Source organism: Oncorhynchus masou, chromosome 8 (assembly GCF_036934945.1).
Source record: "Oncorhynchus masou masou isolate Uvic2021 chromosome 8, UVic_Omas_1.1, whole genome shotgun sequence".
In the NCBI taxonomy this organism is placed as follows: Eukaryota; Metazoa; Chordata; class Actinopteri; order Salmoniformes; family Salmonidae; genus Oncorhynchus; species Oncorhynchus masou.
The window spans coordinates 27,949,504-28,021,592 of record NC_088219.1 but is presented as its reverse complement, the minus strand read 5'-3'; positions in this window follow the sequence as shown (position 1 = coordinate 28,021,592).

Here is a 72,089-nt window from a genome sequence, read left to right as displayed (position 1 = left end):
TGAGAGCTGCCCTCCATATCACAGACTATGTGGGAGAAATGCTGAGAGCTGCCCTCCTTATTAGAGACTATGTGGGAGACATGCTGAGAGCTGCCCTCCATATTACAGACTATGTGGGAGACATGCTGAGAGCTGCCCTCCAAATCACAGACTATGTGGGAGACATGCTGAGAGCTGCCCTCCATATTACAGACTATGTGGGAGACATGCTGAGAGCTGCCCTCCATATTACAGACTATGTGGGAGACATGCTGAGAGCTGCCCTCCATATTACAGACTATGTGGGAGACATGCTGAGAGCTGCCCTCCATATTACAGACTATGTGGGAGACATGCTGAGACCTGATCTCCATATTGGAGACTATGTGGCAGACATGCTGAGTGCTGCCCTCCATATTACAGAATATGTGGGAGACATGCTAAGAGCTGCCCTCTATATTACAGACTATGTGGGAGACATGCTGAGAGCTGACATCCAATTTCCAGACTATGTGGGAGACATGCTGAGAGCTGCCCTCCATATCACAGACTATGTGGGAGAAATGCTGAGAGCTAACCTCCATTTTACTAACTATGTGAAAGAATTCCTGAGAGCTGCACTCCATATTGCAGACTATGTGGGAGACATGCTGAGAGCTGCCCTCCACATTACAGACTATGTGGGAGAAATGCTGAGAGCTGCCCTCCATATTACAGACTATGTGGGAGACATGCTGAGAGATGCCCTCCATATTACAGACTATGTGGGAAACATGCTGAGAGCTGCCCTCCATATTACAGACTATGTGGGAGACATGCTGAGAGCTGCCCTCCAAATTGGAGACTGTGGAAGACATCCTGAGAACTGCCCTCCATATTACAGACTATATGGGAGACATGCTGAGAGCTGCCTTCCAATTTCCAGACTATGTGGGAGACATGCTGAGAGCTGCCATCCATATTGGAGACTATGTGGGAGACATGCTGAGAGCTGCCCTCCATATCACAGACTATGTGGGAGAAATGCTGAGAGCTGCCCTCCTTATTAGAGACTATGTGGGAGACATGCTGAGAGCTGCCCTCCAAATCACAGACTATGTGGGAGACATGCTGAGAGCTGCCCTCCATATTACAGACTATGTGGGAGACATGCTGAGAGCTGCCCTCCATATTACAGACTATGTGGGAGACATGCTGAGAGCTGGCCTCTGAATTGGAGACTGTGGAAGAAATCCTGAGAGCTGCCCTCCATATTACAGACAATGTGGGAGACATGCTGAGAGCTGCCTTCCAATTTCCAGACTATGTGGGAGAAATGCTGAGAGCTGCCCTCCATTTTACTAACTATGTTGAAGAAATCCTGAGAGCTGCACTCCATATTACAGAATATGTGGGAGACATGCTAAGAGCTGCCTGCTATATTACAGACTATGTGGGAGACATACTGAGAGCTGACATCCAATTTCCAGACTATGTGGGAGACATGCTGAGAGCTGCCCTCCATATTACAGACTATGTGGGAGACATGCTGAGAGCTGCACTCCATATTGCAGACTATGTGGGAGACATGCTGAGCGCTGCCCTCCATATTACAGACTATGTGGGAGACATGCTGAGAGTTGCCCTCCAATTTCCAGACTGAGTCGGAGACATGCTGAGAGCTGCCCTCCATATTGCAGACTATGGGGGAGACATGCTGAGAGCTGCCCTCCATATTACAGACTATATGGAAGACATGCTGAGAGCTGCCCTCCATATTACAGACTATGTGGGAGACATGCTGAGAGCTGCCATCCATATTACAGACTATGCGGGAGATGTGTTGAGAGCTGTACTCCAATTTCCAAAATATGTGGAAGAAATCCTGAGTGCTGCTCTCCTTATTGGAGACTATGTGGGAGACATGCTGAGAGCTGCCCTCCATATTACAGAATATGTGGGAGACATGCTGAGAGCTGCCCTCCAAATCACAGACTATGTGGGAGACATGCTGAGAGCTGCCCTCCATATTACAGACTATGTGGGAGACATGCTGAGAGCGGCCCTCCAAATCACAGACTATGTGGGAGACATGCTGAGAGCTGCCCTCCTTATTACAGACTATGTGGGAGACATGCTGAGAGCTGCCCTCCATATTACAGACTATGGGGGAGACATGCTGAGAGCTGCCCTCCATATTACAGACTATGTGGGAGAAATGCTGAGAGCTGCCCTCCATTTTACTAACTATGCTGAAGAAATCCTGAGAGCTGCACTCCATATTACAGAATATGTGGGAGACATGCTAAGAGCTGCCTGCTATATTACAGACTATGTGGGAGACATGCTGAGAGCTGACATCCAATTTCCAGACTATGTGGGAGACATGCTGAGAGCTGCCCTCCATATCACAGACTATGTGGGAGAAATGCTGAGAGCTGACCTCCATTTTACTAACTATGTGGAAGAATTCCTGAGAGCTGCACTCCATATTGCAGACTATGTGGGAGACATGCTGAGAGCTGCCCTCCATGTTACAGACTATATGGAAGACATGCTGAGAGCTGCACTCCATATTACAGACTATGTGGGAGACATGCTGAGAGCTGCCCTCCATATTACAGACTATGTGGGAGAAATGCTGAGAGCTGCCCTCCTTATTAGAGACTATGTGGGAGACATGCTGAGAGCTGCCCTCCATATTACAGACTATGTGGGAGACATGCTGAGAGCTGCACTCCATATTGCAGACTATGTGGGAGACATGCTGAGAGCTGCACTCCATATTGCAGACTATGTGGGAGACATGCTGAGAGCTGCCCTCCACATTACAGACTATGGGGGAGACATGCTGAGAACTGCCCTCCATATTACAGACTATATGGAAGACATGCTGAGAGCTGCACTCCATATTACAGACTATGTGGGAGACATGCTGAGAGCTGCCCTCCATATTACAGACTATGTGGGAGAAATGCTGAGAGCTGCCCTCCTTATTAGAGACTATGTGGGAGACATGCTGAGAGCTGCCCTCCATATTACAGACTATGTGGGAGACATGCTGAGAGCTGCACTCCATATTGCAGACTATGTGGGAGACATGCTGAGCGCTGCCCTCCATATTACAGACTATGTGGGAGACATGCTGAGAGTTGCCCTCCAATTTCCAGACTGAGTCGGAGACATGCTGAGAGCTGCCCTCCATATTGCAGACTATGGGGGAGACATGCTGAGAGCTGCCCTCCACATTACAGACTATGGGGGAGACATGCTGAGAACTGCCCTCCATATTACAGACTATATGGAAGACATGCTGAGAGCTGCACTCCATATTACAGACTATGTGGGAGACATGCTGAGAGCTGCCCTCCATATTACAGACTATGTGGGAGAAATGCTGAGAGCTGCCCTCCTTATTAGAGACTATGTGGGAGACATGCTGAGAGCTGCCCTCCATATTACAGACTATGTGGGAGACATGCTGAGAGCTGCACTCCATATTGCAGACTATGTGGGAGACATGCTGAGCGCTGCCCTCCATATTACAGACTATGTGGGAGACATGCTGAGAGTTGCCCTCCAATTTCCAGACTGAGTCGGAGACATGCTGAGAGCTGCCCTCCATATTGCAGACTATGGGGGAGACATGCTGAGAGCTGCCCTCCATATTACAGACTATATGGAAGACATGCTGAGAGCTGCCCTCCATATTACAGACTATGTGGGAGACATGCTGAGAGCTGCCATCCATATTACAGACTATGCGGGAGATGTGTTGAGAGCTGTACTCCAATTTCCAAAATATGTGGAAGAAATCCTGAGTGCTGCTCTCCTTATTGGAGACTATGTGGGAGACATGCTGAGAGCTGCCCTCCATATTACAGAATATGTGGGAGACATGCTGAGAGCTGCCCTCCAAATCACAGACTATGTGGGAGACATGCTGAGAGCTGCCCTCCATATTACAGACTATGTGGGAGACATGCTGAGAGCGGCCCTCCAAATCACAGACTATGTGGGAGACATGCTGAGAGCTGCCCTCCTTATTACAGACTATGTGGGAGACATGCTGAGAGCTGTCCTCCATATTACAGACTATGGGGGAGACATGCTGAGAGCTGCCCTCCATATTACAGACTATGTGGGAGAAATGATGAGAGCTGCCCTCCTTATTAGAGACTATGTGGGAGACATGCTTAGAGCTGCCCTCCATATTACAGACTATGTGGGAGACATGCTGAGAGCTGCACTCCATATTGCAGACTATGTGGGAGACATGCTGAGCGCTGCCCTCCAATTTCCAGACTATGGGGGAGACATGCTTAGCGCTGCCCTCCATATTACAGACTATATGGGAGACGTGCAGAGAACTGTACTCCAATTTCCGAAATATATGGAAGACATGCTGAGAGCTGCACTCCATATTACAGACCATGTGGGAGACATGCTGAGAGCTGCCCTACATATTACAGACTATGTGGGAGACATGCTGAGAGCTGCCCTCCTTATTACAGACTATGTGGGAGACATGCTGAGAGCTGCCCTCGAAATCACAGACTATGTGGGAGACATGCTGAGAGCTGCCCTCCATATTACAGACTATGTGGAAGACATGCTGAGAGCTGCCCTCCAAATCACAGACTATGTGGGAGACATGCTGAGAGCTGCCCTCCTTATTACAGACTATGTGGGAGACATGCTGAGAGCTGCCCTCCATATTACAGACTATGGGGGAGACTTGCTGAGAGCTGCCCTCCATATTACAGACTATGTGGGAGAAATGCTGAGAGCTGCCCTCCTTATTAGAGACTATGGGGGAGACATGCTGAGAGCTGCCCTCCATATTACAGACTATGTGGGAGACATGCTGAGAGCTGCACTCCATATTGCAGACTATGTGGGAGACATGCTGAGCGCTGCCCTCCATATTACAGACTATGTGGGAGACATGCTGAGAGTTGCCTTCCAATTTCCAGACTATGGGGGAGACATGCTGAGCACTGCCCTCCATATTACAGACTATATGGGAGACGTGCAGAGAACTGTACTCCAATTTCCGAAATATATGGAAGACATGCTGAGAGCTGCACTCCATATTACAGACCATGTGGGAGACATGCTGAGAGCTGCCCTCCATATTTGAGACTATTTGGGAGACATGCTGAGAGCTGCCCTCCATATTACAGACTATGTGGGAGAAATGCTGAGAGCTGCCCTCCTTATTAGAGACTATGTGTGAGACATGCTGAGAGCTGCCCTCCATATTACAGACTCGGTCGGAGACATGCTGAGAGCTCCACTCCATATTGCAGACTATGTGGGAGACATGCTGAGCGCTGCCCTCCATATTACAAACTATGAGGGAGACATGCTGAGAGCATCCCTCCATATCGGAGACTATGTGGCAGGCATGCTGAGAGCTGCCCTCCATATTACAGACTATGTGGGAGACATGCTGAGAGTTGCCCTCCAATTTCCAGACTATGGGGGAGACATGCTTAGCACTGCCCTCCATATTACAGACTATATGGGAGAAGTGCAGAGAACTGTACTCCAATTTCCGAAATATATGGAAGACATGCTGAGAGCTGCACTCCATATTACAGACCATGTGGGAGACATGCTGAGAGCTGCCCTACATATTACAGACTATGTGGGAGACATGCTGAGAGCTGCCCTCCTTATTACAGACTATGTGGGAGACATGCTGAGAGCTGCACTCCATATTGCAGACTATGTGGGAGACATGCTGAGCGCTGCCCTCCATATTACAGACTATGTGGGAGACATGCTGAGAGTTGCCTTCCAATTTCCAGACTATGTGGGAGACATGGTGAGAACTGCCCTCCATATTACAGACTATGTGGGAGACATGCTGAGAGCTGCCCTTCTCATTTCAGATGATGTGGGAGACATGCTGAGAGCTGCCCTCCATATTAAAGACTATGTGGGAGACATGCTGAGAGCTGCCCTCCATATTGCAGACTATGTGGGAGACATGCTGAGTGCTGCCCTCCACATTACAGACTATGGGGGAGACATGCTGAGAGCTTCACTTCTCATTTCAGATGATGTGGGAGACATGCTGAGAGCTGCCCTCCATATTGCAGACTATGTGGGAGACATGCTGAGAGCTGACCTCCATATTGCAGACTATGTGGGAGACATGCTGAGTGCTGCCCTCCACATTACAGACTATGTGGGAGACATGCTGAGAGCTTCACTTCTCATTTCAGATGATGTGGGAGACATGCTGAGAGCTGCCCTCCATATTAAAGACTATGTGGGAGACATGCTAAGAGCTGCCCTCCATATTGCAGACTATGTGGGAGACATGGTGAGAGCTGCCCTCCATATTACAGACTATGTGGGAGACATGTTGAGAACTGCCCTCCACATTACAGACTACGTGGGAGACATGCTGAGAGCTGCACTCCACATTACAGACAATGTGGGAGACATGCTGAGAGCTGCCCTCCACATTACAGACTACGTGGGAGACATGCTGAGAGCTGCCCTCCGTATTACAGACAATGTGGGAGACATGCTGAGACTTGCCCTCCACATTACAGACTACGTGGGAGACATGCTGAGAGCTGCCCTCCGTATTACAGACAATGTGGGAGACATGTTGAGAGCTGCCCTCCATATTACAAACAATGTTGGAGACATGCTGAGAGCTGCTCTCCACATTACAGACTAGGTGGGAGACATGCTGAGAGCTGCCCTCCACATTACAGACAATGTGGGAGACATGCTGAGAGCTGCCCTCCACATTACAGACTACGTGGGAGACATGCTGAGAGCTGCCCTCCGTATTACAGACAATGTGGGAGACATGCTAAGAGCTGCCCTCCATATTGCAGACTATGTGGGAGACATGGTGAGAGCTGCCCTCCATATTACAGACTATGTGGGAGACATGTTGAGAACTGCCCTCCACATTACAGACTACGTGGGAGACATGCTGAGAGCTGCACTCCACATTACAGACAATGTGGGAGACATGCTGAGAGCTGCCCTCCACATTACAGACTACGTGGGAGACATGCTGAGAGCTGCCCTCCGTATTACAGACAATGTGGGAGACATGCTGAGAGCTGCCCTCCACATTACAGACTACGTGGGAGACATGCTGAGAGCTGCCCTCCGTATTACAGACAATGTGGGAGACATGTTGAGAGCTGCCCTCCATATTACAAACAATGTGGGAGACATGCTGAGAGCTGCTCTCCACATTACAGACTACGTGGGAGACATGCTGAGAGCTGCCCTCCACATTACAGACAATGTGGGAGACATGCTGAGAGCTGCCCTCCACATTACAGACTACGTGGGAGACATGCTGAGAGCTGCCCTCCGTATTACAGACAATGTGGGAGACATGCTGAGAGCTGCCCTCCACATTACAGACTACGTGGGAGACATGCTGGGAGCTGCCCTCCATGTTGTAGACTATGTGGAAGACATGCTGAGAGCTGCCTTCCATATTACAGACTATGTGGGAGACATGCTGAGAGCTGCCCTCCATATTACAAACTATGAGGGAGACATGCTGAGAGTTGCCCTCCATATTGGAGACTATGTGGCAGACATGCTGAAAGCTACCCTCCATGTTACAGACTATGTGGGAGTCATGCTGAGAGCTGCCTCAATATTACAGTCTATGTGGGAGACACACTGAGAGCTGCCCTCCATATTCCAAACTATGAGGGAGACATGCTGAGAGCATCCCTCCATATCGGAGACTATGTGGGAGATGTGCTGAGAGCTGCCCTCCATATTAAGGACTATGTGGGAGACATGCTGAGAGCTGCCCTCCATATTGCAGACTATGTGGGAGACATGCTGAGAGCTGCCCTCCATATTACAGACTATGTGGGAGACATGGTGAGAACTGCCCTCCATATTACAGACTATGTGGGAGATATGCTGAGAGCTGCCCTTCTCATTTCAGATGATGTGGGAGACATGCTGAGAGCTGCCCTCCATATTAAAGACTATGTGGGAGACATGCTGAGAGCTGCCCTCCATATTGCAGACTATGTGGGAGACATGCTGAGTGCTGCCCTCCACATTACAGACTATGGGGGAGACATGCTGAGAGCTTCCCTTCTCATTTCACATGATGTGGGAGACATGCTGAGAGCTGCCCTCCATATTAGAGACTATGTGGGAGACATGCTGAGAGCTGCCCTCCATATTGCAGACTATGTGGGAGACATGCTGAGAGCTGCCCTCCATATTGCAGACTATGTGGGAGACATGCTGAGTGCTGCCCTCCACATTACAGACTATGGGGAGACATGCTGAGAGCTTCACTTCTCATTTCAGATGATGTGGGAGACATGCTGAGAGCTGCCCTCCATATTGCAGACTATGTGGGAGACATGCTGAGAGCTGCCCTCCATATTGCAGACTATGTGGGAGACATGCTGAGTGCTGCCCTACACATTACAGACTATGTGGGAGACATGCTGAGAGCTTCACTTCTCATTTCAGATGATGTGGGAGACATGCTGAGAGCTGCCCTCCATATTAAAGACTATGTGGGAGACATGCTAAGAGCTGCCCTCCATATTGCAGACTATGTGGGAGACATGCTGAGAGCTGCCCTCCATATTACAGACTATGTGAGAGACATGTTGAGAACTGCCCTCCACATTACAGACTACGTGGGAGACATGCTGAGAGCTGCCCTCCACATTACAGACAATGTGGGAGACATGCTGAGAGCTGCCCTCCGCATTACAGACTACGTGGGAGACATGCTGAGAGCTGCCCTCCGTATTACAGACAATGTGGAAGACATGCTGAGAGCTGCCCTCCACATTACAGACTATGTGGGAGACATGCTGAGAGCTTCACTTCTCATTTCAGATGATGTGGGAGACATGCTGAGAGCTGCCCTCCATATTAAAGACTATGTGGGAGACATGCTAAGAGCTGCCCTCCATATTGCAGACTATGTGGGAGACATGCTGAGTGCTGCCCTCCACATTACAGACTATGTGGGAGACATGCTGAGAGCTTCACTTCTCATTTCAGATGATGTGGGAGACATGCTGAGAGCTGCCCTCCATATTAAAGACTATGTGGGAGACATGCTAAGAGCTGCCCTCCATATTGCAGACTATGTGGGAGACATGCTGAGAGCTGCCCTCCATATTACAGACTATGTGGGAGACATGTTGAGAACTGCCCTCCACATTACAGACTACGTGGGAGACATGCTGAGAGCTGCCCTCCACATTACAGACAATGTGGGAGACATGCTGAGAGCTGCCCTCCGCATTACAGACTACGTGGGAGACATGCTGAGAGCTGCCCTCCGTATTACAGACAATGTGGAAGACATGCTGAGAGCTGCCCTCCACATTACAGACTACGTGGGAGACATGCTGAGAGCTGCCCTCCGTATTACAGACAATGTGGGAGACATGTTGAGAGCTGCCCTCCATCTTACAAACAATGTGGGAGACATGCTGAGAGCTGCTCTCCACATTACAGAATACGTGGGAGACATGCTGAGAGCTGCCCTCCACATTACAGACTATGTGGGAGACATGCTGAGAGCTGCCCTCCATGTTACAGACTATGTGGGAGACATGCTGAGAGCTGCCCACCATATTACAGACTATGTGGGAGACATGCTGAGAGCTGCCCTCCGTATTACAGACTATGTGGGACACATGCTGAGAGCTGCCCTTCATATTACAGACTATGTGGGAGACATGCTGAGAACTGCCCTCCACATTACAGACTATGGGGGGACATGCTGACAGCTGCCCTCCATATTACAGACTAATGGGGAGACATGCTGAGAGCTGCCCTCCACATTACAGACTATATGGGAGACATGGTGAGAGCTTCTCTCCATATTGGAGACTATGTGGGAGACATGCTGAGAGCTGCCCTCCATTTTACAGACTATGTGGGAGACATGCTGAGAGGTGCCCTCCATATTACAGACTATGTGGGACACATGCTGAGAGCTGCCCTCCATATTACAGACTATGTGGGAGACATGCTGAGAGCTGCCCTCCATGTTACAGACTATCTGGGAGACATGCTGAGAGCTGCCCACCATATTACAGACTATGTGGGAGACATGCTGAGAGCTGCCCTCCATATTGCAGACTATGTAGGAGACATGCTGAGTGCTGCCCTCCACATTACAGACTATGGGGGTGACATGCTGAGAGCTTCCCTTCTCATTTCAGATGATGTGGGAGACATGCTGAGAGCTGCCCTCCATATTAAAGACTATGTGGGAGACATGCTGAGAGCTGCCCTCCATATTGCAGACTATGTGGGAGACATGCTGAGAGCTGCCCTCCATATTGCAGACTATGTGGGAGACATGCTGAGTGCTGCCCTCCACATTACAGACTATGTGGGAGACATGCTGAGAGCTTCACTTCTCATTTCAGATGATGTGGGAGACATGCTGAGAGCTGCCCTCCATATTAAAGACTATGTGGGAGACATGCTAAGAGCTGCCCTCCATATTGCAGACTATGTGGGAGACATGCTGAGAGCTGCCCTCCATATTACAGACTATGTGGGAGACATGTTGAGAACTGCCCTCCACATTACAGACTACGTGGGAGACATGCTGAGAGCTAGACTCCACATTACAGACAATGTGGGAGACATGCTGAGAGCTGCCCTCCACATTACAGACTACGTGGGAGACATGCTGAGAGCTGCCCTCCGTATTACAGACAATGTGGGAGACATGCTGAGAGCTGCCCTCCACATTACAGACTACGTGGGAGACATGCTGAGAGCTGCCCTCCGTATTACAGACAATGTGGGAGACATGTTGAGAGCTGCCCTCCATATTACAAACAATGTGGGAGACATGCTGAGAGCTGCTCTCCACATTACAGAATACGTGGGAGACATGCTGAGAGCTGCCCTCCACATTACAGACTATGTGGGAGACATGCTGAGAGCTGCCCTATGTATTACAGACTATGTGGGACACATGCTGAGAGCTGCCCTTCATATTACAGACTATGTGGGAGACATGCTGAGAACTGCCCGCCACATTACAGACTATGGGGGGGAGACATGCTGACAGCTGCCCTCCATATTACAGACTAATAGGGAGACATGCTGAGAGCTGCCCTCCACATTACAGACTATATGGGAGACATGGTGAGAGCTTCTCTCCATATTGGAGACTATGTGGGAGACATGCTGAGAGCTGCCCTCCATTTTACAGACTATGTGGGAGACATGCTGAGAGGTGCCCTCCGTATTACAGACTATGTGGGACACATGCTGAGAGCTGCCCTCCATATTACAGACTATGTGGGAGACATGCTGAGAGCTGCCCTCCATGTTACAGACTATGTGGGAGACATGCTGAGAGCTGCCCACCATATTACAGACTATGTGGGAGACATGCTGAGAGCTGCCCTCCGTATTACAGACTATGTGGGACACATGCTGAGAGCTGCCCTTCATATTACAGACTATGTGGGAGACATGCTGAGAACTGCCCTCCACATTACAGACTATGGGAGAGACATGCTGACAGCTGCCCTCCATATTACAGACTAATGGGGAGACATGCTGAGAGCTGCCCTCCACATTACAGACTATATGGGAGACATGCTGAGAGCTGACCTCCATATTACAGACCAGGTGGGAGACATGCTGAGAGCTGCCCTCCATATTACAGACATTGTGGGAGACATGCTGAGAGCTGCCCTTCATATTACAGACAATGTGGGAGACATGCTAAGAGCTGCCCTCTATATTACAGACTATGTGGGAGACATGCTGAGAGTTGACTTCCAATTTCCAGACTATGTGGGAGACATGCTGAGAGCTGCCCTCCATATCACAGACTATGTGGGAGAAATGCTGAGAGCTGCCCTCCATTTTACTAACTATGTGGAAGAAATCCTGAGAGCTGCACTCCATATTGCAGACTATGTGGGAGACATGCTGAGAGCTGCCCTCCACATTACAGACTATGGGGGAGACATGCTGAGAACTGCCCTCCATATTACAGACTATATGGAAGACATGCTGAGAGCTGCACTCCATATTACAGACTATGTGGGAGACATGCTGAGAGCTGCCCTCCATATTTGAGACTATTTTGGAGACATGCTGAGAGCTGCCCTCCATATTACAGACTATGTGGGAGACATGCTGAGAGCTGCCATCCATATTACAGACTATGCGGGAGATGTGTTGAGAGCTGTACTCCAATTTCCAAAATATGTGGAAGAAATCCTGAGTGCTGCTCTCCTTATTGGAGACTATGTGTGAGATATGCTGAGAGCTGCCCTCCATATTGTAGACTATGTGGGAGACATGCTGAGAGCTGCCCTCCATATTAAAGACTATGTGGGAGACATGCTGAGAGCTGCCCTTATCATTTCAGATGATGTGGGAGATATGCTGAGAGCTGCCCTCCATATCACAGACTATGTGGGAGAAATGCTGAGAGCTGCCCTCCATTTTACTAACTATGTGGAAGAAATCCTGAGAGCTGCACTCCATATTGCAGACTATGTGGGAGACATGCTGAGCGCTGACCTCCATATTACAGAGTAAGTGGGAGACATGCTGAGCGCTGCCCTCCATATTACAGACTATGTGGGAGACATGCTGAGAGTTGCCCTCCAATTTCCAGACTATGGGGGAGACATGCTGAGAGCTGCCCTCCATATTACAGACTATATGGAAGACATGCTGAGAGCTGCACTCCATATTACAGACTATGTGGGAGACATGCTGAGAGCTGCCCTCCATATTTGAGACTATTTTGGAGACATGCTGAGAGCTGCCCTCGATATTACAGACTATGTGGGAGACATGCTGAGAGCTGCCCTCCAAATTACAGACTATTTGGGAGACATGCTGAGAGCTGCCATCCATATTACAGAATATGTGGGAGACATGCTGAGAGCTGCCCTCCAAATCACAGACTATGTGGGAGACATGCAGAGAGCTGCCCTCCATATTACAGACTATGTGGGAGACATGCAGAGAGCTAACCGTCTCATTACAGACAATGTGGGAGACATGCTGAGAGTTGCCCTCCAATTTCCAGACTATGTGGGAGACATGCTGAGAGCTGCCCTCCATATTTCAGACTATGTGGGAGACATGCTGAGAGCTGCCCTTCTCATTTCAGATGATGTGGGAGACATGCTGAGAGCTGCCCTCCATATTGCAGACTATGTGGGAGACATGCTGAGAGCTGCCCTCCATATTACAGACTATGTGGGAGACATGGTGAGAACTGCCCTCCATATTACAGACTATGTGGGAGACATGCTGAGAGCTGCCCTCCATATTACAGACTATGTGGGAGACATGGTGAGAACTGCCCTCCATATTAAAGACTATGTGGGAGACATGCTGAGAGCTGCCCTCCATATTGCAGACTATGTGGGAGACATGCTGAGTGCTGCCCTCCACATTACAGACTATGGGGGAGACATGCTGAGAGCTTCCCTTCTCATTTCAGATGATGTGGGAGACATGCTGAGAGCTGCCCTCCATATTAAAGACTATGTGGGAGACATGCTGAGAGCTGCCCTCCATATTCCAGACTACGTGGGAGACATGCTGAGAGCTGCCCTCCATATTGCAGACTATGTGGGAGACATGCTGAGTGCTGCCCTCCACATTACAGACTATGGGGGAGACATGCTGAGAGCTTCACTTCTCATTTCAGATGATGTGGGAGACATGCTGAGAGCTGCCCTCCATATTAAAGACTATGTGGGAGACATGCTGAGAGCTGCCCTCCATATTGCAGACTATGTGGGAGACATGCTGAGAGCTGCCCTCCATATTACAGACTATGTGGGAGACATGGTGAGAACTGCCCTCCACATTACAGACAACGTGGGAGACATGCTGAGAGCTGCCCTCCACATTACAGACTATGGGGGAGACATGCTGAGAGCTGCCCTCCACATTACAGACTTTGGGGGAGACATGCTGAGAGCTTCACTTCTCATTTCAGATGATGTGGTAAACATGCTGAGAGCTGCCCTCCATATTAAAGACTATGTGGGAGACATGCTGAGAGCTGCCCTCCATGTTGCAGACTATGTGGGAGACATGCTGAGAGCTGCCCTCCATATTACAGACTATGTGGGAGACATGGTGAGAACTGCCCTCCACATTACAGACTATGTGGGAGACATGCTGAGAGCTGCCCTCCACATTACAGACAATGTGGGAGACATGCTGAGAGCTGCCCTCCACATTACAGACTACGTGGGAGACATGCTGAGAGCTGCCCTCCATATTACAGACAATGTGGGAGACATGCTGAGAGCTGCCCTCCATATTACAAACAATGTGGGAGACATGCTGAGAGCTGCCCTCCACATTACAGACTATGTGGGAGAAATGCTGAGAGCTGCCCTCCACATTACAGACTAATGGGGAGACATGCTGAGAGCTGCCCTCCACATTACAGACTATATGGGAGACATGGTGAGAGCTGCTCTCCATATTGGAGACTATGTGGGAGACATGCTGAGAGCTGCCCTCCATGTTACAGACTATGTGGGAGACATGCTGAGAGCTGCCCTCCATATTACAGACTATGTGGGAGACATGCTGAGAGCTAACCATCTCATTACAGACAATGTGGGAGACATGCTGAGAGTTGCCCTCCAATTTCCAGACTATGTGGGAGACATGCTGAGAGCTGCCCTCCATATTTCAGACTATGTGGGAGACATGCTGAGAGCCGCCCTTCTCATTTCAGATGATGTGGGAGACATGCTGAGAGCTGCCTTCCATATTGCAGACTATGTGGGAGACATGCTGAGAGCTGCCCTCCATATTACAGACTATGTGGGAGACATGGTGAGAACTGCCCCATATTACACACTATGTGGGAGACATGCTGAGAGCTGCCCTTCTCATTTCAGATGATGTGGGAGACATGCTGAGAGCTGCCCTCCATATTAAAGACTATGTGGGAGACATGCTGAGAGCTGCCCTCCATATTGCAGACTATGTGGGAGACATGCTGAGCGCTGCCCTCCACATTACAGACTATGGGGGAGACATGCTGAGAGCTTCCCTTCTCATTTCAGATGATGTGGGAGACATGCTGAGAGCTGCCCTCCATATTAAAGACTATGTGGGAGACATGCTGAGAGCTGCCCTCCATATTGCAGACTATGTGGGAGACATGCTGAGAGCTGCCCTCCATATTGCAGACTATGTGGGAGACATGCTGAGTGCTGCCCTCCACATTACAGACTATGGGGGAGACATGCTGAGAGCTTCACTTCTCATTTCAGATGATGTGGGAGACATGCTGAGAGCTGCCCTCCATATTGCAGACTATGTGGGAGACATGCTGAGAGCTGACCTCCATATTGCAGACTATGTGGGAGACATGCTGAGTGCTGCCCTCCACATTACAGACAATGTGGGAGACATGCTGAGAGTTGCCCTCCAATTTCCAGACTATGTGGGAGACATGCTGAGAGCTGCCCTCCATATTTCAGACTATGTGGGAGACATGCTGAGAGCCGCCCTTCTCATTTCAGATGATGTGGGAGACATGCTGAGAGCTGCCTTCCATATTGCAGACTATGTGGGAGACATGCTGAGAGCTGCCCTCCATATTACAGACTATGTGGGAGACATGGTGAGAACTGCCCCATATTACACACTATGTGGGAGACATGCTGAGAGCTGCCCTTCTCATTTCAGATGATGTGGGAGACATGCTGAGAGCTGCCCTCCATATTAAAGACTATGTGGGAGACATGCTGAGAGCTGCCCTCCATATTGCAGACTATGTGGGAGACATGCTGAGCGCTGCCCTCCACATTACAGACTATGGGGGAGACATGCTGAGAGCTTCCCTTCTCATTTCAGATGATGTGGGAGACATGCTGAGAGCTGCCCTCCATATTAAAGACTATGTGGGAGACATGCTGAGAGCTGCCCTCCATATTGCAGACTATGTGGGAGACATGCTGAGAGCTGCCCTCCATATTGCAGACTATGTGGGAGACATGCTGAGTGCTGCGCTCCACATTACAGACTATGGGGGAGACATGCTGAGAGCTTCACTTCTCATTTCAGATGATGTGGGAGACATGCTGAGAGCTGCCCTCCATATTGCAGACTATGTGGGAGACATGCTGAGAGCTGACCTCCATATTGCAGACTATGTGGGAGACATGCTGAGTGCTGCCCTCCACATTACAGACTATGTGGGAGACATGCTGAGAGCTTCACTTCTCATTTCAGATGATGTGGGAGACATGCTGAGCGCTGCCCTCCACATTACAGACTATGGGGGAGACATGCTGAGAGCTTCCCTTCTCATTTCAGATGATGTGGGAGACATGCTGAGAGCTGCCCTCCATATTAAAGACTATGTGGGCGACATGCTGAGAGCTGCCCTCCATATTGCAGACTATGTGGGAGACATGCTGAGAGCTGCCCTCCATATTGCAGACTATGTGGGAGACATGCTGAGTGCTGCCCTCCACATTACAGACTATGGGGGAGACATGCTGAGAGCTTCACTTCTCATTTCAGATGATGTGGGAGACATGCTGAGAGCTGCCCTCCATATTGCAGACTATGTGGGAGACATGCTGAGAGCTGACCTCCATATTGCAGACTATGTGGGAGACATGCTGAGTGCTGCCCTCCACATTACAGACAATGTGGGAGACATGCTGAGAGTTGCCCTCCAATTTCCAGACTATGTGGGAGACATGCTGAGAGCTGCCCTCCATATTTCAGACTATGTGGGAGACATGCTGAGAGCCGCCCTTCTCATTTCAGATGATGTGGGAGACATGCTGAGAGCTGCCTTCCATATTGCAGACTATGTGGGAGACATGCTGAGAGCTGCCCTCCATATTACAGACTATGTGGGAGACATGGTGAGAACTGCCCCATATTACACACTATGTGGGAGACATGCTGAGAGCTGCCCTTCTCATTTCAGATGATGTGGGAGACATGCTGAGAGCTGCCCTCCATATTAAAGACTATGTGGGAGACATGCTGAGAGCTGCCCTCCATATTGCAGACTATGTGGGAGACATGCTGAGCGCTGCCCTCCACATTACAGACTATGGGGGAGACATGCTGAGAGCTTCCCTTCTCATTTCAGATGATGTGGGAGACATGCTGAGAGCTGCCCTCCATATTAAAGACTATGTGGGAGACATGCTGAGAGCTGCCCTCCATATTGCAGACTATGTGGGAGACATGCTGAGAGCTGCCCTCCATATTGCAGACTATGTGGGAGACATGCTGAGTGCTGCGCTCCACATTACAGACTATGGGGGAGACATGCTGAGAGCTTCACTTCTCATTTCAGATGATGTGGGAGACATGCTGAGAGCTGCCCTCCATATTGCAGACTATGTGGGAGACATGCTGAGAGCTGACCTCCATATTGCAGACTATGTGGGAGACATGCTGAGTGCTGCCCTCCACATTACAGACTATGTGGGAGACATGCTGAGAGCTTCACTTCTCATTTCAGATGATGTGGGAGACATGCTGAGCGCTGCCCTCCACATTACAGACTATGGGGGAGACATGCTGAGAGCTTCCCTTCTCATTTCAGATGATGTGGGAGACATGCTGAGAGCTGCCCTCCATATTAAAGACTATGTGGGAGACATGCTGAGAGCTGCCCTCCATATTGCAGACTATGTGGGAGACATGCTGAGAGCTGCCCTCCATATTGCAGACTATGTGGGAGACATGCTGAGTGCTGCCCTCCACATTACAGACTATGGGGGAGACATGCTGAGAGCTTCACTTCTCATTTCAGATGATGTGGGAGACATGCTGAGAGCTGCCCTCCATATTGCAGACTATGTGGGAGACATGCTGAGAGCTGACCTCCATATTGCAGACTATGTGGGAGACATGCTGAGTGCTGCCCTCCACATTACAGACTATGTGGGAGACATGCTGAGAGCTTCACTTCTCATTTCAGATGATGTGGGAGACATGCTGAGAGCTGCCCTCCATATTAAAGACTATGTGGGAGACATGCTAAGAGCTGCCCTCCATATTGCAGACTATGTGGGAGACATGGTGAGAGCTGCCCTCCATATTACAGACTATGTGGGAGACATGTTGAGAACTGCCCTCCACATTACAGACTACGTGGGAGACATGCTGAGAGCTGCACTCCACATTACAGACAATGTGGGAGACATGCTGAGAGCTGCCCTCCACATTACAGACTACGTGGGAGACATGCTGAGAGCTGCCCTCCGTATTACAGACAATGTGGGAGACATGCTGAGAGCTGCCCTCCACATTACAGACTACGTGGGAGACATGCTGAGAGCTGCCCTCCGTATTACAGACAATGTGGGAGACATGTTGAGAGCTGCCCTCCATATTACAAACAATGTGGGAGACATGCTGAGAGCTGCTCTCCACATTACAGACTACGTGGGAGACATGCTGAGAGCTGCCCTCCACATTACAGACAATGTGGGAGACATGCTGAGAGCTGCCCTCCACATTACAGACTACGTGGGAGACATGCTGAGAGCTGCCCTCCGTATTACAGACAATGTGGGAGACATGCTGAGAGCTGCCCTCCACATTACAGACTACGTGGGAGACATGCTGAGAGCTGCCCTCCGTATTACAGAATACGTGGGAGACATGCTGAGAGCTGCCCTCCACATGACAGACTATGTGGGGGACATGCTGGGAGCTGCCCTCCATGTTGTAGACTATGTGGAAGACATGCTGAAAGCTGCCTTCCATATTACAGACTATGTGGGAGACATGCTGAGAGCTGCCCTCCATATTACAAACTATGAGGGAGACATGCTGAGAGTTGCCCTCCATATTGGAGACTATGTGGCAGACATGCTGAAAGCTACCCTCCATGTTACAGACTATGTGGGAGTCATGCTGAGAGCTGCCTCAATATTACAGTCTATGTGGGAGACACACTGAGAGCTGCCCTCCATATTCCAAACTATGAGGGAGACATGCTGAGAGCATCCCTCCATATCGGAGACTATGTGGGAGATGTGCTGAGAGCTGCCCTCCATATTAAGGACTATGTGGGAGACATGCTGAGAGCTGCCCTCCATATTGCAGACTATGTGGGAGACATGCTGAGAGCTGCCCTCCATATTACAGACTATGTGGGAGACATGGTGAGAACTGCCCTCCATATTACAGACTATGTGGGAGATATGCTGAGAGCTGCCCTTCTCATTTCAGATGATGTGGGAGACATGCTGAGAGCTGCCCTCCATATTAAAGACTATGTGGGAGACATGCTGAGAGCTGCCCTCCATATTGCAGACTATGTGGGAGACATGCTGAGTGCTGCCCTCCACATTACAGACTATGGGGGAGACATGCTGAGAGCTTCCTTCTCATTTCACATGATGTGGGAGACATGCTGAGAGCTGCCCTCCATATTAGAGACTATGTGGGAGACATGCTGAGAGCTGCCCTCCATATTGCAGACTATGTGGGAGACATGCTGAGAGCTGCCCTCCATATTGCAGACTATGTGGGAGACATGCTGAGTGCTGCCCTCCACATTACAGACTATGGGGAGACATGCTGAGAGCTTCACTTCTCATTTCAGATGATGTGGGAGACATGCTGAGAGCTGCCCTCCATATTGCAGACTATGTGGGAGACATGCTGAGAGCTGCCCTCCATATTGCAGACTATGTGGGAGACATGCTGAGTGCTGCCCTCCACATTACAGACTATGTGGGAGACATGCTGAGAGCTTCACTTCTCATTTCAGATGATGTGGGAGACATGCTGAGAGCTGCCCTCCATATTAAAGACTATGTGGGAGACATGCTAAGAGCTGCCCTCCATATTGCAGACTATGTGGGAGACATGCTGAGAGCTGCCCTCCACATTACAGACTACGTGGGAGACATGCTGAGAGCTGCCCTCCGTATTACAGACAATGTGGGAGACATGTTGAGAGCTGCCCTCCATATTACAAACAATGTGGGAGACATGCTGAGAGCTGCTCTCCACATTACAGAATACGTGGGAGACATGCTGAGAGCTGCCCTCCACATTACAGACTATGTGGGAGACATGCTGAGAGCTGCCCTCCATGTTACAGACTATGTGGGAGACATGCTGAGAGCTGCCCACCATATTACAGACTATGTGGGAGACATGCTGAGAGCTGCCCTCCGTATTACAGACTATGTGGGACACATGCTGAGAGCTGCCCTTCATATTACAGACTATGTGGGAGACATGCTGAGAACTGCCCTCCACATTACAGACTATGGGGGGACATGCTGACAGCTGCCCTCCATATTACAGACTAATGGGGAGACATGCTGAGAGCTGCCCTCCACATTACAGACTATATGGGAGACATGGTGAGAGCTTCTCTCCATATTGGAGACTATGTGGGAGACATGCTGAGAGCTGCCCTCCATTTTACAGACTATGTGGGAGACATGCTGAGAGGTGCCCTCCATATTACAGACTATGTGGGACACATGCTGAGAGCTGCCCACCATATTACAGACTATGTGGGAGACATGCTGAGAGCTGCCCTCCATATTGCAGACTATGTAGGAGACATGCTGAGTGCTGCCCTCCACATTACAGACTATGGGGGTGACATGCTGAGAGCTTCCCTTCTCATTTCAGATGATGTGGGAGACATGCTGAGAGCTGCCCTCCATATTAAAGACTATGTGGGAGACATGCTGAGAGCTGCCCTCCATATTGCAGACTATGTGGGAGACATGCTGAGAGCTGCCCTCCATATTGCAGACTATGTGGGAGACATGCTGAGTGCTGCCCTCCACATTACAGACTATGTGGGAGACATGCTGAGAGCTTCACTTCTCATTTCAGATGATGTGGGAGACATGCTGAGAGCTGCCCTCCATATTAAAGACTATGTGGGAGACATGCTAAGAGCTGCCCTCCATATTGCAGACTATGTGGGAGACATGCTGAGAGCTGCCCTCCATATTACAGACTATGTGGGAGACATGTTGAGAACTGCCCTCCACATTACAGACTACGTGGGAGACATGCTGAGAGCTAGACTCCACATTACAGACAATGTGGGAGACATGCTGAGAGCTGCCCTCCACATTACAGACTACGTGGGAGACATGCTGAGAGCTGCCCTCCGTATTACAGACAATGTGGGAGACATGCTGAGAGCTGCCCTCCACATTACAGACTACGTGGGAGACATGCTGAGAGCTGCCCTCCGTATTACAGACAATGTGGGAGACATGTTGAGAGCTGCCCTCCATATTACAAACAATGTGGGAGACATGCTGAGAGCTGCTCTCCACATTACAGAATACGTGGGAGACATGCTGAGAGCTGCCCTCCACATTACAGACTATGTGGGAGACATGCTGAGAGCTGCCCTCCGTATTACAGACTATGTGGGACACATGCTGAGAGCTGCCCTTCAAATTACAGACTATGTGGGAGACATGCTGAGAACTGCCCGCCACATTACAGACTATGGGGGGGAGACATGCTGAGAGCTGCCCTCCATATCACAGACTAATAGGGAGACATGCTGAGAGCTGCCCTCCACATTACAGACTATATGGGAGACATGGTGAGAGCTTCTCTCCATATTGGAGACTATGTGGGAGACATGCTGAGAGCTGCCCTCCATTTTACAGACTATGTGGGAGACATGCTGAGAGGTGCCCTCCGTATTACAGACTATGTGGGACACATGCTGAGAGCTGCCCTCCATATTACAGACTATGTGGGAGACATGCTGAGAGCTGCCCTCCATGTTACAGACTATGTGGGAGACATGCTGAGAGCTGCCCACCATATTACAGACTATGTGGGAGACATGCTGAGAACTGCCCTTCATATTACAGACTATGTGGGAGACATGCTGAGAACTGCCCTCCACATTACAGACTATGGGAGAGACATGCTGACAGCTGCCCTCCATATTACAGACTAATGGGGAGACATGCTGAGAGCTGCCCTCCACATTACAGACTATATGGGAGACATGCTGAGAGCTGACCTCCATATTACAGCCCTGTTGGGAGACATGCTGAGAGCTGCCCTCCATATTACAGACATTGTGGGAGACATGCTGAGAGCTGCCCTTCATATTACAGACAATGTGGGAGACATGCTAAGAGCTGCCCTCTATATTACAGACTATGTGGGAGACATGCTGAGAGTTGACTTCCAATTTCCAGACTATGTGGGAGACATGCTGAGAGCTGCCCTTATCATTTCAGATGATGTGGGAGATATGCTGAGAGCTGCCCTCCATATTACAGACTATGTGGGAGAAATGCTGAGAGCTGCCCTCCATTTTACTAACTATGTGGAAGAAATCCTGAGAGCTGCACTCCATATTGCAGACTATGTGGGAGACATGCTGAGCGCTGCCCTCCATATTACAGACTATGTGGGAGACATGCTGAGAGTTGCCCTCCAATTTCCAGACTATGTCGGAGACATGCTGAGAGCTGCCCTCCATATTGCAGACTATGGGGGAGACATGCTGAGAGCTGCCCTCCATATTACAGACTATATGGAAGACATGCTGAGAGCTGCACTCCATATTACAGACTATGTGGGAGACATGCTGAGAGCTGCCCTCCATATTTGAGACTATTTTGGAGACATGCTGAGAGCTGCCCTCGATATTACAGACTATGTGGGAGACATGCTGAGAGCTGCCCTCCAAATTACAGACTATTTGGGAGACATGCTGAGAGCTGCCATCCATATTACAGAATATGTGGGAGACATGCTGAGAGCTGCCCTCCAAATCACAGACTATGTGGGAGACATGCTGAGAGCTGCCCTCCATATTACAGACAATGTGGGAGACATGCTGAGAGTTGCCCTCCAATTTCCAGACTATGTGGGAGACATGCTGAGAGCTGCCCTCCATATTTCAGACTATGTGGGAGACATGCTGAGAGCTGCCCTTCTCATTTCAGATGATGTGGGAGACATGCTGAGAGCTGCCCTCCATATTGCAGACTATGTGGGAGACATGCTGAGAGCTGCCCTCCATATTACAGACTATGTGGGAGACATGGTGAGAACTGCCCTCCATATTACAGACTATGTGGGAGACATGCTGAGAGCTGCCCTTCTCATTTCAGATGATGTGGGAGACATGCTGAGAACTGCCCTCCATATTAAAGACTATGTGGGAGACATGCTGAGAGCTGCCCTCCATATTGCAGACTATGTGGGAGACATGCTGAGTGCTGCCCTCCACATTACAGACTATGGGGGAGACATGCTGAGAGCTTCCCTTCTCATTTCAGATGATGTGGGAGACATGCTGAGAGCTGCCCTCCATATTAAAGACTATGTGGGAGACATGCTGAGAGCTGCCCTCCATATTCCAGACTACGTGGGAGACATGCTGAGAGCTGCCCTCCATATTGCAGACTATGTGGGAGACATGCTGAGTGCTGCCCTCCACATTACAGACTATGGGGGAGACATGCTGAGAGCTTCACTTCTCATTTCAGATGATGTGGGAGACATGCTGAGAGCTGCCCTCCATATTAAAGACTATGTGGGAGACATGCTGAGAGCTGCCCTCCATATTGCAGACTATGTGGGAGACATGCTGAGAGCTTCACTTCTCATTTCAGATGATGTGGGAGACATGCTGAGAGCTGCCCTCCATATTAAAGACTATGTGGGAGACATGCTGAGAGCTGCCCTCCATATTGCAGACTATGTGGGAGACATGCTGAGAGCTGCCCTCCATATTACAGACTATGTGGGAGACATGGTGAGAACTGCCCTCCACATTACAGACAACGTGGGAGACATGCTGAGAGCTGCCCTCCACATTACAGACTATGGGGGAGACATGCTGAGAGCTGCCCTCCATATTGCAGACTATGTGGGAGACATGCTGAGTGCTGCCCTCCACATTACAGACTATGGGGGAGACATGCTGAGAGCTTCACTTCTCATTTCAGATGATGTGGTAAACATGCTGAGAGCTGCCCTCCATATTAAAGACTATGTGGGAGACATGCTGAGAGCTGCCCTCCATGTTGCAGACTATGTGGGAGACATGCTGAGAGCTGCCCTCCATATTACAGACTATGTGGGAGACATGGTGAGAACTGCCCTCCACATTACAGACTATGTGGGAGACATGCTGAGAGCTGCCCTCCACATTACAGACATTGTGGGAGACATGCTGAGAGCTGCCCTCCACATTACAGACTACGTGGGAGACATGCTGAGAGCTGCCCTCCATATTACAGACAATGTGGGAGACATGCTGAGAGCTGCCCTCCATATTACAAACAATGTGGGAGACATGCTGAGAGCTGCCCTCCACATTACAGACTATGTGGGAGAAATGCTGAGAGCTGCCCTCCACATTACAGACTAATGGGGAGACATGCTGAGAGCTGCCCTCCACATTATAGACTATATGGGAGACATGGTGAGAGCTGCTCTCCATATTGGAGACTATGTGGGAGACATGCTGAGAGCTGCCCTCCATGTTACAGACTATGTGGGAGACATGCTGAGAGCTGCCCTCCATATTACAGACTATGTGGGAGACATGCTGAGAGCTAACCGTCTCATTACAGACAATGTGGGAGACATGCTGAGAGTTGCCCTCCAATTTCCAGACTATGTGGGAGACATGCTGAGAGCTGCCCTCCATATTTCAGACTATGTGGGAGACATGCTGAGAGCCGCCCTTCTCATTTCAGATGATGTGGGAGACATGCTGAGAGCTGCCTTCCATATTGCAGACTATGTGGGAGACATGCTGAGAGCTGCCCTCCATATTACAGACTATGTGGGAGACATGGTGAGAACTGCCCCATATTACACACTATGTGGGAGACATGCTGAGAGCTGCCCTTCTCATTTCAGATGATGTGGGAGACATGCTGAGAGCTGCCCTCCATATTAAAGACTATGTGGGAGACATGCTGAGAGCTGCCCTCCATATTGCAGACTATGTGGGAGACATGCTGAGCGCTGCCCTCCACATTACAGACTATGGGGGAGACATGCTGAGAGCTTCCCTTCTCATTTCAGATGATGTGGGAGACATGCTGAGAGCTGCCCTCCATATTAAAGACTATGTGGGAGACATGCTGAGAGCTGCCCTCCATATTGCAGACTATGTGGGAGACATGCTGAGAGCTGCCCTCCATATTGCAGACTATGTGGGAGACATGCTGAGTGCTGCCCTCCACATTACAGACTATGTGGGAGACATGCTGAGAGCTGCCCTCCATATTACAGACTATGTGGGAGACATGGTGAGAACTGCCCTCCACATTACAGACTACGTGGGAGACATCCTGAGAGCTGCCCTCCACATTACAGACAATTTGGGAGACATGCTGAGAGCTGCCCTCCACATTACAGACAACGTGGGAGACATGATGAGAGCTGCCCTCCGTATTACAGACAATGTGGGAGACATGCTGAGAGCTGCCCTCCATATTAAAGACTATGTGGGAGACATGCTGAGAGCTGCCCTCCATATTGCAGACTATGTGGGAGACATGCTGAGCGCTGCTCTCCACATTAAAGACTATGGGGGAGACATGCTGAGAGCTTCCCTTCTCATTTCAGATGATGTGGGAGACATGCTGAGAGCTGCCCTCCATATTAAAGACTATTTGGGAGACATGCTGAGAGCTGCCCTCCATATTGCAGACTATGTGGGAGACATGCTGAGAGCTGCCCTCCATATTGCAGACTATGTGGGAGACATGCTGAGTGCTGCCCTACACATTACAGACTATGTGGGAGACATGCTGAGAGCTGCCCTCCATATTACAGACTATGTGGGAGACATGGTGAGAACTGCCCTCCACATTACAGACTACGTGGGAGACATGCTGAGAGCTGCCCTCCACATTACAGACAATTTGGGAGACATGCTGAGAGCTGCCCTCCACATTACAGACAACGTGGGAGACATGATAAGAGCTGCCCTCCGTATTACAGACAATGTGGGAGACATGCTGAGAGCTGCCCTCCACATTACAGACTACGTGGGAGACATGCTGAGAGCTGCCCTCCATATTACAGACAATGTGGGAGACATGCTGAGAGCTGCCCTCCATATTACAGACAATGTGGGAGACATGCTGAGAGCTGCCCTCCACATTACAGACTATGTGGTAGAAATGCTGAGAGCTGCCCTCCACATTACAGACTAATGGGGAGACATGCTGAGAGCTGCCCTCCACATTACAGACTATATGGGAGACATAGTGAAAGCTGCTCTCCATATTGGAGACTATGTGGGAGACATGCTGAGAGCTGCCCTCCATGTTACAGACTATGTGGGAGACATGGTGAGAACTGCCCTCCATATTACAGACTATGTGGGAGACATGCTGAGAGCTGCCCTTCTCATTTCAGATGATGTGGGAGAAATGCTGAGAGCTGCCCTCCATATTAAAGACTATGTGGGACACATGCTGAGAGCTGCCCTCCATATTGCAGACTATGTGGGAGACATGCTGAGTGCTGCCCTCCACATTACAGACTATGGGGGAGACATGCTGAGAGCTTCCCTTCTCATTTCAGATGATGTGGGAGACATGCTGAGAGCTGCCCTCCATATTAAAGACTATGTGGGAGACATGCTGAGAGCTGCCCTCCATATTGCAGACTATGTGGGAGTCATGCTGAGAGCTGCCCTCCATATTGCAGACTATGTGGGAGACATGCTGAGTGCTGCCCTCCACATTACAGACTATGGGGGAGACATGTTGAGAGCTTCACTTCTCATTTCAGATGATGTGGGAGACATGCTGAGAGCTGCCTTCCATATTAAAGACTATGTGGGAGACATGCTGAGAGCTGCCCTCCATATTGCAGACTATGTGGGAGACATGCTGAGAGCTGCCCTCCATATTACAGACTATGTGGGAGACATGGTGAAAACTGCCCTCCACATTACAGACTACGTGGGAGACATGCTGAGAGCTGCCCTCCACATTACAGACAATTTGGGAGACATGCTGAGAGCTGCCCTCCACATTACAGACTACGTGGGAGACATGATGAGAGCTGCCCTCCGTATTACAGACAATGTGGGAGACATGCTGAGAGCTGCCCTCCACATTACAGACTACGTGGGAGACATGCTGAGAGCTGCCCTCCATATTACAGACAATGTGGGAGACATGCTGAGAGCTGCCCTCCATATTACAAACAATGTGGGAGACATGCTGAGAGCTGCCCTCCACATTACAGACTATGTGGGAGAAATGCTGAGAGCTGCCCTCCACATTACAGACTAATGGGGAGACATGCTGAGAGCTGCCCTCCACATTACAGACTATATGGGAGACATGGTGAGAGCTGCTCTCCATATTGGAGACTATGTGGGAGACATGCTGAGAGCTGCCCTCCATGCTACAGACTATGTGGGAGACATGCTGAGAGCTGCCCTCCATATTACAGACTATGTGGGAGACATGCTGAGAGCTAACCGTCTCATTACAGACAATGTGGGAGACATGCTGAGAGTTGCCCTCCAATTTCCAGACTATGTGGGAGACATGCTGAGAGCTGCCCTCCATATTTCAGACTATGTGGGAGACATGCTGAGAGCCGCCCTTCTCATTTCAGATGATGTGGGAGACATGCTGAGAGCTGCCCTCCATATTGCAGACTATGTGGGAGACATGGTGAGAACTGCCCTCCATATTACAGACTATGTGGGAGACATGCTGAGAGCTGCCCTTCTCATTTCAGATGATGTGGGAGAAATGCTGAGAGCTGCCCTCCATATTAAAGACTATGTGGGAGACATGCTGAGAGCTGCCCTCCATATTGCAGACTATGTGGGAGACATGCTGAGTGCTGCCCTCCACATTACAGACTATGGGGGAGACATGCTGAGAGCTTCCCTTCTCATTTCAGATGATGTGGGAGACATGCTGAGAGCTGCCCTCCATATTAAAGACTATGTGGGAGACATGCTGAGAGCTGCCCTCCATATTGCAGACTATGTGGGAGACATGCTGAGAGCTGCCCTCCATATTGCAGACTATGTGGGAGACATGCTGAGTGCTGCCCTCCACATTACAGACTATGGGGGAGACATGTTGAGAGCTTCACTTCTCATTTCAGATGATGTGGGAGACATGCTGAGAGCTGCCTTCCATATTAAAGACTATGTGGGAGACATGCTGAGAGCTGCCCTCCATATTGCAGACTATGTGGGAGACATGCTGAGAGCTGCCCTCCATATTACAGACTATGTGGGAGACATGGTGAAAACTGCCCTCCACATTACAGACTACGTGGGAGACATGCTGAGAGCTGCCCTCCACATTACAGACAATTTGGGAGACATGCTGAGAGCTGCCCTCCACATTACAGACTACGTGGGAGACATGATGAGAGCTGCCCTCCGTATTACAGACAATGTGGGAGACATGCTGAGAGCTGCCCTCCACATTACAGACTACGTGGGAGACATGCTGAGAGCTGCCCTCCATATTACAGACAATGTGGGAGACATGCTGAGAGCTGCCCTCCATATTACAAACAATGTGGGAGACATGCTGAGAGCTGCCCTCCACATTACAGACTATGTGGGAGAAATGCTGAGAGCTGCCCTCCACATTACAGACTAATGGGGAGACATGCTGAGAGCTGCCCTCCACATTACAGACTATATGGGAGACATGGTGAGAGCTGCTCTCCATATTGGAGACTATGTGGGAGACATGCTGAGAGCTGCCCTCCATGCTACAGACTATGTGGGAGACATGCTGAGAGCTGCCCTCCATATTACAGACTATGTGGGAGACATGCTGAGAGCTAACCGTCTCATTACAGACAATGTGGGAGACATGCTGAGAGTTGCCCTCCAATTTCCAGACTATGTGGGAGACATGCTGAGAGCTGCCCTCCATATTTCAGACTATGTGGGAGACATGCTGAGAGCCGCCCTTCTCATTTCAGATGATGTGGGAGACATGCTGAGAGCTGCCCTCCATATTGCAGACTATGTGGGAGACATGGTGAGAACTGCCCTCCATATTACAGACTATGTGGGAGACATGCTGAGAGCTGCCCTTCTCATTTCAGATGATGTGGGAGAAATGCTGAGAGCTGCCCTCCATATTAAAGACTATGTGGGACACATGCTGAGAGCTGCCCTCCATATTGCAGACTATGTGGGAGACATGCTGAGTGCTGCCCTCCACATTACAGACTATGGGGGAGACATGCTGAGAGCTTCCCTTCTCATTTCAGATGATGTGGGAGACATGCTGAGAGCTGCCCTCCAATTTCCAGACTATGTGGGAGACATGCTGAGTGCTGCCCTCCACATTACAGACTATGGGGGAGACATGTTGAGAGCTTCACTTCTCATTTCAGATGATGTGGGAGACATGCTGAGAGCTGCCTTCCATATTAAAGACTATGTGGGAGACATGCTGAGAGCTGCCCTCCATATTGCAGACTATGTGGGAGACATGCTGAGAGCTGCCCTCCATATTACAGACTATGTGGGAGACATGGTGAAAACTGCCCTCCACATTACAGACTACGTGGGAGACATGCTGAGAGCTGCCCTCCACATTACAGACAATTTGGGAGACATGCTGAGAGCTGCCCTCCACATTACAGACTACGTGGGAGACATGATGAGAGCTGCCCTCCGTATTACAGACAATGTGGGAGACATGCTGAGAGCTGCCCTCCACATTACAGACTACGTGGGAGACATGCTGAGAGCTGCCCTCCATATTACAGACAATGTGGGAGACATGCTGAGAGCTGCCCTCCATATTACAAACAATGTGGGAGACATGCTGAGAGCTGCCCTCCACATTACAGACTATGTGGGAGAAATGCTGAGAGCTGCCCTCCACATTACAGACTAATGGGGAGACATGCTGAGAGCTGCCCTCCACATTACAGACTATATGGGAGACATGGTGAGAGCTGCTCTCCATATTGGAGACTATGTGGGAGACATGCTGAGAGCTGCCCTCCATGCTACAGACTATGTGGGAGACATGCTGAGAGCTGCCCTCCATATTACAGACTATGTGGGAGACATGCTGAGAGCTAACCGTCTCATTACAGACAATGTGGGAGACATGCTGAGAGTTGCCCTCCAATTTCCAGACTATGTGGGAGACATGCTGAGAGCTGCCCTCCATATTTCAGACTATGTGGGAGACATGCTGAGAGCCGCCCTTCTCATTTCAGATGATGTGGGAGACATGCTTAGAGCTGCCCTCCATATTGCAGACTATGTGGGAGACATGGTGAGAACTGCCCTCCATATTACAGACTATGTGGGAGACATGCTGAGAGCTGCCCTTCTCATTTCAGATGATGTGGGAGAAATGCTGAGAGCTGCCCTCCATATTAAAGACTATGTGGGACACATGCTGAGAGCTGCCCTCCATATTGCAGACTATGTGGGAGACATGCTGAGTGCTGCCCTCCACATTACAGACTATGGGGGAGACATGCTGAGAGCTTCCCTTCTCATTTCAGATGATGTGGGAGACATGCTGAGAGCTGCCCTCCATATTAAAGACTATGTGGGAGACATGCTGAGAGCTGCCCTCCATATTGCAGACTATGTGGGAGACATGCTGAGAGCTGCCCTCAATATTGCAGACTATGTGGGAGACATGCTGAGTGCTGCCCTCCACATTACAGACTATGGGGGAGACATGTTGAGAGCTTCACTTCTCATTTCAGATGATGTGGGAGACATGCTGAGAGCTGCCTTCCATATTAAAGACTATGTGGGAGACATGCTGAGAGCTGCCCTCCATATTGCAGACTATGTGGGAGACATGCTGAGAGCTGCCCTCCATATTACAGACTATGTGGGAGACATGGTGAAAACTGCCCTCCACATTACAGACTACGTGGGAGACATGCTGAGAGCTGCCCTCCACATTACAGACAATTTGGGAGACATGCTGAGAGCTGCCCTCCACATTACAGACTACGTGGGAGACATGATGAGAGCTGCCCTCCGTATTACAGACAATGTGGGAGACATGCTGAGAGCTGCCCTCCACATTACAGACTACGTGGGAGACATGCTGAGAGCTGCCCTCCATATTACAGACAATGTGGGAGACATGCTGAGAGCTGCCCTCCATATTACAAACAATGTGGGAGACATGCTGAGAGCTGCCCTCCACATTACAGACTATGTGGGAGAAATGCTGAGAGCTGCCCTCCACATTTCAGACTAATGGGGAGACATGCTGAGAGCTGCCCTCCACATTACAGACTATATGGGAGACATGGTGAGAGCTGCTCTCCATATTGGAGACTATGTGGGAGACATGCTGAGAGCTGCCCTCCATGCTACAGACTATGTGGGAGACATGCTGAGAGCTGCCCTCCATATTACAGACTATGTGGGAGACATGCTGAGAGCTAACCGTCTCATTACAGACAATGTGGGAGACATGCTGAGAGTTGCCCTCCAATTTCCAGACTATGTGGGAGACATGCTGAGAGCTGCCCTCCATATTTCAGACTATGTGGGAGACATGCTGAGAGCCGCCCTTCTCATTTCAGATGATGTGGGAGACATGCTGAGAGCTGCCCTCCATATTGCAGACTATGTGGGAGACATGGTGAGAACTGCCCTCCATATTACAGACTATGTGGGAGACATGCTGAGAGCTGCCCTTCTCATTTCAGATGATGTGGGAGAAATGCTGAGAGCTGCCCTCCATATTAAAGACTATGTGGGACACATGCTGAGAGCTGCCCTCCATATTGCAGACTATGTGGGAGACATGCTGAGTGCTGCCCTCCACATTACAGACTATGGGGGAGACATGCTGAGAGCTTCCCTTCTCATTTCAGATGATGTGGGAGACATGCTGAGAGCTGCCCTCCATATTAAAGACTATGTGGGAGACATGCTGAGAGCTGCCCTCCATATTGCAGACTATGTGGGAGACATGCTGAGAGCTGCCCTCCATATTGCAGACTATGTGGGAGACATGCTGAGTGCTGCCCTCCACATTACAGACTATGGGTGAGACATGTTGAGAGCTTCACTTCTCATTTCAGATGATGTGGGAGACATGCTGAGAGCTGCCCTCCATATTAAAGACTATGTGGGAGACATGCTGAGTGCTGCCCTCCATATTGCAGACTATGTGGGAGACATGCTGAGAGCTGCCCTCCATATTACAGACTATGTGGGAGACATGGTGAAAACTGCCCTCCACATTACAGACTACGTGGGAGACATGCTGAGAGCTGCCCTCCACATTACAGACAATTTGGGAGACATGCTGAGAGCTGCCCTCCACATTACAGACTACGTGGGAGACATGATGAGAGCTGCCCTACACATTACAGACAATTTGGGAGACATGCTGAGAGCTGCCCTCCACATTACAGACTACGTGGGAGACATGCTGAGAGCTGCCCTCCATATTACAGACAATGTGGGAGACATGCTGAGAGCTGCCCTCCATATTACAAACAATGTGGGAGACATGCTGAGAGCTGCCCTCCACATTACAGACTATGTGGGAGAAATGCTGAGAGCTGCCCTCCACATTACAGACTAATGGGGAGACATGCTGAGAGCTTCCCTCCACATTACAGACTATATGGGAGACATGGTGAGAGCTGCTCTCCATATTGGAGACTATGTGGGAGACATGCTGAGAGCTGCCCTCCATGTTACAGACTATGTGGGAGACATGCTGAGAGCTGCCCTCCATATTACAGACTATGTGGGAGACATGCTGAGAGCTAACCGTCTCATTACAGACAATGTGGGAGACATGCTGAGAGTTGCCCTCCAATTTCCAGACTATGTGGGAGACATGCTGAGAGCTGCCCTCTATATTTCAGACTATGTGGGAGACATGCTGAGAGCCGCCCTTCTCATTTCAGATGATGTGGGAGACATGCTGAGAGCTGCCCTCCATACTACAGACTATGTGGGAGACATGGTGAGAACTGCCCTCCATATTACACACTATGTGGGAGACATGCTGAGAGCTGCCCTTCTCATTTCAGATGATGTGGGAGACATGCTGAGAGCTGCCCTCCATATTAAAGACTATGTGGGAGACATGCTGAGAGCTGCCCTCCATATTGCAGACTATGTGGGAGACATGCTGAGCGCTGCCCTCCACATTACAGACTATGGGGGAGACATGCTGAGAGCTTCACTTCTCATTTCAAATGATGTGGGAGACATGCTGAGAGCTGCCCTCCATATTGCAGACTATGTGGGAGACATGCTGAGAGCTGCCCACCATATTGCAGACTATGTGGGAGACATGCTGAGAGCTGCCCTCCAAATTGCAGACTATGTGGGAGACATGCTGAGTGCTGCCCTCCACATTACAGACTATGGGGGAGACATGCTGAGAGCTTCACTTCTCATTTCAGATTATGTGGGAGACATGCTGAGAGCTGCCCTCCATATTAAAGACTATGTGGGAGACATGCTGAGAGCTGCCCTCCATGTTACAGACTATGTGGGAGACATGCTGAGAGCTGCCCTCCATATTACAGACTATGTGGGAGACATGCTGAGAGCTAACCGTCTCATTACAGACAATGTGGGAGACATGCTGAGAGTTGCCCTCCAATTTCCAGACTATGTGGGAGACATGCTGAGAGCTGCCCTCCATATTTCAGACTATGTGGGAGACATGCTGAGAGCCGCCCTTCTCATTTCAGATGATGTGGGAGACATGCTGAGAGCTGCCCTCCATATTGCAGACTATGTGGGAGACATGCTGAGAGCTGCCCTCCATATTACAGACTATGTGGGAGACATGGTGAGAACTGCCCTCCATATTACACACTATGTGGGAGACATGCTGAAAGCTGCCCTCCACATTACAGACTATGGGGGAGACATGCTGAGAGCTTCACTTCTCATTTCAGATTATGTGGGAGACATGGTGAGAACTGCCCTCCATATTACACACTATGTGGGAGACATGCTGAGAGCTAACCGTCTCATTACAGACAATGTGGGAGACATGCTGAGAGTTGCCCTCCAATTTCCAGACTATGTGGGAGACATGCTGAGAGCTGCCCTCCATATTAAAGACTATGTGGGAGACATGCTGAGAGCTGCCCTCCATATTGCAGACTATGTGGGAGACATGCTGAGCGCTGCCCTCCACATTACAGACTATGGGGGAGACATGCTGAGAGCTTCCCTTCTCATTTCAAATGATGTGGGAGACATGCTGAGAGCTGCCCTCCATATTGCAGACTATGTGGGAGACATGCTGAGAGCTGCCCACCATATTGCAGACTATATGGGAGACATGGTGAGAGCTGCTCTCCATATTGGAGACTATGTGGGAGACATGCTGAGAGCTGCCCTCCATGCTACAGACTATGTGGGAGACATGCTGAGAGCTGCCCTCCATATTACAGACTATGTGGGAGACATGCTGAGAGCTAACCGTCTCATTACAGACAATGTGGGAGACATGCTGAGAGTTGCCCTCCAATTTCCAGACTATGTGGGAGACATGCTGAGAGCTGCCCTCCATATTTCAGACTATGTGGGAGACATGCTGAGAGCCGCCCTTCTCATTTCAGATGATGTGGGAGACATGCTTAGAGCTGCCCTCCATATTGCAGACTATGTGGGAGACATGGTGAGAACTGCCCTCCATATTACAGACTATGTGGGAGACATGCTGAGAGCTGCCCTTCTCATTTCAGATGATGTGGGAGAAATGCTGAGAGCTGCCCTCCATATTAAAGACTATGTGGGACACATGCTGAGAGCTGCCCTCCATATTGCAGACTATGTGGGAGACATGCTGAGTGCTGCCCTCCACATTACAGACTATGGGGGAGACATGCTGAGAGCTTCCCTTCTCATTTCAGATGATGTGGGAGACATGCTGAGAGCTGCCCTCCATATTAAAGACTATGTGGGAGACATGCTGAGAGCTGCCCTCCATATTGCAGACTATGTGGGAGACATGCTGAGAGCTGCCCTCAATATTTCAGACCATGTGGGAGACATGCTGAGTGCTGCCCTCCACATTACAGACTATGGGGGAGACATGTTGAGAGCTTCACTTCTCATTTCAGATGATGTGGGAGACATGCTGAGAGCTGCCTTCCATATTAAAGACTATGTGGGAGACATGCTGAGAGCTGCCCTCCATATTGCAGACTATGTGGGAGACATGCTGAGAGCTGCCCTCCATATTACAGACTATGTGGGAGACATGGTGAAAACTGCCCTCCACATTACAGACTACGTGGGAGACATGCTGAGAGCTGCCCTCCACATTACAGACAATTTGGGAGACATGCTGAGAGCTGCCCTCCACATTACAGACTACGTGGGAGACATGATGAGAGCTGCCCTCCGTATTACAGACAATGTGGGAGACATGCTGAGAGCTGCCCTCCACATTACAGACTACGTGGGAGACATGCTGAGAGCTGCCCTCCATATTACAGACAATGTGGGAGACATGCTGAGAGCTGCCCTCCATATTACAAACAATGTGGGAGACATGCTGAGAGCTGCCCTCCACATTACAGACTATGTGGGAGAAATGCTGAGAGCTGCCCTCCACATTACAGACTAATGGGGAGACATGCTGAGAGCTGCCCTCCACATTACAGACTATATGGGAGACATGGTGAGAGCTGCTCTCCATATTGGAGACTATGTGGGAGACATGCTGAGAGCTGCCCTCCATGCTACAGACTATGTGGGAGACATGCTGAGAGCTGCCCTCCATATTACAGACTATGTGGGAGACATGCTGAGAGCTAACCGTCTCATTACAGACAATGTGGGAGACATGCTGAGAGTTGCCCTCCAATTTCCAGACTATGTGGGAGACATGCTGAGAGCTGCCCTCCATATTTCAGACTATGTGGGAGACATGCTGAGAGCCGCCCTTCTCATTTCAGATGATGTGGGAGACATGCTGAGAGCTGCCCTCCATATTGCAGACTATGTGGGAGACATGGTGAGAACTGCCCTCCATATTACAGACTATGTGGGAGACATGCTGAGAGCTGCCCTTCTCATTTCAGATGATGTGGGAGAAATGCTGAGAGCTGCCCTCCATATTAAAGACTATGTGGGACACATGCTGAGAGCTGCCCTCCATATTGCAGACTATGTGGGAGACATGCTGAGTGCTGCCCTCCACATTACAGACTATGGGGGAGACATGCTGAGAGCTGCCCTTCTCATTTCAGATGATGTGGGAGACATGCTGAGAGCTGCCCTCCATATTAAAGACTATGTGGGAGACATGCTGAGAGCTGCCCTCCATATTGCAGACTATGTGGGAGACATGCTGAGAGCTGCCCTCCATATTGCAGACTATGTGGGAGACATGCTGAGTGCTGCCCTCCACATTACAGACTATGGGTGAGACATGTTGAGAGCTTCACTTCTCATTTCAGATGATGTGGGAGACATGCTGAGAGCTGCCCTCCATATTAAAGACTATGTGGGAGACATGCTGAGTGCTGCCCTCCATATTGCAGACTATGTGGGAGACATGCTGAGAGCTGCCCTCCATATTACAGACTATGTGGGAGACATGGTGAAAACTGCCCTCCACATTACAGACTACGTGGGAGACATGCTGAGAGCTGCCCTCCACATTACAGACAATTTGGGAGACATGCTGAGAGCTGCCCTCCACATTACAGACTACGTGGGAGACATGATGAGAGCTGCCCTCCGTATTACAGACAATGTGGGAGACATGCTGAGAGCTGCCCTCCACATTACAGACTACGTGGGAGACATGCTGAGAGCTGCCCTCCATATTACAGACAATGTGGGAGACATGCTGAGAGCTGCCCTCCATATTACAAACAATGTGGGAGACATGCTGAGAGCTGCCCTCCACATTACAGACTATGTGGGAGAAATGCTGAGAGCTGCCCTCCACATTACAGACTAATGGGGAGACATGCTGAGAGCTGCCCTCCACATTACAGACTATATGGGAGACATGGTGAGAGCTGCTCTCCATATTGGAGACTATGTGGGAGACATGCTGAGAGCTGCCCTCCATGCTACAGACTATGTGGGAGACATGCTGAGAGCTGCCCTCCATATTACAGACTATGTGGGAGACATGCTGAGAGCTAACCGTCTCATTACAGACAATGTGGGAGACATGCTGAGAGTTGCCCTCCAATTTCCAGACTATGTGGGAGACATGCTGAGAGCTGCCCTCCATATTTCAGACTATGTGGGAGACATGCTGAGAGCCGCCCTTCTCATTTCAGATGATGTGGGAGACATGCTGAGAGCTGCCCTCCATATTGCAGACTATGTGGGAGACATGGTGAGAACTGCCCTCCATATTACAGACTATGTGGGAGACATGCTGAGAGCTGCCCTTCTCATTTCAGATGATGTGGGAGAAATGCTGAGAGCTGCCCTCCATATTAAAGACTATGTGGGACACATGCTGAGAGCTGCCCTCCATATTGCAGACTATGTGGGAGACATGCTGAGTGCTGCCCTCCACATTACAGACTATGGGGGAGACATGCTGAGAGCTTCCCTTCTCATTTCAGATGATGTGGGAGACATGCTGAGAGCTGCCCTCCATATTAAAGACTATGTGGGAGACATGCTGAGAGCTGCCCTCCATATTGCAGACTATGTGGGAGACATGCTGAGAGCTGCCCTCCATATTGCAGACTATGTGGGAGACATGCTGAGTGCTGCCCTCCACATTACAGACTATGGGTGAGACATGTTGAGAGCTTCACTTCTCATTTCAGATGATGTGGGAGACATGCTGAGAGCTGCCCTCCATATTAAAGACTATGTGGGAGACATGCTGAGTGCTGCCCTCCATATTGCAGACTATGTGGGAGACATGCTGAGAGCTGCCCTCCATATTACAGACTATGTGGGAGACATGGTGAAAACTGCCCTCCACATTACAGACTACGTGGGAGACATGCTGAGAGCTGCCCTCCACATTACAGACAATTTGGGAGACATGCTGAGAGCTGCCCTCCACATTACAGACTACGTGGGAGACATGATGAGAGCTGCCCTACACATTACAGACAATTTGGGAGACATGCTGAGAGCTGCCCTCCACATTACAGACTACGTGGGAGACATGCTGAGAGCTGCCCTCCATATTACAGACAATGTGGGAGACATGCTGAGAGCTGCCCTCCATATTACAAACAATGTGGGAGACATGCTGAGAGCTGCCCTCCACATTACAGACTATGTGGGAGAAAAGCTGAGAGCTGCCCTCCACATTACAGACTAATGGGGAGACATGCTGAGAGCTTCCCTCCACATTACAGACTATATGGGAGACATGGTGAGAGCTGCTCTCCATATTGGAGACTATGTGGGAGACATGCTGAGAGCTGCCCTCCATGTTACAGACTATGTGGGAGACATGCTGAGAGCTGCCCTCCATATTACAGACTATGTGGGAGACATGCTGAGAGCTAACCGTCTCATTACAGACAATGTGGGAGACATGCTGAGAGTTGCCCTCCAATTTCCAGACTATGTGGGAGACATGCTGAGAGCTGCCCTCTATATTTCAGACTATGTGGGAGACATGCTGAGAGCCGCCCTTCTCATTTCAGATGATGTGGGAGACATGCTGAGAGCTGCCCTCCATACTACAGACTATGTGGGAGACATGGTGAGAACTGCCCTCCATATTACACACTATGTGGGAGACATGCTGAGAGCTGCCCTTCTCATTTCAGATGATGTGGGAGACATGCTGAGAGCTGCCCTCCATATTAAAGACTATGTGGGAGACATGCTGAGAGCTGCCCACCATATTGCAGACTATGTGGGAGACATGCTGAGAGCTGCCCTCCATATTGCAGACTATGTGGGAGACATGCTGAGTGCTGCCCTCCACATTACAGACTATGGGGGAGACATGCTGAGAGCTTCACTTCTCATTTCAGATTATGTGGGAGACATGCTGAGAGCTGCCCTCCATATTAAAGACTATGTGGGAGACATGCTGAGAGCTGCCCTCCATGTTACAGACTATGTGGGAGACATGCTGAGAGCTGCCCTCCATATTACAGACTATGTGGGAGACATGCTGAGAGCTAACCGTCTCATTACAGACAATGTGGGAGACATGCTGAGAGTTGCCCTCCAATTTCCAGACTATGTGGGAGACATGCTGAGAGCTGCCCTCCATATTTCAGACTATGTGGGAGACATGCTGAGAGCCGCCCTTCTCATTTCAGATGATGTGGGAGACATGCTGAGAGCTGCCCTCCATATTGCAGACTATGTGGGAGACATGCTGAGAGCTGCCCTCCATATTACAGACTATGTGGGAGACATGGTGAGAACTGCCCTCCATATTACACACTATGTGGGAGACATGCTGAAAGCTGCCCTCCACATTACAGACTATGGGGGAGACATGCTGAGAGCTTCACTTCTCATTTCAGATTATGTGGGAGACATGGTGAGAACTGCCCTCCATATTACACACTATGTGGGAGACATGCTGAGAGCTAACCGTCTCATTACAGACAATGTGGGAGACATGCTGAGAGTTGCCCTCCAATTTCCAGACTATGTGGGAGACATGCTGAGAGCTGCCCTCCATATTAAAGACTATGTGGGAGACATGCTGAGAGCTGCCCTCCATATTGCAGACTATGTGGGAGACATGCTGAGCGCTGCCCTCCACATTACAGACTATGGGGGAGACATGCTGAGAGCTTCCCTTCTCATTTCAAATGATGTGGGAGACATGCTGAGAGCTGCCCTCCATATTGCAGACTATGTGGGAGACATGCTGAGAGCTGCCCACCATATTGCAGACTATGTGGGAGACATGCTGAGAGCTGCCCTCCATATTGCAGACTATGTGGGAGACATGCTGAGTGCTGCCCTCCACATTACAGACTATGGGGGAGACATGCTGAGAGCTTCACTTCTCATTTCAGATTATGTGGGAGACATGCTGAGAGCTGCCCTCCATATTAAAGACTATGTGGGAGACATGCTGAGAGCTGCGCTCCATGTTACAGACTATGTGGGAGACATGCTGAGAGCTGCCCTCCATATTACAGACTATGTGGGAGACATGCTGAGAGCTAACCGTCTCATTACAGACAATGTGGGAGACATGCTGAGAGTTGCCCTCCAATTTCCAGACTATGTGGGAGACATGCTGAGAGCTGCCCTCCATATTTCAGACTATGTGGGAGACATGCTGAGAGCCGCCCTTCTCATTTCAGATGATGTGGGAGACATGCTGAGAGCTGCCCTCCATATTGCAGACTATGTGGGAGACATGCTGAGAGCCGCCCTTCTCATTTCAGATGATGTGGGAGACATGCTGAGAGCTGCCCTCCATATTACAGACTATGTGGGAGACATGCTGAGAGCTGCCCTCCATATTGCAGACTATGTGGGAGACATGCTGAGCGCTGCCCTCCACATTACAGACTATGGGGGAGACATGCTGAGAGCTTCCCTTCTCATTTCAGATGATGTGGGAGACATGCTGAGAGCTGCCCTCCATATTAAAGACTATGTGGGAGACATGCTGAGAGCTGCCCTCCATATTGCAGACTATGTGGGAGACATGCTGAGAGCTGCCCTCCATATTGCAGACTATGTGGGAGACATGCTGAGTGCTGCCCTCCACATTACAGACTATGGGGGAGACATGTTGAGAGCTTCACTTCTCATTTCAGATGATGTGGGAGACATGCTGAGAGCTGCCCTCCATATTAAAGACTATGTGGGAGACATGCTGAGAGCTGCCCTCCATATTGCAGACTATGTGGGAGACATGCTGAGAGCTGCCCTCCATATTACAGACTATGTGGGAGACATGGTGAAAACTGCCCTCCACATTACAGACTACGTGGGAGACATGCTGAGAGCTGCCCTCCACATTACAGACAATTTGGGAGACATGCTGAGAGCTGCCCTCCACATTACAGACTACGTGGGAGACATGATGAGAGCTGCCCTCCACATTACAGACAATTTGGGAGACATGCTGAGAGCTGCCCTCCACATTACAGACTACGTGGGAGACATGCTGAGAGCTGCCCTCCATATTACAAACAATGTGGGAGACATGCTGAGAGCTGCCCTCCACATTACAGACTATGTGGGAGAAATGCTGAGAGCTGCCCTCCACATTACAGACTAATGGGGAGACATGCTGAGAGCTTCCTCCACATTACAGACTACGTGGGAGACATGCTGAGAGCTGCCCTCCATATTACAGACAATGTGGGAGACATGCTGAGAGCTGCCCTCCATATTACAAACAATGTGGGAGACATGCTGAGAGCTGCCCTCCACATTACAGACTATGTGGGAGAAATGCTGAGAGCTGCCCTCCATATTACAGACAATGTGGGAGACATGCTGAGAGCTGCCCTCCATATTACAGACTATGTGGGAGACATGCTGAGAGCTGCCCTCCATATTACAGACTATGTGGGAGACATGGTGAGAGCTGCTCTCCATATTGGAGACTATGTGGGAGACATGCTGAGAGCTGCCCTCCATGTTACAGACTATGTGGGAGACATGCTGAGTGCTGCCCTCTATATTACAGACTATGTGGGAGACATGCTGAGAGCTAACCGTCTCATTACAGACAATGTGGGAGACATGCTGAGAGTTGCCCTCCAATTTCCAGACTATGTGGGAGACATGCTGAGAGCTGCCCTCCATATTTCAGACTATGTGGGAGACATGCTGAGAGCCGCCCTTCTCATTTCAGATGATGTGGGAGACATGCTGAGAGCTGCCCTCCATATTGCAGACTATGTGGGAGACATGCTGAGAGCTGCCCTCCATATTACAGACTATGTGGGAGACATGGTGAGAACTGCCCTCCATATTACACACTATGTGGGAGACATGCTGAGAGCTGCCCTTCTCATTTCAGATGATGTGGGAGACATGCTGAGAGCTGCCCTCCATATTAAAGACTATGTGGGAGACATGCTGAGAGCTGCCCTCCATATTGCAGACTATGTGGGAGACATGCTGAGCGCTGCCCTCCACATTACAGACTATGGGGGAGACATGCTGAGAGCTTCCCTTCTCATTTCAAATGATGTGGGAGACATGCTGAGAGCTGCCCTCCATATTGCAGACTATGTGGGAGACATGCTGAGAGCTGCCCACCATATTGCAGACTATGTGGGAGACATTCTGAGAGCTGCCCTCCATATTGCAGACTATGTGGGAGACATGCTGAGTGCTGCCCTCCACATTACAGACTATGGGGGAGACATGCTGAGAGCTGCCCTCCATATTAAAGACTATGTGGGAGACATGCTGAGAGCTGCCCTCCATATTGCAGACTATGTGGGAGACATGCTGAGAGCTGCCCTCCATATTACAGACTATGTGGGAGACATGCTGAGAGCTGCCCTCCACATTACAGACAATGTGGGAGACATGCTGAGAGCTGCCCTCCACATTACAGACTACGTGGGAGACATGATGAGAGCTGCCCTCCGTATTACAGACAATGTGGGAGACATGCTGAGAGCTGCCATCCACATTACAGACTACGTGGGAGACATGCTGAGAGCTGCCCTCCATATTACAGACAATGTGGGAGACATGCTGAGAGCTGCCCTCCATATTACAAACAATGTGGGAGACATGCTGAGAGCTGCCCTCCACATTACAGACTATGTGGGAGAAATGCTGAGAGCTGCCCTCCACATTACAGACTAACGGGGAGACATGCTGAGAGCTGCCCTCCACATTACAGACTATATGGGAGACATGGTGAGAGCTGCTCTCCATATTGGAGACTATGTGGGAGACATGCTGAGAGCTGCCCTCCATGTTACAGACTATGTGGGAGACATGCTGAGAGCTGCCCTCCACATTACAGACTACGTGGGAGACATGATGAGAGCTGCCCTCCATATTGCAGACTATGTGGGAGACATGCTGAGAGCTGCCCTCCATATTACAAACAATGTGGGAGACATGCTGAGAGCTGCCCTCCACATTACAGAATACGTGGGAGACATGCTGAGAGCTGCCCTCCACATTACAGACCATGGGGGAGACATGCTGAGAGCTTCACATCTCATTTCAGATTATGTGGGAGACATGCTGAGAGCTGCCCTCCATATTAAAGACTATGGGGGAGACATGCTGAGAGCTTCACATCTCATTTCAGATTATGTGGGAGACATGCTGAGAGCTGCCCTCCATATTAAAGACTATGTGGGAGACATGCTGAGAGCTGCCCTCCATATTGCAGACTATGTGGGAGACATGCTGAGAGCTGCCCTCCATATTACAGACTATGTGGGAGACATGCTGAGAGCTGCCCTCCACATTACAGACAATGTGGGAGACATGCTGAGAGCTGCCCTCCACATTACAGACTACGTGGGAGACATGATGAGAGCTGCCCTCCGTATTACAGACAATGTGGGAGACATGCTGAGAGCTGCCATCCACATTACAGACTACGTGGGAGACATGCTGAGAGCTGCCCTCCATATTACAGACAATGTGGGAGACATGCTGAGAGCTGCCCTCCATGTTACAGACTATGTGGGAGACATGCTGAGAGCTGCCCTCCACATTACAGACGACGTGGGAGACATGATGAGAGCTGCCCTCCATATTACAGACAATGTGGGAGACATGCTGAGAGCTGCCCTCCACATTACAGACCATGGGGAGACATGCTGAGAGCTTCACATCTCATTTCAGATTATGTGGGAGACATGCTGAGAGCTGCCCTCCATATTAAAGACTATGGGGGAGACATGCTGAGAGCTTCACATCTCATTTCAGATTATGTGGGAGACATGCTGAGAGCTGCCCTCCATATTAAAGACTATGTGGGAGACATGCTGAGAGCTGCCCTCCATATTGCAGACTATGTGGGAGACATGCTGAGAGCTGCCCTCCATATTACAGACTATGTGGGAGACATGCTGAGAGCTGCCCTCCACATTACAGACAATGTGGGAGACATGCTGAGAGCTGCCCTCCACATTACAGACTACGTGGGAGACATGATGAGAGCTGCCCTCCGTATTACAGACAATGTGGGAGACATGCTGAGAGCTGCCATCCACATTACAGACTACGTGGGAGACATGCTGAGAGCTGCCCTCCATATTACAGACAATGTGGGAGACATGCTGAGAGCTGCCCTCCATATTACAAACAATGTGGGAGACATGCTGAGAGCTGCCCTCCACATTACAGACTATGTGGGAGAAATGCTGAGAGCTGCCCTCCACATTACAGACTAACGGGGAGACATGCTGAGAGCTGCCCTCTACATTACAGACTATATGGGAGACATGGTGAGAGCTGCTCTCCATATTGGAGACTATGTGGGAGACATGCTGAGAGCTGCCCTCCATGTTACAGACTATGTGGGAGACATGCTGAGAGCTGCCCTCCACATTACAGACTTTGGGGGAGACATGATGAGAGCTGCCCTCCATATTACAGACAATGTGGGAGACATGCTGAGAGCTGCCCTCCATATTACAAACAATGTGGGAGACATGCTGAGAGCTGCCCTCCACATTACAGAATACGTGGGAGACATGCTGAGAGCTGCCCTCCACATTCCAGACTATGTGGGAGAAATGCTGAGAGCTGCCCTCCATATTACAGACAATGTGGGTGACATGCTGAGAGCTGCCCTCCATATTACAAACAATGTGGGAGACATGCTGAGAGCTGCTCTCCATATTGGAGACTATGTGGGAGACATGCTGAGAGCTGCCCTCCATGTTACAGACTATGTGGGAGACATGCTGAGAGCTGCCCTCCATATTACAGACTATGTGGGAGACATGGTGAGAGCTGCTCTCCATATTGGAGACTATGTGGGAGACATGCTGAGAGCTGCCCTCCATGTTACATACTATGTGGGAGACATGCTGAGAGCTGCCCTCTATATTACAGACTATGTGGGAGACATGCTGAGAGCTAACCGTCTCATTACAGACAATGTGGGAGACATGCTGAGAGTTGCCCTCCAATTTCCAGACTATGTGGGAGACATGCTGAGAGCTGCCCTCCATATTTCAGACTATGTGGGAGACATGCTGAGAGCCGCCCTTCTCATTTCAGATGATGTGGGAGACATGCTGAGAGCTGCCCTCCATATTGCAGACTATGTGGGAGACATGCTGAGAGCTGCCCTCCATATTACAGACTATGTGGGAGACATGGTGAGAACTGCCCTCCATATTACACACTATGTGGGAGACATGCTGAGAGCTGCCCTTCTCATTTCAGATGATGTGGGAGACATGCTGAGAGCTGCCCTCCATATTAAAGACTATGTGGGAGACATGCTGAGAGCTGCCCTCCATATTGCAGACTATGTGGGAGACATGCTGAGCGCTGCCCTCCACATTACAGACTATGGGGGAGACATGCTGAGAGCTTCCCTTCTCATTTCAAATGATGTGGGAGACATGCTGAGAGCTGCCCTCCATATTGCAGACTATGTGGGAGACATGCTGAGAGCTGCCCACCATATTGCAGACTATGTGGGAGACATGCTGAGAGCTGCCCTCCATATTGCAGACTATGTGGGAGACATGCTGAGTGCTGCCCTCCACATTACAGACTATGGGGGAGACATGCTGAGAGCTTCACTTCTCATTTCAGATTATGTGGGAGACATGCTGAGAGCTTCCCTCCATATTAAAGACTATGTGGGAGACATGCTGAGAGCTGCCCTCCATATTGCAGACTATGTGGGAGACATGCTGAGAGCTGCCCTCCATATTACAGACTATGTGGGAGACATGCTGAGAGCTGCCCTCCACATTACAGACAATGTGGGAGACATGCTGAGAGCTGCCCTCCACATTACAGACTACGTGGGAGACATGATGAGAGCTGCCCTCCGTATTACAGACAATGTGGGAGACATGCTGAGAGCTGCCATCCACATTACAGACTACGTGGGAGACATGCTGAGAGCTGCCCTCCATATTACAGACAATGTGGGAGACATGCTGAGAGCTGCCCTCCATATTACAAACAATGTGGGAGACATGCTGAGAGCTGCCCTCCACATTACAGACTATGTGGGAGAAATGCTGAGAGCTGCCCTCCACATTACAGACTAACGGGGAGACATGCTGAGAGCTGCCCTCCACATTACAGACTATATGGGAGACATGGTGAGAGCTGCTCTCCATATTGGAGACTATGTGGGAGACATGCTGAGAGCTGCCCTCCATGTTACAGACTATGTGGGAGACATGCTGAGAGCTGCCCTCCACATTACAGACTACGTGGGAGACATGATGAGGGGTGCCCTCCATATTACAGACAATGTGGGAGACATGCTGAGAGCTGCCCTCCATATTACAAACAATGTGGGAGACATGCTGAGAGCTGCCCTCCACATTACAGAATACGTGGGAGACATGCTGAGAGCTGCCCTCCACATTCCAGACTATGTGGGAGAAATGCTGAGAGCTGCCCTCCATATTACAGACAATGTGGGAGACATGCTGAGAGCTGCCCTCCATATTACAAACAATGTGGGAGACATGCTGAGAGCTGCTCTCCATATTGGAGACTATGTGGGAGACATGCTGAGAGCTGCCCTCCATGTTACAGACTATGTGGGAGACATGCTGAGAGCTGCCCACCATATTACAGACTATGTGGGAGACATGCTGAGAGCTGCCCTCCGTATTACAGACTATGTGGGACACATGCTGAGAGCTGCCCTTCATATTACAGACTATGTGGGAGACATGCTGAGAACTGCCCTCCACATTACAGACTTTGGTGGAGACATGCTGACAGCTGCCCTCCATATTACAGACTAATGGGGAGACATGCTGAGAGCTGCCCTCCACATTACATACTATGTGGGAGAAATGCTGAGAGCTGCCCTCCACATTACAGACTAATGGGGAGACATGCTGAGAGCTGCCCTCCACATTACAGACTATATGGGAGACATGGTGAGAGCTTCTCTCCATATTGGAGACTATGTGGGAGACATGCTGAGAGCTGCCCTCCATGTTACAGACTATGTGGGAGACATGCTGAGAGGTGCCCTACATGTTACAGACTATGTGGGAGACATGCTGAGAGCTGCCCTCCATATTACAGACTATGTGGGAGACATGCTGAGAGCTGACCGTCTCATTACAGACAATGTGGGAGACATGCTGAGAGTTGCCCTCCAATTTCCAGACTATGTGGGAGACATGCTGAGAGCTGCCCTCCATATTAAAGACTATGTGGGAGACATGCTGAGAGCTGCCCTCCATATTGCAGACTATGTGGGAGACATGCTGAGCGCTGCCCTCCACATTACAGACTATGGGGGAGACATGCTGAGAGCTTCACTTCTCATTTCAAATGATGTGGGAGACATGCTGAGAGCTGCCCTCCATATTGCAGACTATGTGGGAGACATGCTGAGAGCTGCCCTCCATATTGCAGACTATGTGGGAGACATGCTGAGTGCTGCCCTCCACATTACAGACTATGGGGGAGACATGCTGAGAGCTTCACTTCTCATTTCAGATTATGTGGGAGACATGCTGAGAGCTGCCCTCCATATTAAAGACTATGTGGGAGACATGCTGAGAGCTGCCCTCCATGTTACAGACTATGTGGGAGACATGCTGAGAGCTGCCCTCCATATTACAGACTATGTGGGAGACATGCTGAGAGCTAACCGTCTCATTACAGACAATGTGGGAGACATGCTGAGAGTTGCCCTCCAATTTCCAGACTATGTGGGAGACATGCTGAGAGCTGCCCTCCATATTTCAGACTATGTGGGAGACATGCTGAGAGCCGCCCTTCTCATTTCAGATGATGTGGGAGACATGCTGAGAGCTGCCCTCCATATTGCAGACTATGTGGGAGACATGCTGAGAGCTGCCCTCCATATTACAGACTATGTGGGAGACATGGTGAGAACTGCCCTCCATATTACACACTATGTGGGAGACATGCTGAAAGCTGCCCTCCACATTACAGACTATGGGGGAGACATGCTGAGAGCTTCACTTCTCATTTCAGATTATGTGGGAGACATGGTGAGAACTGCCCTCCATATTACACACTATGTGGGAGACATGCTGAGTGCTAACCGTCTCATTACAGACAATGTGGGAGACATGCTGAGAGTTGCCCTCCAATTTCCAGACTATGTGGGAGACATGCTGAGAGCTGCCCTCCATATTAAAGACTATGTGGGAGACATGCTGAGAGCTGCCCTCCATATTGCAGACTATGTGGGAGACATGCTGAGCGCTGCCCTCCACATTACAGACTATGGGGGAGACATGCTGAGAGCTTCCCTTCTCATTTCAAATGATGTGGGAGACATGCTGAGAGCTGCCCTCCATATTGCAGACTATGTGGGAGACATGCTGAGAGCTGCCCACCATATTGCAGACTATGTGGGAGACATGCTGAGAGCTGCCCTCCATATTGCAGACTATGTGGGAGACATGCTGAGTGCTGCCCTCCACATTACAGACTATGGGGGAGACATGCTGAGAGCTTCACTTCTCATTTCAGATTATGTGGGAGACATGCTGAGAGCTGCCCTCCATATTAAAGACTATGTGGGAGACATGCTGAGAGCTGCGCTCCATGTTACAGACTATGTGGGAGACATGCTGAGAGCTGCCCTCCATATTACAGACTATGTGGGAGACATGCTGAGAGCTAACCGTCTCATTACAGACAATGTGGGAGACATGCTGAGAGTTGCCCTCCAATTTCCAGACTATGTGGGAGACATGCTGAGAGCTGCCCTCCATATTTCAGACTATGTGGGAGACATGCTGAGAGCCGCCCTTCTCATTTCAGATGATGTGGGAGACATGCTGAGAGCTGCCCTCCATATTGCAGACTATGTGGGAGACATGCTGAGAGCTGCCCTCCATATTACAGACTATGTGGGAGACATGGTGAGAACTGCCCTCCATATTACACACTATGTGGGAGACATGCTGAGAGCTGCCCTTCTCATTTCAGATGATGTGGGAGACATGCTGAGAGCTGCCCTCCATATTAAAGACTATGTGGGAGACATGCTGAGAGCTGCCCTCCATATTGCAGACTATGTGGGAGACATGCTGAGCGCTGCCCTCCACATTACAGACTATGGGGGAGACATGCTGAGAGCTTCCCTTCTCATTTCAGATGATGTGGGAGACATGCTGAGAGCTGCCCTCCATATTAAAGACTATGTGGGAGACATGCTGAGAGCTGCCCTCCATATTGCAGACTATGTGGGAGACATGCTGAGAGCTGCCCTCCATATTGCAGACTATGTGGGAGACATGCTGAGTGCTGCCCTCCACATTACAGACTATGGGGGAGACATGTTGAGAGCTTCACTTCTCATTTCAGATGATGTGGGAGACATGCTGAGAGCTGCCCTCCATATTAAAGACTATGTGGGAGACATGCTGAGAGCTGCCCTCCATATTGCAGACTATGTGGGAGACATGCTGAGAGCTGCCCTCCATATTACAGACTATGTGGGAGACATGGTGAAAACTGCCCTCCACATTACAGACTACGTGGGAGACATGCTGAGAGCTGCCCTCCACATTACAGACAATTTGGGAGACATGCTGAGAGCTGCCCTCCACATTACAGACTACGTGGGAGACATGATGAGAGCTGCCCTCCACATTACAGACAATTTGGGAGACATGCTGAGAGCTGCCCTCCACATTACAGACTACGTGGGAGACATGCTGAGAGCTGCCCTCCATATTACAGACAATGTGGGAGACATGCTGAGAGCTGCCCTCCATATTACAAACAATGTGGGAGACATGCTGAGAGCTGCCCTCCACATTACAGACTATGTGGGAGAAATGCTGAGAGCTGCCCTCCACATTACAGACTAATGGGGAGACATGCTGAGAGCTTCCCTCCACATTACAGACTACGTGGGAGACATGCTGAGAGCTGCCCTCCATATTACAGACAATGTGGGAGACATGCTGAGAGCTGCCCTCCATATTACAAACAATGTGGGAGACATGCTGAGAGCTGCCCTCCACATTACAGACTATGTGGGAGAAATGCTGAGAGCTGCCCTCCATATTACAGACAATGTGGGAGACATGCTGAGAGCTGCCCTTCATATTACAGACTATGTGGGAGACATGCTGAGAGCTGCCCTCCATATTACAGACTATGTGGGAGACATGGTGAGAGCTGCTCTCCATATTGGAGACTATGTGGGAGACATGCTGAGAGCTGCCCTCCATGTTACAGACTATGTGGGAGACATGCTGAGAGCTGCCCTCTATATTACAGACTATGTGGGAGACATGCTGAGAGGTAACCGTCTCATTACAGACAATGTGGGAGACATGCTGAGAGTTGCCCTCCAATTTCCAGACTATGTGGGAGACATGCTGAGAGCTGCCCTCCATATTTCAGACTATGTGGGAGACATGCTGAGAGCCGCCCTTCTCATTTCAGATGATGTGGGAGACATGCTGAGAGCTGCCCTCCATATTGCAGACTATGTGGGAGACATGCTGAGAGCTGCCCTCCATATTACAGACTATGTGGGAGACATGGTGAGAACTGCCCTCCATATTACACACTATGTGGGAGACATGCTGAGAGCTGCCCTTCTCATTTCAGATGATGTGGGAGACATGCTGAGAGCTGCCCTCCATATTAAAGACTATGTGGGAGACATGCTGAGAGCTGCCCTCCATATTGCAGACTATGTGGGAGACATGCTGAGCGCTGCCCTCCACATTACAGACTATGGGGGAGACATGCTGAGAGCTTCCCTTCTCATTTCAAATGATGTGGGAGACATGCTGAGAGCTGCCCTCCATATTGCAGACTATGTGGGAGACATGCTGAGAGCTGCCCACCATATTGCAGACTATGTGGGAGACATTCTGAGAGCTGCCCTCCATATTGCAGACTATGTGGGAGACATGCTGAGTGCTGCCCTCCACATTACAGACTATGGGGGAGACATGCTGAGAGCTTCACTTCTCATTTCAGATTATGTGGGAGACATGCTGAGAGCTGCCCTCCATATTAAAGACTATGTGGGAGACATGCTGAGAGCTGCCCTCCATATTGCAGACTATGTGGGAGACATGCTGAGAGCTGCCCTCCATATTACAGACTATGTGGGAGACATGCTGAGAGCTGCCCTCCACATTACAGACAATGTGGGAGACATGCTGAGAGCTGCCCTCCACATTACAGACTACGTGGGAGACATGATGAGAGCTGCCCTCCGTATTACAGACAATGTGGGAGACATGCTGAGAGCTGCCATCCACATTACAGACTACGTGGGAGACATGCTGAGAGCTGCCCTCCATATTACAGACAATGTGGGAGACATGCTGAGAGCTGCCCTCCATATTACAAACAATGTGGGAGACATGCTGAGAGCTGCCCTCCACATTACAGACTATGTGGGAGAAATGCTGAGAGCTGCCCTCCACATTACAGACTAACGGGGAGACATGCTGAGAGCTGCCCTCCACATTACAGACTATATGGGAGACATGGTGAGAGCTGCTCTCCATATTGGAGACTATGTGGGAGACATGCTGAGAGCTGCCCTCCATGTTACAGACTATGTGGGAGACATGCTGAGAGCTGCCCTCCACATTACAGACTACGTGGGAGACATGATGAGAGCTGCCCTCCATATTACAGACAATGTGGGAGACATGCTGAGAGCTGCCCTCCATATTACAAACAATGTGGGAGACATGCTGAGAGCTGCCCTCCACATTACAGAATACGTGGGAGACATGCTGAGAGCTGCCCTCCACATTACAGACCATGGGGGAGACATGCTGAGAGCTTCACATCTCATTTCAGATTATGTGGGAGACATGCTGAGAGCTGCCCTCCATATTAAAGACTATGGGGGAGACATGCTGAGAGCTTCACATCTCATTTCAGATTATGTGGGAGACATGCTGAGAGCTGCCCTCCATATTAAAGACTATGTGGGAGACATGCTGAGAGCTGCCCTCCATATTGCAGACTATGTGGGAGACATGCTGAGAGCTGCCCTCCATATTACAGACTATGTGGGAGACATGCTGAGAGCTGCCCTCCACATTACAGACAATGTGGGAGACATGCTGAGAGCTGCCCTCCACATTACAGACTACGTGGGAGACATGATGAGAGCTGCCCTCCGTATTACAGACAATGTGGGAGACATGCTGAGAGCTGCCATCCACATTACAGACTACGTGGGAGACATGCTGAGAGCTGCCCTCCATATTACAGACAATGTGGGAGACATGCTGAGAGCTGCCCTCCATGTTACAGACTATGTGGGAGACATGCTGAGAGCTGCCCTCCACATTACAGACGACGTGGGAGACATGATGAGAGCTGCCCTCCATATTACAGACAATGTGGGAGACATGCTGAGAGCTGCCCTCCACATTACAGACCATGGGGAGACATGCTGAGAGCTTCACATCTCATTTCAGATTATGTGGGAGACATGCTGAGAGCTGCCCTCCATATTAAAGACTATGGGGGAGACATGCTGAGAGCTTCACATCTCATTTCAGATTATGTGGGAGACATGCTGAGAGCTGCCCTCCATATTAAAGACTATGTGGGAGACATGCTGAGAGCTGCCCTCCATATTGCAGACTATGTGGGAGACATGCTGAGAGCTGCCCTCCATATTACAGACTATGTGGGAGACATGCTGAGAGCTGCCCTCCACATTACAGACAATGTGGGAGACATGCTGAGAGCTGCCCTCCACATTACAGACTACGTGGGAGACATGATGAGAGCTGCCCTCCGTATTACAGACAATGTGGGAGACATGCTGAGAGCTGCCATCCACATTACAGACTACGTGGGAGACATGCTGAGAGCTGCCCTCCATATTACAGACAATGTGGGAGACATGCTGAGAGCTGCCCTCCATATTACAAACAATGTGGGAGACATGCTGAGAGCTGCCCTCCACATTACAGACTATGTGGGAGAAATGCTGAGAGCTGCCCTCCACATTACAGACTAACGGGGAGACATGCTGAGAGCTGCCCTCTACATTACAGACTATATGGGAGACATGGTGAGAGCTGCTCTCCATATTGGAGACTATGTGGGAGACATGCTGAGAGCTGCCCTCCATGTTACAGACTATGTGGGAGACATGCTGAGAGCTGCCCTCCACATTACAGACTTTGGGGGAGACATGATGAGAGCTGCCCTCCATATTACAGACAATGTGGGAGACATGCTGAGAGCTGCCCTCCATATTACAAACAATGTGGGAGACATGCTGAGAGCTGCCCTCCACATTACAGAATACGTGGGAGACATGCTGAGAGCTGCCCTCCACATTCCAGACTATGTGGGAGAAATGCTGAGAGCTGCCCTCCATATTACAGACAATGTGGGTGACATGCTGAGAGCTGCCCTCCATATTACAAACAATGTGGGAGACATGCTGAGAGCTGCTCTCCATATTGGAGACTATGTGGGAGACATGCTGAGAGCTGCCCTCCATGTTACAGACTATGTGGGAGACATGCTGAGAGCTGCCCTCCATATTACAGACTATGTGGGAGACATGGTGAGAGCTGCTCTCCATATTGGAGACTATGTGGGAGACATGCTGAGAGCTGCCCTCCATGTTACAGACTATGTGGGAGACATGCTGAGAGCTGCCCTCTATATTACAGACTATGTGGGAGACATGCTGAGAGCTAACCGTCTCATTACAGACAATGTGGGAGACATGCTGAGAGTTGCCCTCCAATTTCCAGACTATGTGGGAGACATGCTGAGAGCTGCCCTCCATATTTCAGACTATGTGGGAGACATGCTGAGAGCCGCCCTTCTCATTTCAGATGATGTGGGAGACATGCTGAGAGCTGCCCTCCATATTGCAGACTATGTGGGAGACATGCTGAGAGCTGCCCTCCATATTACAGACTATGTGGGAGACATGGTGAGAACTGCCTTCCATATTACACACTATGTGGGAGACATGCTGAGAGCTGCCCTTCTCATTTCAGATGATGTGGGAGACATGCTGAGAGCTGCCCTCCATATTAAAGACTATGTGGGAGACATGCTGAGAGCTGCCCTCCATATTGCAGACTATGTGGGAGACATGCTGAGAGCTGCCCTCCATATTACAGACTATGTGGGAGACATGCTGAGAGCTGCCCTCCACATTACAGACAATGTGGGAGACATGCTGAGAGCTGCCCTCCACATTACAGACTACGTGGGAGACATGATGAGAGCTGCCCTCCGTATTACAGACAATGTGGGAGACATGCTGAGAGCTGCCATCCACATTACAGACTACGTGGGAGACATGCTGAGAGCTGCCCTCCATATTACAGACAATGTGGGAGACATGCTGAGAGCTGCCCTCCATATTACAAACAATGTGGGAGACATGCTGAGAGCTGCCCTCCACATTACAGACTATGTGGGAGAAATGCTGAGAGCTGCCCTCCACATTACAGACTAACGGGGAGACATGCTGAGAGCTGCCCTCCACATTACAGACTATATGGGAGACATGGTGAGAGCTGCTCTCCATATTGGAGACTATGTGGGAGACATGCTGAGAGCTGCCCTCCATGTTACAGACTATGTGGGAGACATGCTGAGAGCTGCCCTCCACATTACAGACTACGTGGGAGACATGATGAGGGGTGCCCTCCATATTACAGACAATGTGGGAGACATGCTGAGAGCTGCCCTCCATATTACAAACAATGTGGGAGACATGCTGAGAGCTGCCCTCCACATTACAGAATACGTGGGAGACATGCTGAGAGCTGCCCTCCACATTCCAGACTATGTGGGAGAAATGCTGAGAGCTGCCCTCCATATTACAGACAATGTGGGAGACATGCTGAGAGCTGCCCTCCATATTACAAACAATGTGGGAGACATGCTGAGAGCTGCTCTCCATATTGGAGACTATGTGGGAGACATGCTGAGAGCTGCCCTCCATGTTACAGACTATGTGGGAGACATGCTGAGAGCTGCCCACCATATTACAGACTATGTGGGAGACATGCTGAGAGCTGCCCTCCGTATTACAGACTATGTGGGACACATGCTGAGAGCTGCCCTTCATATTACAGACTATGTGGGAGACATGCTGAGAACTGCCCTCCACATTACAGACTTTGGTGGAGACATGCTGACAGCTGCCCTCCATATTACAGACTAATGGGGAGACATGCTGAGAGCTGCCCTCCACATTACATACTATGTGGGAGAAATGCTGAGAGCTGCCCTCCACATTACAGACTAATGGGGAGACATGCTGAGAGCTGCCCTCCACATTACAGACTATATGGGAGACATGGTGAGAGCTTCTCTCCATATTGGAGACTATGTGGGAGACATGCTGAGAGCTGCCCTCCATGTTACAGACTATGTGGGAGACATGCTGAGAGGTGCCCTACATGTTACAGACTATGTGGGAGACATGCTGAGAGCTGCCCACCATATTACAGACTATGTGGGAGACATGCTGAGAGCTGCCCTTCTCATTTCAGATGATGTGGGAGACATGCTGAGAGCTGCCCTCCATATTGCAGACTATGTGGGAGACATGCTGAGCGCTGCCCTCCACATTACAGACTATGGGGGAGACATGCTGAGAGCTTCCCTTCTCATTTCAAATGATGTGGGAGACATGCTGAGAGCTGCCCTCCATATTGCAGACTATGTGGGAGACATGCTGAGAGCTGCCCACCATATTGCAGACTATGTGGGAGACATGCTGAGAGCTGCCCTCCACATTACAGACTATATGGGAGACATGGTGAGAGCTTCTCTCCATATTGGAGACTATGTGGGAGACATGCTGAGAGCTGCCCTCCATGTTACAGACTATGTGGGAGACATGCTGAGAGGTGCCCTCCGTATTACAGACTATGTGGGACACATGCTGAGAGCTGCCCACCATATTACAGACTATGTGGGAGACATGCTGAGAGCTGCCCACCATATTACAGACTATGTGGGAGACATGATGAGAGCTGCCCTCCATGTTACAGACTATGTGGGAGACATGCTGAGAGCTGCCCACCATATTACAGACTATGTGGGACACATGCTGAGAGCTGCCCTTCATATTACAGACTATGTGGGAGACATGCTGAGAACTGCCCTCCACATTACAGACTATGGGGGAGGCATGCTGACAGCTGCCCTCCATATTACAGACAAATGGGGAGACATGCTGAGAGCTGCCCTCCACATTACAGACTATATGGGAGACATGCTGAGAGCTGACCTCCATATTACAGACCACGTGGGAGACATGCTGAGAGCTGACCTCCATATTACAGACAATGTGGGAGACATGCTGAGAGCTGACCTCCATATTACAGACAATGTGGGAGACATGCTGAGAGCTGCCCTCCATTTGACTAACTATGTGGAAGAAATCCTGAGAGCTGCACTCCATATTGCAGACTATGTGGGAGACATGCTGAGATCTGCCCTCCATGTTACAGACTATGTGGGAGACATGCTGAGAGGTGCCCTACGTATTACAGACTATGTGGGAGACATGCTGAGAGCTGCCCACCATATTACAGACTATGTGGGAGACATGCTGAGAGCTGCCCTCCGTATTACAGACTATGTGGGACACATGCTGAGAGCTGCCCTTCATATTACAGACTATGTGGGAGACATGCTGAGAACTGCCCTCCACATTACAGACTATGGGGGAGACATGCTGACAGCTGCCCTTCTCATTTCAGATGATGTGGGAGACATGCTGAGAGCTGCCCTCCATATTAAAGACTATGTGGGAGACATGCTGAGAGCTGCTCTCCATATTGCAGACTTTGTGGGAGACATGCTGAGTGCTGCCCTCCACATTACAGACTATGTGGGACACATGCTGAGAGCTGCCCTTCATATTACAGACTATGTGGGAGACATGCTGAGAACTGCCCTCCACATTACAGACTTTGGTGGAGACATGCTGAGAGCTTCCCTTCTCATTTCAGATGATGTGGGAGACATGCTGAGAGCTGCCTTCCATATTAAAGACTATGTGCGAGACATGCTGAGAGCTGCCCTTCATATTACAGGCTATGTGGGAGACATAGTGAGACCTGCCCTCCATATTGGAGACTATGTGGGAGACATGCTGAGAGCTGTACTTCAATTTCCAAAATATGTGGGAGACATGCTGAGAGCTGCCCTCCAATTTCCAGACTATGTGGGAGACATGCTGAGAGCTGCCCTCCATATTGCAGACTATGTGGGAGACATGCTGAGAGCTTCCCTCCATATTACAGACTATGTGGGAGACATGCTGAGAGCTGCCCTCCGAATTTGAGACTGTGGAAGAAATCCTGAGAGCTGCCCTCCATATTACAGACAAATGGGGAGACATGCTGAGAGCTGCCCTCCACATTACAGACTATATGGGAGACATGCTGAGAGCTGACCTCCATATTACAGACCACGTGGGAGACATGCTGAGAGCTGACCTCCATATTACAGACAATGTGGGAGACATGCTGAGAGCTGACCTCCATATTACAGACAATGTGGGAGACATGCTGAGAGCTGCCCTCCATTTGACTAACTATGTGGAAGAAATCCTGAGAGCTGCACTCCATATTGCAGACTATGTGGGAGACATGCTGAGAGCTGCCCTCCATGTTACAGACTATGTGGGAGACATGCTGAGAGCTGCCCTCCATATTACAGACTATGTGGGAGACATGCTGAGAGCTGCCTTCCGTATTACAGACTATGTGGGACTCATGCTGAGAGCTGCCCTCCATATTACAGACTATGTGGGAGACATGCTGAGAGCTGCCCTCCATGTTACAGACTATGTGGGAGACATGCTGAGAGCTGCCCACCATATTACAGACTATGTGGGAGACATGCTGAGAGCTGCCCTCCGTATTACAGACTATGTGGGACACATGCTGAGAGCTGCCCTTCATATTACAGACTATGTGGGAGACATGCTGAGAACTGCCCTCCACATTACAGACTTTGGGGGAGACATGCTGACAGCTGCCCTCCATATTACAGACTAATGGGGAGACATGCTGAGAGCTGCCCTCCACATTACATACTATGTGGGAGAAATGCTGAGAGCTGCCCTCCACATTACAGACTAATGGGGAGACATGCTGAGAGCTGCCCTCCACATTACAGACTATATGGGAGACATGGTGAGAGCTTCTCTCCATATTGGAGACTATGTGGGAGACATGCTGAGATCTGCCCTCCATGTTACAGACTATGTGGGAGACATGCTGAGAGGTGCCCTACGTATTACAGACTATATGGGAGACATGGTGAGAGCTTCTCTCCATATTGGAGACTATGTGGGAGACATGCTGAGATCTGCCCTCCGTATTACAGACTATGTGGGACACATGCTGAGAGCTGCCCTTCATATTACAGACTATGTGGGAGACATGCTGAGAGCTGCCCTCCATATTTCAGACTAATGGGGAGACATGCTGAGAGCTGCCCTCCACATTACATACTATGTGGGAGAAATGCTGAGAGCTGCCCTCCACATTACAGACTAATGGGGAGACATGCTGAGAGCTGCCCTCCACATTACAGACTATATGGGAGACATGGTGAGAGCTTCTCTCCATATTGGAGACTATGTGGGAGACATGCTGAGATCTGCCCTCCATGTTACAGACTATGTGGGAGACATGCTGAGAGGTGCCCTACGTATTACAGACTATGTGGGAGACATGCTGAGAGCTGCCCACCATATTACAGACTATGTGGGAGACATGCTGAGAGCTGCCCTCCGTATTACAGACTATGTGGGACACATGCTGCGAGCTGCCCTTCATATTACAGACTATGTGGGAGACATGCTGAGAACTGCCCTCCACATTACAGACTATGGGGGAGACATGCTGACAGCTGCCCTCCATATTACAGACTAATGGGGAGACATGCTGAGAGCTGCCCTCCACATTACAGACTATATGGGAGACATGCTGAGAGCTGACCTCCATATTACAGACCACGTGGGAGACATGCTGAGAGTTGCCCTCCACATTACAGACTAATGGGGAGACATGCTGAGAGCTGCCCTCCACATTACAGACTATATGGGAGACATGGTGAGAGCTTCTCTCCATATTGGAGACTATGTGGGAGACATGCTGAGAGCTGCCCTCCATGTTACAGACTATGTGGGAGACATGCTGAGAGGTGCCCTCCGTATTACAGACTATGTGGGACACATGCTGAGAGCTGCCCTCCATATTACAGACTATGTGGGAGACATGCTGAGAGCTGCCCTCCATGTTACAGACTATGTGGGAGACATGCTGAGAGCTGCCCACCATATTACAGACTATGTGGGAGACATGCTGAGAGCTGCCCTCCGTATTACAGACTATGTGGGACACATGCTGAGAGCTGCCCTTCATATTACAGACAATGTGGGAGACATGCTGAGAGCTGCCCTTCATATTACAGACAATGTGGGAGACATGATAAGAGCTGCCCTCTATATTACAGACTATGTGGGAGAAATGCTGAGAGCTGCCCTCCATTTTACTAACTATGTGGAAGAAATCCTGAGAGCTGCACTCCATATTGCAGACTATGTGGGAGACATGCTGAGAGCCCTACTTCAATTTCCAAAATATGTGGGAGACATGCTGAGAGCTGCCCTCCATATCACAGACAATGTGGGAGAAATGCTGAGAGCTGCCCTCCTTATTAGAGACTATGTGGGAGACATGCTGAGAGCTGCCCTCCATATTACAGACTCGGTCGGAGACATGCTGAGAGCTGCACTCCATATTGCAGACTATGGGGGAGACATGCTGAGAGCTGCCCTCCATATTACAAACTATGAGGGAGACATGCTGAGAGCATCCCTCCATATCGGAGACTATGTGGCAGGCATGCTGAGAGCTGCCCTCCATATTACAGACTATGTGGGAGACATGCTGAGAGCTGCCCTCCATATTGGAGACTATGTGGGAGACATGCTGAGAGCTGCCCTCCATATTTCAGACTATGTGGGAGACATGCTGAGAGCTGCCCTTCTCATTTCAGATGATGTGGGAGACATGCTGAGAGCTGCCCTCCATATTAAAGACTATGTGGGAGACATGCTGAGAGCTGCTCTCCATATTGCAGACTTTGTGGGAGACATGCTGAGTGCTGCCCTCCACATTACAGACTATGGGGGAGACATGCTGAGAGCTTCCCTTCTCATTTCAGATGATGTGGGAGACATGCTGAGAGCTGCCTTCCATATTAAAGACTATGTGCGAGACATGCTGAGAGCTGCCCTTCATATTACAGGCTATGTGGGAGACATAGTGAGACCTGCCCTCCATATTGGAGACTATGTGGGAGACATGCTGAGAGCTGTACTTCAATTTCCAAAATATGTGGGAGACATGCTGAGAGCTGCCCTCCAATTTCCAGACTATGTGGGAGACATGCTGAGAGCTGCCCTCCATATTGCAGACTATGTGGGAGACATGCTGAGAGCTGCCCTCCATATTACAGACTATGTGGGAGACATGCTGAGAGCTGCCCTCCGAATTTGAGACTGTGGAAGAAATCCTGAGAGCTGCCCTCCATATTACAGACTATGTGGGAGACATGCTGAGAGTTGCCCTCATATTGGAGACTATGTGGGAGACATGCTGAGAGCTGCCCTCCATATCACAGACTATGTGGGAGAAATGCTGAGAGCTGCCCTCCTTATTAGAGACTATGTGGGAGACATGCTGAGAGCTGCCCTCCATATTGCAGACTATGTGGGAGACATGCTGAGAGCATCCCTCCATATCGGAGACTATGTGGCAGGCATGCTGAGAGCTGCCCTCCATATTACAGACTATGTGGGAGACATGCTGAGAGTTGCCCTTCATATTACAGGCTATGTGGGAGACATGGTGAGAGCTGCCCTCCATATTGGAGACTATGTGGGAGACATGCTGAGAGCTGCCCTCCAATTTCCAGACTATGTGTGAGACATGCTGAGAGCTGCCCTCCATATTGTAGACTATGTGGGAGACATGCTGAGAGCTGCCCTTCTCATTTCAGATGATGTGAGAGACATGCTGAGAGCTGCCCTCCATATTAAAGACTATGTGGGAGACATGCTGAGAGCTGCCCTCCATATTGCAGACTATGGGGGAGACATGCTGATAGCTTCCCTTCTCATTTCAGATGATGTGGGAGACATGCTGAGAGCTGCTCTCCATATTAAAGACTATGTGCGAGACATGCTGAGAGCTGCCCTTCATATTACAGGCTATGTGGGAGACATAGTGAGACCTGCCCTCCATATTGGAGACTATGTGGGAGACATGCTGAGAGCTGTACTTCATTTTCCAAAATATGTGGGAGACATGCTGAGAGCTGCCCTCCATATTGCAGACTATGTTGTAGACATGCTGAGTGCTGCCCTCCACATTACAGACTATGGGGGAGACATGCTGAGAGCTGCCCTTCTCATTTCAGATGATGTGGGAGACATGCTGAGAGCTGCCCTCCATATTGTGGACTATGTGGGAGAAATGCTGAGAGCTCCCCTCCATATCACAGACTATGTGGGAGACATGCTGAGAGCTGCCCTCCATATTATAAACTATGAGGGAGACATGCTGAGAGCTGCCCTCCATATTACAGACTATGGGGGAGACATGCTGAGAGCTTCCCTTCTCATTTCAGATGATGTGGGAGACATGCTGAGAGCTGCCTTCCATATTAAAGACTATGTGCGAGACATGCTGAGAGCTGCCCTTCATATTACAGGCTATGTGGGAGACATAGTGAGACCTGCCCTCCATATTGGAGACTATGTGGGAGACATGCTGAGAGCTGTACTTCAATTTCCAAAATATGTGGGAGACATGCTGAGAGCTGCCCTCCAATTTCCAGACTATGTGGGAGACATGCTGAGAGCTGCCCTCCATATTGCAGACTATGTGGGAGACATGCTGAGAGCTTCCCTCCATATTACAGACTATGTGGGAGACATGCTGAGAGCTGCCCTCCGAATTTGAGACTGTGGAAGAAATCCTGAGAGCTGCCCTCCATATTACAGACAAATGGGGAGACATGCTGAGAGCTGCCCTCCACATTACAGACTATATGGGAGACATGTTGAGAGCTGACCTCCATATTACAGACCACGTGGGAGACATGCTGAGAGCTGACCTCCATATTACAGACAATGTGGGAGACATGCTGAGAGCTGACCTCCATATTACAGACAATGTGGGAGACATGCTGAGAGCTGCCCTCCATTTGACTAACTATGTGGAAGAAATCCTGAGAGCTGCACTCCATATTGCAGACTATGTGGGAGACATGCTAAATGGGATATATATATATATATATATATATATATATATACATGCTGAGAGCCGCCCTCCATGTTACAGACTATGTGGGAGACATGCTGAGAGCTGCCCTCCATATTACAGACTATGTGGGAGACATGCTGAGAGCTGCCTTCCGTATTACAGACTATGTGGGACTCATGCTGAGAGCTGCCCTCCATATTACAGACTATGTGGGAGACATGCTGAGAGCTGCCCTCCATGTTACAGACTATGTGGGAGACATGCTGAGAGCTGCCCACCATATTACAGACTATGTGGGAGACATGCTGAGAGCTGCCCTCCGTATTACAGACTATGTGGGACACATGCTGAGACCTGCCCTTCATATTACAGACTATGTGGGAGACATGCTGAGAACTGCCCTCCACATTACAGACTTTGGGGGAGACATGCTGACAGCTGCCCTCCATATTACAGACTAATGGGGAGACATGCTGAGAGCTGCCCTCCACATTACATACTATGTGGGAGAAATGCTGAGAGCTGCCCTCCACATTACAGACTAATGGGGAGACATGCTGAGAGCTGCCCTCCACATTACAGACTATATGGGAGACATGGTGAGAGCTTCTCTCCATATTGGAGACTATGTGGGAGACATGCTGAGATCTGCCCTCCATGTTACAGACTATGTGGGAGACATGCTGAGAGGTGCCCTACGTATTACAGACTATGTGGGAGACATGCTGAGAGCTGCCCACCATATTACAGACTATGTGGGAGACATGCTGAGAGCTGCCCTCCGTATTACAGACTATGTGGGACACATGCTGCGAGCTGCCCTTCATATTACAGACTATGTGGGAGACATGCTGAGAACTGCCCTCCACATTACAGACTATGGGGGAGACATGCTGACAGCTGCCCTCCATATTACAGACTAATGGGGAGACATGCTGAGAGCTGCCCTCCACATTACAGACTATATGGGAGACATGCTGAGAGCTGACCTCCATATTACAGACCACGTGGGAGACATGCTGAGAGTTGCCCTCCACATTACAGACTAATGGGGAGACATGCTGAGAGCTGCCCTCCACATTACAGACTATATGGGAGACATGGTGAGAGCTTCTCTCCATATTGGAGACTATGTGGGAGACATGCTGAGAGCTGCCCTCCATGTTACAGACTATGTGGGAGACATGCTGAGAGGTGCCCTCCGTATTACAGACTATGTGGGACACATGCTGAGAGCTGCCCTCCATATTACAGACTATGTGGGAGACATGCTGAGAGCTGCCCTCCATGTTACAGACTATGTGGGAGACATGCTGAGAGCTGCCCACCATATTACAGACTATGTGGGAGACATGCTGAGAGCTGCCCTCCGTATTACAGACTATGTGGGACACATGCTGAGAGCTGCCCTTCATATTACAGACAATGTGGGAGACATGCTGAGAGCTGCCCTTCATATTACAGACAATGTGGGAGACATGATAAGAGCTGCCCTCTATATTACAGACTATGTGGGAGAAATGCTGAGAGCTGCCCTCCATTTTACTAACTATGTGGAAGAAATCCTGAGAGCTGCACTCCATATTGCAGACTATGTGGGAGACATGCTGAGAGCCCTACTTCAATTTCCAAAATATGTGGGAGACATGCTGAGAGCTGCCTTCCATATCACAGACAATGTGGGAGAAATGCTGAGAGCTGCCCTCCTTATTAGAGACTATGTGGGAGACATGCTGAGAGCTGCCCTCCATATTACAGACTCGGTCGGAGACATGCTGAGAGCTGCACTCCATATTGCAGACTATGGGGGAGACATGCTGAGAGCTGCCCTCCATATTACAAACTATGAGGGAGACATGCTGAGAGCATCCCTCCATATCGGAGACTATGTGGCAGGCATGCTGAGAGCTGCCCTCCATATTACAGACTATGTGGGAGACATGCTGAGAGTTGCCCTTCATATTACAGGCTATGTGGGGAGACATGGTGAGAGCTGCCCTCCATATTGGAGACTATGTGGGAGACATGCTGAGAGCTGCCCTCCATATTTCAGACTATGTGGGAGACATGCTGAGAGCTGCCCTTCTCATTTCAGATGATGTGGGAGACATGCTGAGAGCTGCCCTCCATATTAAAGACTATGTGGGAGACATGCTGAGAGCTGCTCTCCATATTGCAGACTTTGTGGAAGACATGCTGAGTGCTGCCCTCCACATTACAGACTATGGGGGAAACATGCTGAGAGCTTCCCTTCTCATTTCAGATGATGTGGGAGACATGCTGAGAGCTGCCTTCCATATTAAAGACTATGTGCGAGACATGCTGAGAGCTGCCCTTCATATTACAGGCTATGTGGGAGACATAGTGAGACCTGCCCTCCATATTGGAGACTATGTGGGAGACATGCTGAGAGCTGTACTTCAATTTCCAAAATATGTGGGAGACATGCTGAGAGCTGCCCTCCAATTTCCAGACTATGTGGGAGACATGCTGAGAGCTGCCCTCCATATTGCAGACTATGTGGGAGACATGCTGAGAGCTGCCCTCCATATTACAGACTATGTGGGAGACATGCTGAGAGCTGCCCTCCGAATTTGAGACTGTGGAAGAAATCCTGAGAGCTGCCCTCCATATTACAGACTATGTGGGAGACATGCTTAGAGCTGCCTTCCAATTTCCAGACTATGTGGGAGACATGCTGAGAGTTGCCCTCGTATTGGAGACTATGTGGGAGACATGCTGAGAGCTGCCCTCCATATCACAGACTATGTGGGAGAAATGCTGAGAGCTGCCCTCCTTATTAGAGACTATGTGGGAGACATGCTGAGAGCTGCCCTCCATATTGCAGACTATGTGGGAGACATGCTGAGAGCATCCCTCCATATCGGAGACTATGTGGCAGGCATGCTGAGAGCTGCCCTCCATATTACAGACTATGTGGGAGACATGCTGAGAGTTGCCCTTCATATTACAGGCTATGTGGGAGACATGGTGAGAGCTGCCCTCCATATTGGAGACTATGTGGGAGACATGCTGAGAGCTGCCCTCCAATTTCCAGACTATGTGTGAGACATGCTGAGAGCTGCCCTCCATATTGTAGACTATGTGGGAGACATGCTGAGAGCTGACCTCCATATTTCAGACTATGTGGGAGACATGCTGAGAGCTGCCCTTCTCATTTCAGATGATGTGAGAGACATGCTGAGAGCTGCCCTCCATATTAAAGACTATGTGGGAGACATGCTGAGAGCTGCCCTCCATATTGCAGACTATGGGGGAGACATGCTGATAGCTTCCCTTCTCATTTCAGATGATGTGGGAGACATGCTGAGAGCTGCTCTCCATATTAAAGACTATGTGCGAGACATGCTGAGAGCTGCCCTTCATATTACAGGCTATGTGGGAGACATAGTGAGACCTGCCCTCCATATTGGAGACTATGTGGGAGACATGCTGAGAGCTGTACTTCAATTTCCAAAATATGTGGGAGACATGCTGAGAGCTGCCCTCCAATTTCCAGACTATGTGGGAGACATGCTGAGAGCTGCCCTCCATATTGCAGACTATGTGGGAGACATGCTGAGAGCTGCCCTCCATATTACAGACTATGTGGGAGACATGCTGAGAGCTGCCCTCCGAATTTGAGACTGTGGAAGAAATCCTGAGAGCTGCCCTCCATATTACAGACTATGTGGGAGACATGCTGAGAGTTGCCCTCATATTGGAGACTATGTGGGAGACATGCTGAGAGCTGCCCTCCATATCACAGACTATGTGGGAGAAATGCTGAGAGCTGCCCTCCTTATTAGAGACTATGTGGGAGACATGCTGAGAGTTGCCCTCCATATTGCAGACTATGTGGGAGACATGCTGAGAGCATCCCTCCATATCGGAGACTATGTGGCAGGCATGCTGAGAGCTGCCCTCCATATTACAGACTATGTGGGAGACATGCTGAGAGTTGCCCTTCATATTACAGGCTATGTGGGAGACATGGTGAGAGCTGCCCTCCATATTGGAGACTATGTGGGAGACATGCTGAGAGCTGCCCTCCAATTTCCAGACTATGTGTGAGACATGCTGAGAGCTGCCCTCCATATTGTAGACTATGTGGGAGACATGCTGAGAGCTGCCCTTCTCATTTCAGATGATGTGAGAGACATGCTGAGAGCTGCCCTCCATATTAAAGACTATGTGGGAGACATGCTGAGAGCTGCCCTCCATATTGCAGACTATGGGGGAGACATGCTGATAGCTTCCCTTCTCATTTCAGATGATGTGGGAGACATGCTGAGAGCTGCTCTCCATATTAAAGACTATGTGCGAGACATGCTGAGAGCTGCCCTTCATATTACAGGCTATGTGGGAGACATAGTGAGACCTGCCCTCCATATTGGAGACTATGTGGGAGACATGCTGAGAGCTGTACTTCATTTTCCAAAATATGTGGGAGACATGCTGAGAGCTGCCCTCCATATTGTAGACTATGTTGTAGACATGCTGAGTGCTGCCCTCCACATTACAGACTATGGGGGAGACATGCTGAGAGCTGCCCTTCTCATTTCAGATGATGTGGGAGACATGCTGAGAGCTGCCCTCCATATTGTGGACTATGTGGGAGAAATGCTGAGAGCTCCCCTCCATATCACAGACTATGTGGGAGACATGCTGAGAGCTGCCCTCCATATTATAAACTATGAGGGAGACATGCTGAGAGCATCCCTCCATATTGGAGACTATGTGGCAGGCATGCTGAGAGCTGCCCTCCATATTACAGACTATGTGGGAGACATGCTGAGAGTTGCACTTCATATTACAGGCTATGTGGGAGACATGCTGAGAGCTGCCCTCCATATTGCAGACTATGTGGGAGACATGCTGAGTGCTGCCCTCCACATTACAGACTATGGGGGAGACATGCTGAGAGCTGCCCTTCTCATTTCAGATGATGTGGGAGACATGCTGAGAGCTGCCCTCCAAATTAAAGACTATGTGGGAGACATGCTGAGAGCTGCCCTCCATATTAAAGACTATGTGTGAGACATGCTGAGAGCTGCTCTCCATATTGCAGACTTTGTGGGAGACATGCTGAGTGCTGCCCTCCACATTACAGACTATGGCGGAGACATGCTGAGAGCTTCCCTTCTCATTTCAGATGATGTGGGAGACATGCTGAGAGCTGCCTTCCATATTAAAGACTATGTGCGAGACATGCTGAGAGCTGCCCTTCATATTACAGGCTATGTGGGAGACATAGTGAGACCTGCCCTCCATATTGGAGACTATGTGGGAGACATGCTGAGAGCTGTACTTCAATTTCCAAAATATGTGGGAGACATGCTGAGAGCTGCCCTCCAATTTCCAGACTATGTGGGAGACATGCTGAGAGCTGCCCTCCATATTGTAGACTATGTGGGAGACATGCTGAGAGCTGCCCTCCATATTACAGACTATGTGGGAGACATGCTGAGAGCAGCCCTTCTCATTTCAGATGATGTGGGAGATATGCTGAGAGTTGCCCTCCATATTAAAGACTATGTGGGAGACATGCTGAGAGCTGCCCTCCATATTGCAGACTATGTGGGAGACATGCTGAGTGCTGCCCTCCACATTACAGACTATAGGGGAGACATGCTGAGAGCTTCCCTTCTCATTTCAGATGATGTGGGAGACATGCTGAGAGCTGCCCTCCAAATTAAAGACTATGCGGGAGACATGCTGAGAGCTGCCCTCCATATTGCAGACTATGTGGGAGACATGCTGAGAGCTGCCCTCCATATTACAGACTATGTGGGAGACATGCTGAGAGCTGCCCTCCGAATTTGAGACTGTGGAAGAAATCCTGAGAGCTGCCCTCCATATTACAGACTATGTGGGAGACATGCTTAGAGCTGCCTTCCAATTTCCAGACTATGTGGGAGACATGCTGAGAGTTGCCCTCATATTGGAGACTATGTGGGAGACATGCTGAGACCTGCCCTCCATATCACAGACTATGTTGGAGAAATGCTGAGAGCTGCCCTCCTTATTAGAGACTATGTGGGAGACATGCTGAGAGCTGCCCTCCATATTGCAGACTATGTGGGAGACATGCTGAGCGCTGCCCTCCATATTACAAACTATGAGGGAGACATGCTGAGAGCATCCCTCCATATCGGAGACTATGTGGCAGGCATGCTGAGAGCTGCCCTCCATATTACAGACTATGTGGGAGACATGCTGAGAGTTGCCCTTCATATTACAGGCTATGTGGGAGACATGGTGAGAGCTGCCCTCCATATTGGAGACTATGTGGGAGACATGCTGAGAGCTGCCCTCCAATTTCCAGACTATGTGTGAGACATGCTGAGAGCTGCCCTCCATATTGTAGACTATGTGGGAGACATGCTGAGAGCTGACCTCCATATTTCAGATGATGTGGGAGACATGCTGAGAGCTGCTCTCCATATTAAAGACTATGTGCGAGACATGCTGAGAGCTGCCCTTCATATTACAGGCTATGTGGGAGACATAGTGAGACCTGCCCTCCATATTGGAGACTATGTGGGAGACATGCTGAGAGCTGTACTTCAATTTCCAAAATATGTGGGAGACATGCTGAGAGCTGCCCTCCATATTGCAGACTATGTGGGAGACATGCTGAGTGCTGCCCTCCACATTACAGACTATGGGGGAGACATGCTGAGAGCTGCCCTTCTCATTTCAGATGATGTGGGAGACATGCTGAGAGCTGCCCTCCATATTGTGGACTATGTGGTAGAAATGCTGAGAGCTCCCCTCCATATCACAGACTATGTGGGAGACATGCTGAGAGCTGCCCTCCATATTATAAACTATGAGGGAGACATGCTGAGAGCATCCCTCCATATTGGAGACTATGTGGCAGGCATGCTGAGAGCTGCCCTCCATATTATAAACTATGAGGGAGACATGCTGAGAGTATCCCTCCATATTGCAGACTATGTGGGAGACATGCTGAGAGCCCTACTTCAATTTCCAAAATATGTGGGAGACATGCTGAGAGCTGCCTTCCATATCACAGACAATGTGGGAGAAATGCTGAGAGCTGCCCTCCTTATTAGAGACTATGTGGGAGACATGCTGAGAGCTGCCCTCCATATTACAGACTCGGTCGGAGACATGCTGAGAGCTGCACTCCATATTGCAGACTATGGGGGAGACATGCTGAGAGCTGCCCTCCATATTACAAACTATGAGGGAGACATGCTGAGAGCATCCCTCCATATCGGAGACTATGTGGCAGGCATGCTGAGAGCGGCCCTCCATATTACAGACTATGTGGGAGACATGCTGAGAGTTGCCCTTCATATTACAGGCTATGTGGGGAGACATGGTGAGAGCTGCCCTCCATATTGGAGACTATGTGGGAGACATGCTGAGAGCTGCCCTCCATATTTCAGACTATGTGGGAGACATGCTGAGAGCTGCCCTTCTCATTTCAGATGATGTGGGAGACATGCTGAGAGCTGCCCTCCATATTAAAGACTATGTGGGAGACATGCTGAGAGCTGCTCTCCATATTGCAGACTTTGTGGGAGACATGCTGAGTGCTGCCCTCCACATTACAGACTATGGGGGAGACATGCTGAGAGCTTCCCTTCTCATTTCAGATGATGTGGGAGACATGCTGAGAGCTGCCTTCCATATTAAAGACTATGTGCGAGACATGCTGAGAGCTGCCCTTCATATTACAGGCTATGTGGGAGACATAGTGAGACCTGCCCTCCATATTGGAGACTATGTGGGAGACATGCTGAGAGCTGTACTTCAATTTCCAAAATATGTGGGAGACATGCTGAGAGCTGCCCTCCAATTTCCAGACTATGTGGGAGACATGCTGAGAGCTGCCCTCCATATTGCAGACTATGTGGGAGACATGCTGAGAGCTGCCCTCCATATTACAGACTATGTGGGAGACATGCTGAGAGCTGCCCTCCGAATTTGAGACTGTGGAAGAAATCCTGAGAGCTGCCCTCCATATTACAGACTATGTGGGAGACATGCTTAGAGCTGCCTTCCAATTTCCAGACTATGTGGGAGACATGCTGAGAGTTGCCCTCATATTGGAGACTATGTGGGAGACATGCTGAGAGCTGCCCTCCATATCACAGACTATGTGGGAGAAATGCTGAGAGCTGCCCTCCTTATTAGAGACTATGTGGGAGACATGCTGAGAGCTGCCCTCCATATTGCAGACTATGTGGGAGACATGCTGAGAGCATCCCTCCATATCGGAGACTATGTGGCAGGCATGCTGAGAGCTGCCCTCCATATTACAGACTATGTGGGAGACATGCTGAGAGTTGCCCTTCATATTACAGGCTATGTGGGAGACATGGTGAGAGCTGCCCTCCATATTGGAGACTATGTGGGAGACATGCTGAGAGCTGCCCTCCAATTTCCAGACTATGTGTGAGACATGCTGAGAGCTGCCCTCCATATTGTAGACTATGTGGGAGACATGCTGAGAGCTGACCTCCATATTTCAGACTATGTGGGAGACATGCTGAGAGCTGCCCTTCTCATTTCAGATGATGTGAGAGACATGCTGAGAGCTGCCCTCCATATTAAAGACTATGTGGGAGACATGCTGAGAGCTGCCCTCCATATTGCAGACTATGGGGGAGACATGCTGATAGCTTCCCTTCTCATTTCAGATGATGTGGGAGACATGCTGAGAGCTGCTCTCCATATTAAAGACTATGTGCGAGACATGCTGAGAGCTGCCCTTCATATTACAGGCTATGTGGGAGACATAGTGAGACCTGCCCTCCATATTGGAGACTATGTGGGAGACATGCTGAGAGCTGTACTTCATTTTCCAAAATATGTGGGAGACATGCTGAGAGCTGCCCTCCATATTGCAGACTATGTGGGAGACATGCTGAGTGCTGCCCTCCACATTACAGACTATGGGGGAGACATGCTGAGAGCTGCCCTTCTCATTTCAGATGATGTGGGAGACATGCTGAGAGCTGCCCTCCATATTGTGGACTATGTGGGAGAAATGCTGAGAGCTCCCCTCCATATCACAGACTATGTGGGAGACATGCTGAGAGCTGCCCTCCATATTATAAACTATGAGGGAGACATGCTGAGAGCATCCCTCCATATTGGAGACTATGTGGCAGGCATGCTGAGAGCTGCCCTCCATATTACAGACTATGTGGGAGACATGCTGAGAGTTGCCCTTCATATTACAGGCTATGTGGGAGACATGCTGAGAGCTGCCCTCCATATTGCAGACTATGTGGGAGACATGCTGAGTGCTGCCCTCCACATTACAGACTATGGGGGAGACATGCTGAGAGCTGCCCTTCTCATTTCAGATGATGTGGGAGACATGCTGAGAGCTGCCCTCCAAATTAAAGACTATGTGGGAGACATGCTGAGAGCTGCCCTCCATATTAAAGACTATGTGTGAGACATGCTGAGAGCTGCTCTCCATATTGCAGACTTTGTGGGAGACATGCTGAGTGCTGCCCTCCACATTACAGACTATGGGGGAGACATGCTGAGAGCTTCCCTTCTCATTTCAGATGATGTGGGAGACATGCTGAGAGCTGCCTTCCATATTAAAGACTATGTGCGAGACATGCTGAGAGCTGCCCTTCATATTACAGGCTATGTGGGAGACATAGTGAGACCTGCCCTCCATATTGGAGACTATGTGGGAGACATGCTGAGAG